Source organism: Suncus etruscus, chromosome 14, assembly GCF_024139225.1.
Source record: "Suncus etruscus isolate mSunEtr1 chromosome 14, mSunEtr1.pri.cur, whole genome shotgun sequence".
In the NCBI taxonomy this organism is placed as follows: domain Eukaryota; kingdom Metazoa; phylum Chordata; class Mammalia; order Eulipotyphla; family Soricidae; genus Suncus; species Suncus etruscus.
The window spans coordinates 36,051,893-36,123,981 of NC_064861.1; the positions used below are offsets into that span (position 1 = coordinate 36,051,893).

The 72,089-nt window shown below is 39.6% G+C and overlaps 1 protein-coding gene and 1 non-coding gene across 2 annotated transcripts; both read right to left on the minus strand.

Annotated features, from left to right (window-relative positions):
• Window positions 1-24,294: 24,294 nt before the first annotated feature.
• Window positions 24,295-24,401, minus strand: LOC126029067 (U6 spliceosomal RNA). Its single transcript, XR_007502724.1, has one exon. It is a non-coding gene; the product is annotated as a U6 spliceosomal RNA (small nuclear RNA).
• Window positions 24,402-35,021: 10,620 nt separating this feature from the next.
• ISOC1 (isochorismatase domain containing 1) lies at window positions 35,022-53,929 on the minus strand. Its single transcript, XM_049786781.1, has 5 exons — window positions 53,621-53,929; window positions 43,503-43,622; window positions 43,192-43,395; window positions 41,475-41,591; window positions 35,022-35,265 (listed from the first exon to the last, which is right to left on the minus strand). The coding sequence occupies exons 1-5, from the start codon at window positions 53,927-53,929 to the stop codon at window positions 35,119-35,121; spliced, it is 897 nt and encodes a 298-aa protein (XP_049642738.1). The 3' UTR covers window positions 35,022-35,118.
• Window positions 53,930-72,089: the final 18,160 nt, after the last annotated feature.

Consider the following 72,089-nt stretch of genomic DNA (forward strand, 5'->3'; position numbering starts at 1 on the left):
TTTAGCGGGGCCGGAGAGATAGCATGGAGGTAAGGCATTTGCCTTGCATGCAGAAAGTAGATGCTTCAAATCCCAGCATCCCATATGGTCCCCCGAACCTGCCAGGAGCAATTTCTGAGCAGAGAGCCAGGAGTAACTGCTGAGCACTGCCAGGTGTTACCCAACTGCCCCCCCCCAAATAATCTAGAACAGAGCTGTAGGTGAAGAGTCCCTGAGAATAATCATTTGTTTGTTCAAAATCAGATTAAATGATCCTAAGAGAGTCCATCCTCTCTGAAAAAAAGTTGATATTCCTAAAATCAGGACATTGTTGGTGTGTTCATACTATCACTAAACCTTGAGGAGTACTCAGGCAACTGTGAGGGTAAACAAGTCAGGCATCAGTACATGCTGTTTTCTACTACTAGCCAAGTCAAATAATCTCAAGGCAGCTTCTGCACCAGTTATTTAAATTTTTTTTCATTTTTCATGATTAAATCTTTCATCATAATTTAAAAAATATTTATTATAAAGAGTTTTAAACAAACAAAGTACAATAACATGCTAGACCTTCGCATCACTATCATTCAGATCTGACAACTGACAATCAATTCCCAGCAATGCTTTTTGCACAATCCATTTTCTCCCACCTTAAACTATTGAAAAATAAAATCTAGAGCAAAGAAGTTTCCCAAAGCAGGTCTATAAGAGTGCACCGAGGCCTCATTCTTCCCTGTCACCTAGAAGAAGAACAAAGAGGCAACCAAAACACCTGCACTACAAACACTAACTTCACCCAAAGGTCAGAAGTCAGAGTCTTCGTTTCTCTGATGTCTATTAACAAGATCACATGTCCCTCCCTAAATATTTTCCTCCCAGAGATTTCCATGGCAGTGTGAGAGGCACTGAGATTCAAGTGAAAAAGATGCACTCTCAGACTAAAAATAGAACCAGAGTAAGATAGCCAAAACCTCACTATGAATAGTAGGCAGAGATTCTAATTCTGAGGGCTTTATCAGTAACAGTTACCTATATAATCTGCTTAAAGAGGCTTCAAGAATGCAAATGATTAGATGTTTGATAAGTTTAAATAAACAATGGAATACACCATCAGAAATAAGAGGATATGAAAGCAGAAATGAGGAAAGAACCTATAAAAATGGTAGATCTGAAAAACTTGGTAGAAGAAAAAAAAAACCACATTGGAAGGCCTCACCAGCAGAATAACAGCTGCAGGGGACAGAATCAGTGAGTTATAAGATGAGGAGCAGAAAACCTCCAGACAAGAGCAATAGATGAAAAAAAAGCCTCAAAATAAATAAATATCTGATAAGAGAACTTTAAGATAAATTCAAGAGGAACAATATAATATATTAAATTTATAAATACATAATACTTCACCCCTCCAAAGTTGAATACACTTTTTTCTCCAGAACACCTGAAACATTATTTAAGGCAGACCACAAGTTGAGACACAATACATATCTCCACTGGTATCAGAGCAATATGAATCAGAGCACTTGCCTTGCGTGTGGTCCACCAGGTTCCATCTTTTGCACTCAATTTGATCTTCCTGAGTCTACCAGGAGTGAATCTTAAGACCAGATCCAAGACTAATCCCTAAATTCTACTGGATGTAGTCCAAAAACAGCAAAACAAAACAAAAAAATATTTCCATAAAGTCAAGATGATAAAAACTATTTGACTATCTTTTGGACAATGATACAATAAAAATAGAAGTTAATTACAAACAGAAATGGAGACTTAACTCAAACACCTATAGCCAGTTAGCCAGTTCACTATTAAACTATCAGTGGGCCATAAAAGAAATCAAAAGATTTCTGGAAGCAAGCAAGAATAAGACATATCCTAATCAGAACTTGTGGGACACAGCAAAAGTGGTGTGAAAAGGAAACTTCATAGTTATTCAAACATTTATCAGGAAAGAAGATAAAGTCCACATATATAATTTTACAACACAACTGAAAAATGACTAATAAAAGAAGCACAAGTCAGGCAGAAGGAAGGAAACAATAAAACAGAACAAAAATTAATAAATTGGAATTTATAATTAATCAATGACACCAAAAGTTGGTTCTTTGAGAAAATAAATAAAAGGATTGATAAAACGCTAGCAAGACTTACAAAGAGACAGATAACTCTAATAAATCATATCAGAAATGAAAGGGAATTTTTTACAGCAGATACCACAGAAATTCAAAGAATTACCAGATACTACTTTAAAAATCTTTATGCCATGAAATGAGATAACTAGAATAAATGGATAGATTCTTGGACTTGTATAACTTCCTTAGGCTGAAAAAGAAAATATGGAGCACTCAAACAGATCTATCACTTCAGAAGAAATTGTAATAAAAAAATCTAGCTAAAAGCAAAAACTCAGGAGTAAATGGTTTCATTTTCAAATCTTTAAAGATCTTTTGCCAATCATTTGCAGGCTGTTCCAAGAAACTTAATAGACAGAAACACTAAATTTTAAGAAAGATATCAAAAAAACTCAATAATGGGAAATTTCAACATGAATCTGTCACCCATTGATAGGCTGAAACTCAACAAGGTTACATTGGCTCTGAAGGAAGAAATGGAATAATATATTATGTATTATATAAGTTATATTTATATATAAATCATATCATATCATATATAACATTACTACATGTTATATATGTTTATAATATGATTATTACTTGTTAATCATATGTAATATTATTTATGTATAATAATTATAATTTACATGTAATCTACTTTATACAATTTTATACAATTTACCATATATGATTATAATCACAATTATATAATATTGTATATAATATATTATAAATAAATAATGAAAATATATCATAAATATGAATATTTATAATATTAATATATAATATATGTAGTAGTTATATATAATGTATCATAAATATAATAAATTTTGTCATAAATATATTATATATAAATATTTATTATACCTATATATTAGAAACATAATATTCATATATAATATATAAATACTTATAATATTTACATATAACAAAACATATTAATATATATAAATATGTAGGGCTTTATATCCCCATTAAACTATATACATTCTTTTTCAATGTACATGGAACATTCTCCAAGATAAACAACATTCTGGCCCACAAAACATGCTAACAGATAAGACCAGAGTGATAGCATAGTGGTAGGGCATTTGCATTATAGGTAGCTGACCCAGGACAGGCCTGGGTTTGATTCCCAGCATCCCATGTGATTCCCCCAGGAGCAATTTCTGAGCTCAGAACCAGAAGTGACCTCTGATAGCTACCAGGTGTAGACCAAAAACAAACAAATTAATTAATTAATATTATAAAAAACATACCTATAGAAAATAAAGAAGATACAAATTATATCATCTACCTTCTCAGATCATCATGCTCTGAAATTAGAAGTGAGTTATAAACAGATACAGCGAAAGAACTTTAACACTTGGAAATTAAACAGCTTACTACTAAACAGTGAGTGGATTAGAGACCAAAGCAAAGAAAAAAATTAAATATTCCTGGAAACAAATAAAGGTACAAATTATCTGAATTTGTGAGACACAGCAAACATGGAATTAAAAGGAAAATTTATAGCCTTGCAAGCATTCATCAGGAAGAAAGAAAAGAGTCTACTTAAATAAGTTAATGAAACATCTTTAAAAAATAGAAAAGAATTGACAAAATGAACCAGAAATAGGCATTTTGAAAAAAATAACAAAGATCATAGCAGAAATTAATGAACTGGAAACCTACCCCAAAAATGTCTTAAAGACCAATGAAATCAAGAGTTGGTTCTTTAAAAAAATAAACAAAATCTATAAACCACTAACAAGACTGACAAGAGAGAAAGTTAATAAACTGAATTAGAAATGAAAATGGGGAGATTACTACAAAAAATAAAAAAATTCAAAGAGTAATCATATATTACTTTGAGAATCTCTATGCCACAAAACAAGAGAACCTGGAAGTAATGGATAAATTCTTGAAATCCTATAAACTCCCAAAGTTGAACCAGAACGATCTGGCATGTCTGAACAGACCTATCATTATTGAGGTAAACAAAATGGTCATCAAAAGTGTTCCCAAAAACAAAAGGCCAGGTTCAGGTGTATTCACTAGTAAATTCTTTCAAACCTTTTAAGAGAACCTACTGCCAGTCCTCTTCAGGCTCTTACAGGAATTTGAAGAAACAGAAATAATCTCAAATAGTTTTTACAAAGCTAACATCACACTGATACCAAAAACAGAAAGAGAAACCACACACACACACACACACACACACAAACACACACACACACATACACACACACAAAAGAGAGAGAGAGAGAGAGAGAGAGAGAGAGAGAGAGAGAGAGAGAGAGAGAGAGAGAGAGAGAGAACTACAGATCAATATTCTGGATTAACATAGTTGCAAAGATCCTCAACAAAATCCTCATTAAGATAAATCCTCATAAGTACACCATGACCAAGTAGGGTTCATCCCAGACATGGAAGGATGCTTTAACATATGCAAGTCAATCAATGTAATACATCAGATCAACATAAGGAAAAATAAAAGCCATATAATCATATCAATAGATGCAGAGAAAGAGGTCCATCATCTATTCATGATAAATACTCTCAGCAAGATCAGAATTGAAGGAACTATTCTCAATATAGTCAAGCTCATTTAGGTCAAGCCCATGACAAATATTATACTCAATGGTGAGAAACTAAAAATCTTTCCTCAAAGATCTGTTACAGTCAAGGTTGCCCTCTAATGTCACTTCTATTCAACATTGTACTGGAATTACTTGTAATAGCAATTAGACAAGAAAAAAGATCAATGACATCCAGATAAGAAAGGAAGTACGGGGGCCGGGCGGTGGCGCTGAAGGTAAGGTGCCTGCCTTGCCTGCGCTAGCCTTGGACGAACCACGGTTCGATCCCCCGGTGTCCCATATGGTCCCCCAAGAAGCCAGGAGCAACTTCTGAGCGCATAACCAGGAGTAACCCCTGAGCGTCACAGGGTGTGGCCCAAAAACCAAAAAAAAAAAAAAAAGAAAGGAAGTACTTTTTACTATTTGAATATGACATGTTACTTTATGTAGAAAATCCTAAAGATTATACCAAAAAGCTTCTAGAAACAATATATTTGTATAGGAAAGTGGCAGGATACAACATTAACACTCACAAATCCATGGCATTTTTATCTACAAATAATGAAAGAGAAGAAAAAGACAGTACAAAAACAAGCATATTCACAATTGTGGCTCAAAAATCAAGTATCTTGGAGTCAACTAAGATGTGGTAGACTATAAAACACTGCTTCAAGAAATAAAAGTGGACACAAGGAAATAGAACTATATACCCTGCTCATGGATTAGGATAATTAACATAATTAAAATGGAAATATTTCCCAGAGCATTGTAAAGATTTAATGCAATCCCTCCAAGGATATCTGTACAATAAAAATACACAGGTGGTGAGACTATATCCCACACATAATGTTTCTAACCCCTTAGGAGGATAGGTCTGATAAAGTAGGTTAGCAGCAAATAAATAATACCAAGCTAGTTAGAAAAGTCATTGGAGTCAATCTGATTTTTATCTCATGGTCTTGCTCAGCCTTATGCTCCTGCAAACACCAAAAGCCAGAAATTTTCTCTGTTATCCAGAACCAAATCAACCAGTGTGGGGGAAGGTTCTGTAATCCAAGTAGATGTTACATACCAAAAGAAGTTATCAGTAAGAGGAAGTTGGGGGAACACCTTTGTTTAGGGTTCTTAACTAGTTTCACCTTACATATACTCACTTTCAAAAGAAGTGGATCGAATACTCCTGAAACACAGGATCTAATTTTAGTATTAAAATCTTGCTGAGAAAATAAAAACAGTAGAACAGCTCATCCTCTATATCCTTCTGCCCATTTTAGCAAGAAATTGCAGTTATACTTATTTCTTTGTATGGGGCAGAAAACTTAACATGGAAATAGACTAAAAGTTGTTTGGATGCAAGAAGACTAGAGACATGTGGTATTTTCTTTTCTACTTGCCCAAGCCCTCCAGGTCTTCTCAGAAACATACAAGTGAAGGTTGTTTACAGGCTCCTTCACTGTCAATTTTCACAACCACTGCAGTCAAGAGGCCCTCGTTATGGATATCCAAATGGAACCTCTAGATGAGAGTTCTTTGATCTAGGAAAAACTAGCTACTTGTTTCTGCTATTAAACTGTAATCAAGGTTGATATTAATCATCTTTGTAAGCACTGCTATCTACAAGGGATGCTAAGACAACAAATGTTGACTGAACACAAACTGTTGTTTAGATATCCCTGGCCCCTAAGTAGAAAATGTTTGTACTTAAAAAAAAAGACTGAGAAGCTAGAAAAATATTATAGGGATGAAGCACTTACCTTGCAGACAAGCCCCTACTTCACCACCACTGTCTGTCTTTGCTTCCCAAAACTACAGGTGGTCTTCCAAGAACTAGCAGGGTCACTTCTGTACATAAATCAGGAGTAGCCCTTGAGCACTGCCAGGTCTCTTTCTGAAGTACAGAACCAGAAATGCCCCTGAGCACTGGGTATGGTCCACACCCCCAAAACAAACCTATTTTATAAGCAATTATTATTTCTCTAAGATTACAGCCTTCTTTTCTTCCTAAAATAAAACATTTTATTTATATATCAAAAAGGTTCAGGATAAGCCTTCCAAAGCTGTACCATAAAAGTCATGGCACAAATTTCTTGCCAAATTGACAGCTGGTTACTTTGGGGTTTGTTGCTGTTTTATTTGTTTTTTGTTTTGTTTTTTGTTTTTGTTTGTTTGTTTGTTTTGTTTTGGGGCCACACCCAGTAACGCTCAGGGGTTACTCCTGGCTATGTGCTCAGAAGTTGCTCCTGGCTTGGGGGACCATATGGGACACCTGGGGATCGAACCGCGGTCCGTCCAAGGCTAGCGCAGGCAAGGCAGGCACCTTATCTTTAGCGCCACCACCCAGCCCATGTTGCTGTTTTATTTTTTAATATAAAGTATTTAAAGACCATGTATCACATAGTTAATCCATGATATATTGGTTTCCAGGTAAGTGGGAGAAAAATCATTAAAGAAAAGAAAAAAAGGGACCACAGAGATAGCACAGCGGCATTTGCCTTGCAAGTAGCCGACTCAGGACCTAAGGTGGTTGGTTCGAATCCCGGCGTCCCATATGGTCCCCAGTGCCTGCCAAGAGCTATTTCTGAGCAGATAGCCAGGAATAACCCCTGAGCACTGCCGGGTGTGCCCCCCTCCAAAAAAAAAAAGGGAAAAAAAGGAAAAAGTATAGAGTATAACATCAAGAAAATTTGAGAAAATTATGGTATCTCACAATGAAGCCATTAAGCTCTTGTTGGTAGTTGATTATTCTGTTATTTCTTTTGTTTCTGAACATTAGGTGTCTTCAGATACACACTGCCAGGGCATACCTAAACTTTTAGGGTGGCTCAGCCCACCAGATGTATCCTCAGATTTTCCTGGTGGGGAGAACTAAATTAACCCCCATGGGGTTCCTCAAAAGGCCCGCTGTGGACGCCTTATTCCCCTGCGAGGATGGTTGAGAAATTTCTAAAGAGATGCTTGGCATTACATTTTCAGTCAGTATTTGGCTACTCTCCTTTGTAAATATCAGGCAAAATTATGGCCTCTATCAAATAATTTGGCTCAGAAATTCCAGCACCAAAGATTATTTGGGAACCCCCTTTCTGGATAATAGCCAGCCCTAAAAGCAAAGACAATACTTTTTCTCTCTTTTTCAAATATGTCCTTGCAGCTGCATTTTCTAGTAATCAAGGGCGTAACCAGAATGCAGATCCTGGCTGTTGACTATTGACCCCCCTTTAGAAATAGGGAAACTCATTTTGGGGGATTTGGCTCCTCCCTTTACTTAACCTCTAAAATAATAGAGTCCATCCAGCCCAGGAAAATCAAGTTTCTAAATATTTCCTACTTCCTCCTAATCCTGATTTTGCATTTGAAGTAAGCTTGCAAAGAGTTGCCTTGAGTTGTGACCTTCTCTTTTGTAATTTTTAATTAATTCTTAGATTAATTAATTCTTAAATCTTAGAATTTTTACAGTCACACCCATAGCTTAGGTATTGTTACTGTTGTACTATGCTTTGTGATTATAATTATTCTTTACCTCTAGCTAATTTTACCCCTATAAATTCCCCTGCTCAAAAAATTAAACTTGTCGCACTCCTGCCAGAAACATGTTGACCCCACATTCTCTGTGTGTGGTTTCATTTATTTCATACTTCATATTTCTCCGTACTCCTGTCCGGGCAACCCACTCTCCCTGAAGTGAATTCACCAAAATTGCACTGGCACTGCAAGACAGAAGCCGCTTGCAGCAACACACTGTCATCTAGCTTAATGTATTACTACAGGGATGACAATAATAAAAAAATGGGGTTGTCACATGGCTGCATTCTTTGTTTTTCCGATACTGAAGTTTCTGTGGGGTGTCTTCAGTTGTCAGGGCTTCAGAAAGTTCAAGAATATTGTGGGTGGGAGGTGTCCACACTCACTCCAAAAAGATCCCGGTAGTGTCAGCCCAAATATCAGCATTACTGGATTATTTCTTTTGTCAGACTGATGTCTGTACAGAGCAGTAGATAAATGGAGAAGCTATGCCACAGGCAAAGTAACAGTGTCGGGTGATGGGTGCAATAGTGTGGCTTTGGGAGGGGTGGGACTTGGCCCAGCCTCTCCTCCCAGGATTGCCAGCTTTCAGTGGCTTGTGTACCCATAATTTTACATGGCTTGTTTTACATCTCTTTCAAAATCAGAATGAGTCTATGGAGCAGGCCAAATGCAGACATGTTGACTGCCTTTGTGGTTTCAGTTGGCAATTAGGTTATTTTGAACTAAAGGTTATCAGGGTCCAAGAGGCAGCTCTTTTACTGCCTCAGGAAAAAGGAATCTCTCATTGGAACTGACTATGAAGAACATGAAAGTGTTATGTACACTATAGGGGTGGGGGATGGATTCAGCACAGTTTGTGTGTTCAAAGCCCGAGTTTCCCTTTTCTATGCCTCATATAGAAAATGTTTACCCAGCATTAGCTCTTCCTGTCTCCCTGTAAATGGTCTTTCTGTCCTTCCAGATCCCAAACTCCCATGCCCTTTTTCTCTAACTCAGGAAATCATACAGGCTTTGTTTTGTCCATTTCACCCTCTGTGTCTGACATCATGTTCTCTTGTTAATCTGTTTTATGTCCATTGCAGAATAAGCCAATAGAGTCAAGAAGAGGCAAGGGGGAAATTTCTCCTCCTCCATGGAGCCTCATCGAATATTAAGGGAATATAGTCATTTCAGCCTTGAACTCATTTCTGGAGACTAAGGGCAGGAACCATAACGGAGCCCTCCCAAAACAGTCTTTTAGTGTCTCTGCCAAAGACAGATCCCAGATGGAAATGATTCTTTTAAATTAATCCAAATCCTAGAAGCACATTAAAGGCCAGCTGAAAGATTGCACACCCACCTCTGGTTAATTGCCTGTAAAGTTTAACAAGTTAATAAAAATGGTGAAATATTTATAATGCAAGCCCTTTATTTCTCCCTCATACACATTTTGTAAGTTTTTGAAAAATAGGCAGAAAAATATTGTCCTCTTACAGTCACCTTTCCTTTATCAAATAAATGAGGTGAAAATTCAATCCACCTTTTGGAGAGACCCAAGAAAAGGCACAAACTGCTTCATGACAATTTAATCATACTCTATTTAGTCAAGCTCTTGATGCATTCTGAAAATTCCAAAGAAGAAATCACAATAGACTCAACACTGAGAAGTTATTTTAAGGGACAGAATTGAGAAAATGCTATAACTGCTCCTCCTTAACTTTGGTCTCTATAACTAACATTCTGGAGGTGGGCCAGAAACCACTCACCAGTGAGCACTGAAAAGAATTTGTATTGACAGAAGACTATAGAAGACTTAGTTTAATCCTACCTGGTGGTTTTTCTTCTTTGTCTACTTAGACTTTTATAATAGAGAAAAAAAAATTTTTTTTTTGGTTTTTGGGTCACAACCAGCAGCGCTCAGGGGTTATTCCTGGCTCTATGCTCAGAAATCGATCCTGGCAGGCTCAGGGGACCATATGGGATGCCGGGATTTGAACCACCAACCTTCTGCATGCAAGGCAAACGCCTTACCTCCCTGCTATCTCTCTGGCTCCAAATCTCTATTTTCTTGGTACTCACTTCCATAGGTCTACTTCAAGTTCTATTGTCATTGACTACTTGTTATTCCCTTCCTGTTTCTATACTATAACATATATGAGAGCTTATTCAAGGGGAGTCCTCTGAGGAATGCTCAGATCATACCAAAATACTTTGCATTATTAGAGTAATGAGTAATCACAGCTTTTATTCTTTTGTTTTATTTTAAAGAGTCAGAATTTTTTATTCCTAGATATTTGTGAACAACCACTGATTATTAAAAAAGAACAAAATAAACTGATTGATCTTGATAAATAAACAATTCAGGGCATCCCATATGGTCCCCCCAAGCAAGAGCTATTTCTGAGCACATAGCTAGTAGTAGCCCCTGAACATCACTGGGTGTGGCCAAAAAAAAAAAAGATCTAGCAATACCACTCTTAGGAACACAAAAACAATATAAAGGTGCGCTCTGTACCCTATTATCACAGCACTATACAATAGCCAGAATCTGGGAACAACACAGGTGCCCAACAACAAATGTGGGCTAAATAAACTATGGTACATTTACACAATGGAAAACTATGAAGTTGTTAGGAAAAATGAATTTGTGAATTTTTCCTATACATGGATAGATATGAAGACTATTATGCTGAATGAAATGAGCCAGAGGAAGAGAGATATGCATAAAATTGTCTCACTCATCTGTGGGACATAAGAAAAATAAAAAACAGTCTGGGAATTATATTCAGAGACAATAGAGCTAAATGCTGAGAGGACAGTTCATACCATAAAGCTTGCCACAAAAAGCAGTGCTTGTAGTTGAGAGCACTAACAACAAATGACAACTACCATGACAATGATAGTGAGGAAGAGAGGCCAAATGTCTCTCTGAGAGACTAGCAGGGGGTTAGGGTGTTAAAGGGAAATGGGGGAATTGGCGGGAGGAAAATTGCACTGGTGAAGGGTGGTGTACATTCAGTGACTGAAACCTAAGTATGAAAATTTTACAATCATGGTGTTTAAATATAGAAATTAATTTAAAAAATGCAGGTGAGAGCAGAATGCAGAGAGCTCCAAAGAAATGATGCTAAAGGAAGGTAACAGAGAACATTTTCTCTGACAGAGCAAAACCCAGGAGCAAAGATGAGGAATGTCACTGTACCTCATTTTACACAGGTGAGAGCAAAACCAAGCTCTAAACACCATTTGGGCAGAGGTGATGACTATCAGGGCTGGAGAACTGTACATGTAGAATTCCTGTGTTAAATTCCTAGTACCACATGATCTACCTACCCCATTTTCCACAGCACACTAGAAGTAGCTCCTAAATACCCAAAGTAAAAACAAAACAACCTATTTTTTTAAAGTCAATTTTAAAATGTGCCTTAAGCAACCAAATCACTCGGTTTGCACCTATGTATGTCAAACAACCCTAAGAATTTCTCATTTTCTCATTTTAATGCTGAGAATAAGCAAAAGCTGTTTTACTAATTGAAAATTCCGTCTTTCTCTCTCTCTCTTTTTTTAAGCTAGGCTTTCAATTAGAAGACATTTCCAAGGAAAACCAAATCATTTCCTCAAGATAGTAGTTATCAGAAGTGCTTGGAAGAGTCTTAAATCTAAATCTTCCCCTTCAGCAGTGAACAGCTCAATTTTGAGACTCAAAGTCTCAGCAGAACCATCTACAAAGTAAACCACTTTTGGTGCTGGAGGCAATGGGCCTCATTCTGTCTCAATGCTTGTTCAAAAAAGTAGAGCTCTGGGATCAGGCCTTCAGAAACACTCCACAAATTCATACCAAGAAGTTGAAATGTTCCCACAAAAACAAAAGCACACATTTCTTAGAATTTCCTTCTGGCTGTTTTGCTTTACTCAACAAATAAATTAAAACCTATTTTAGAGGGGCCGGAGCTATAGCACAGCAGTAGGGCATTTGCCTTGCATATGGCGGATCCAGGACAGACCTGGGTTCGATCCCCAGTGTACTATATGGTCCCCCAAGGCAGGAGTGATTTCTGAGAGCATAACCAGGAGTAACCCCTGAGTGTCACTGGCTGTGGCCCAAAAAGAAAAAAACACACAACTATTTTGGGGGACCTCCCAAGTACATCACAAGGGGCCCTAGGGTTAAGCAAATACTCAGCTGATCGGTCAGACCAAGGTCATAAGGCAACACCCCAGTAGTGCTGGGGGTGGAGGTATGCAATATTGGGGTTGAACTCAGATCTTTGCATTGCAACACATGCATCACTAAATTTATTATATTTCCTAGCATTTCCTAGTATATTTCTTATACTGATGCAGTTTGTAACACTATTGAAGTATCTAGAAGGTAGGTTTACAGAATATTGTAAAAACTAGGTTTTCATTATAAAAGGCATTCTTAATTACTAGCAGGAATATGGACTTGTTTCACTTGATTTCTCAGAGAAATTTAAAAAGTAGACAAGAACCTGAAACTAACACAATTCTTTTTTGTATTTCTGAATCCTCAGAATTTATCTAACATGGAGAATATGTAAAACCTGAGGTTCAGAGGATGAGCAAGCAGAAAGGAGATTGGCTGGGGAATGAACACAGGCCAGAGGAAGAAAAATTAGTATTGTTTAAGTTTGTTTTAGACCTATTTTGACTTCTTATAATATACAGGGTGGTAAATACCTCCAAATAACCAAATATCAGGTCCAATGAGCAAAGTTCCCAATCAGCTTCTGGTTTACTCTTGTAGCAAAAACCTCTCTGTGCAGGCTATACTGCAACCACAGGGTAGGGAACACAGGGCATAAACATGAAACCAAGCCTTCTTGAGTGTCAGAGCCCCCTTCCCCCAGAAATGTGTATGAAACACATGTTTCTTGTTCGCCGAAGAGTCAGCAGGCTAATGCAAACACAGCTGTCTGACTTATAAGTGCATGTTTATAGTTAAGTGATGAGCTCTGGTTTTTCATTATCTTGGTTTGGCTCTTCTATATTTGAGACAACTTTAGAGTACAGGTTATCAAATGGGCAATATCTCCTGAGAGCAGGTATAAAATCAGAAAAGAGTGGGATGGTTGATTAGTAAATTGGAACCAAATGGACAGATAGTGAGTGGTCAGTGTTTGTCTACATCTCAGTTTCTCATCCACAAAGGCAACCAGAGAAGTACTTCAGGGGTTGTATTTCCTGAAAAACAATTAAAATTCATGGTTTCTCAATATATGTCAGCATTAAGATTTAGATAGCACAGCGGCGTTTGCCTTGCAAGCAGCCAATCCAGGACCAAAGGTGGTTGATTTGAATCCCGGTGTCCCATACGGTCCCCCGTGCCTGCCAGGAGCTATTTCTGAGCAGACAGCCAGAAGTAACCCCTGAGCACCGCCGGGTGTGGCCCAAGAACCAAAAAAAAAAAAAAAAGATTTATTATAATAGGCATATCACTCTACAAACAAGAGAAAACCAAGGGGAAACACTTAAGAATTTCCTATTCAAATATTCCAAAAGAACGGTAGAAAAATGCCTCAGCTAGAAGAGTCACTATTTTTTTTCAAATAGTTTCTAGATGATATGGGCCACTTCTATAAAATAAAAGCCAAGATCTAATTCGGATATAAATTCCTCAAAGGTGGGTTCTTACTTTTCTTGGAGGCAGTCTAGAAGGTAAATAAAAAGGCTAAGGGAGGAGCTGAACTGAGTTAGACTAACTCTAGTGAGTTTGAATTTGGATCTTTCCAGCCCTGAGTATTTGAGTTTATTACCTTTCCTAGATAAGCTTGATCTCCTCACTCCAAAGTGCGCTTTGGATGTTTGCTTTTCTTGTTTACATCTATCAGAAACACTGGAAACCACTTAACAGATAAATCAGTCTGTTACACCAGTACAAAGGGTGACTTATTGCCCTATTGCAGGGGTATCGAACAAGTTCGACACAAAGAGCCAAAATTTTAAACTGCGAGAGTCAGAGAGCCACACCACGCAGTGACCTGCCAAAACAGACAAACACTCACACAAAAGCATATAATTTTAACAATAATCTATTAAACACATATTGCATTTTGCCATTTTGAGTGAGGGTAAAAATCCGGCAGTGATGGTGAGAGTGTGCTGCGGCCTCCACACTCAGAACTAACAGCAAGATGTGACACCCGCTCGCTGGCCCATGCAGTTGTTTCCAAGGGATGGGAGCCGGGATGACCGGGACTGCGTGCTCGGAGATCTCTCCTCAGAGGTCCCTCCTCAGAAGCAACACAACAAAATCCAAACTTGGCAAAGAGCCACATATACAAAAGAATAAGAGGCAAAGAGCCGCATTCATTTTGGCCAGGAGCCGCATGTGGCTCGTAAGCAGCATGTTCGCCACCTCTGCCCTATTGTGATCACAGCACCTTAGGGTAGTTGCCTTCTGCTCATCCCCTCTAATGAATGGTTTCGCAGCTTGAATAAATAAAATTGCTTTACTAAATTTTATGTGGAGGATAGGCCTAAGAAAATTTCAGACTGAGTGCTCAGCTGACACTCAGCACCTACGCAGCACTCATTCTTGTACAGGAGCTGCACAAAAACATAGCTGTGTAGTTTTTAGGTCACTCGCTCAGAAGCTGCTGCAAGAGAAGTTTCTTGAAGTCAAATGTTCTAACCTGTCGAAAGCTAAGAAATATTTCCTGTACTAAATAACTCAAACCACTGTCTCACAAACAAATCCCCCAAGAAAAAAATAAAAGTGAATGTTCTGAAAAAAAAAAAAAAAAAGAAATGAAGCCTCTGGTATTAGAATGTCCTGCACTGCCTGGGCCCATGTGTTCTGCTGCAGACCCAGAAAGCATAAAGTTCCTGTGCTTTTAACTAACTGATCACCCTATAGTGCTCTGGTGGTATCTCTCCGAAGCCTGGATTCTTTAAGAAACAACTGCTCTTTCTTAAGACTATGTCTGCAGGGAGATTTCTGCAGGGAATCAATATAATGGTGTTGAGAAAATGAATCAGTTTGTTTGTACTCATCCCAGAGAAACCTCAGTGGCTTAGACTGGCCTGCATTTTATGTTTTGTGTAAAAATACTTCAAAACCTGTGCTGCCCAACTCTCAGTGGTGATTGTCAGAATCTATAAGTACCTGTGGACTTTGACTGTTCTTCCACAGTCTCTCAGCTGAAGGGCATTTATTCACTGTTTTGAAAGTTAGTTGAACCAAACTAATTTAATACTTTCCAGTTCCATGTAGATTTTATGTAAACTTCCTGAGGTTTAATATTTAAAAAAAATTGGAGAGGCAGAGAAATAGCACAGTAGTAGGGCATTTGTCTTGTATGCTTGCCAACCCAGGATGGACCCAGGTTTGATCTCTTGCATCCCATATGGTCCTCTCAGCCTGCCAGGGGACTCAGAAGAGTGCGGAGTCAGAAGTAAACCCTGAGTGCTGCCGGGTATGGCCCCAAAACAAACAAAAATTTGGAACGGGGCACCTGGTAGTGTTCAAGGGTTATTGTTGGTTTGCATTCAGAAATCACTCCTAGCAGTGCTCAGGGGAACCAATTTGGATTATAGAGATCAACCCAGGTTGGCTGGGTACAAGGCAAATTCCTAACATGCAGTATTGTCATTCCAGCCCCGTCTTCAAGAGGGTTAAAAAAAGGAGGTGTTAAACCTATGTGGAGAAATTTAAAAGAACAAAGCCAATTTAAACATATGCAGTCATGTAATTTATTTAACACCTAAAAATAAAACTCCATAAAGTATGCTTCAAAACAGTGAACTCTCTTTTGTTGTAAAAATAATCTTATGACGTTCAAAATTTCATGTATATCGAGACATTCCACAATGATAATTTATTTTATTTTATTTGGTTTTTGAGTCATGCCTGGCAGTGCTCGGGGGTTATTCCTGGCTGTGTGATCAGAAATTGCTCCTGGCAGGCTCAGGGACCATATGTGATGCTGTGATTTGAACCACTGTCCATTCTAGGTCAGCTGCATGCAAGGCAAATGCTCTACTGCTGTGCTATCTCTCTGGTCCCTAATAATTTATTTTAATTTCTTTAAGCACCATGATTGCAAACATGTTTGTAATTGGGTTTCAGCCATAAATGTACCCCCCCTTCACCAGTTTAACTTTCTCACTACCAATGTCCCCCATTTCCCTCCTCACCCAGCCCCTACCTGTCTTCAAAACAGGCATTGCATTTCCCTCTCTATCATTGTCCTGGTAGTTGTTTGTAGTTATTTCTCTAACTACACTTACCACTCTTGTGATAAGCTTCAATTCATGGATTGGCCCTTCTGGCCCTCATCTGTTACTATACATCTATCACTATACTGTCTTTTATTTTTCTTATTTCCCACAGTTGAATGAGACTATTCTGTTTATCTCTCTTTCTCTCTGACTTAATTCACTCAAAATAAGTCTCCATATCCATCTAGTTATAGGCAAATTTTGTGACTTCATTTTTTCCTTAACAGCTGCAGTGTATTCCATTGTGATACATCTAGTTTTTTAGCCACTCATCTGTTGTAGGGCATCTGGACTCTTTCCAGATTTTGGCTATTGTATAAAGCACTGCTATGAACATACGAGTGCATAGGCATTATTATATTGTTTTGTGGTTTTAGGGTATATCACTAGTAGTGATATTGCTGGACCATATGGGAGATTAATGTCCAGTTTTTTTTTAAGGAATATTCATTTTGCTTTCCAGAAATGTTGAACTAGACTGAATTCCCACCAGCAGTGAATGAGAGTTCTTTCAAATCCAAGCCAGCAGTGATTATTCTTGTTCTTTGTGATGTGTGCCAATCTCTGTGGTGTGAGATGATGAGATCTCTGTAGCTTTTATTTGCATCTCCCTGATGTCTAGTGATGTGGAGCATTTTTTCATGTTCCTTTTGGCCATCCGTATTTCTTCTTCTTTGAGGAAATGTCTGTTCATTACTTCTTCCCATTTTTTTAAATGGAATTTGATGTTTTTTTCTTGTTAAGTTCTGTGAGTACCTTGTATATCTTAGATATTCGTCCCTTATCTAATGAGTATTGAGTGAATAGTTTCTCTCATTCCATTTTTTTATCCTAGTAAATTTTTCCTTTGAAGTGCAGAAGCTTCTAAGTTTGATGTAATCTCATTTGTTTATCTCTGCTTCCTCTTATTTGGACAGTGGTTTCCTCCTTAAAGATGTCTTTAGACACAATGTCATGGGGTTTTGTCTATGTTTTCTTTTACTTACCTTATAGGTTCAAGTCTGATATCAAGGTCCTTAATCCATTTAATTTTACCTTTGTGCATGGTGTTAGATAGAGGTCTGAGTTCACATTTTTGCATGAGGCTGACCAGTTGTCCCGCATCATTTGTTGAAGAGACTTTCCTTACTCCATTTTGTGTTTCTTGCCCTTTTATGAACTGATTGTATGCCTGGGGTCATTCTCTAAATACTCAAGTCTATTTTGTTGAGGATCTATCTTTATTCTAGTACCATGCTGCCATAGTCCAGCTGAGTCAGGCAGCTGAGAGGTGCTTTAGAGTTACTCAGTAGGTGGATGATAGTAAGGAGTTGGTGAAGAGTGGGTAGTTGGAGACCAGACATACTCAAGAACTGTCAGAACTGAGCTCATCTACTCAAAAATTTCCTTTCATACTTAAGTCAAAAATAATCAATAGCAGAAACTTGCAGTAAATCAAGCATGCCATGATTTTTAGCTATGGGATTAGACATTATGCATTAGCACAATCATTGAAAAGTCATCTAGACATTATATGTATTCTATAAATTCTTTGTACTATTATCAACTTCATTTACCCTAAACAAAAATCAGAAAATACTTATTCTTTCCCCTTGAATATCATTTTTATTAATAAGCTATTAATCAACAAAAAATAAGCGCATTGTCTATTAATGCTAAACTATGGAACTATTATAAAAGGGAGCAGATGTAATTCTTATAAAGGCCAAACATTCTTGTAATCTATATGTTACGAAGTGACCAGCCAAAAATATTACTAAAGATTCAACCAGCTTGGAAAAATATTGTTGTAGATTCTACCAGAAGCTTAGGGTTAAGTAGGGTGTGTTGCAGCAATTCTTGTTTGACAAGGAACAAATGTACACAGTTCATGTACTTGGCATTATTAATTCTCATTATGCTTTAATGACTAATAAGCTCATTGTGCTGTCCTTCAAGTACTAACCTAGAGCACAAATGGCCTTTTCTCATCAGTTTCTGCCAGGACCCTCCCCACCTTTTCAGGGTGAAGGTTAGATCTGCACCACAGCATTCTTGCTGATAATCAGCTATCATACCATAGGCTATGGCATTATGCTGTTTTAAAGATTATTGCTTGATAGTGCAATTTAAAATTGGGGAAAGTGATGCCTCCCATCAATTTATTCCTAAGGATTACTTAGCTATTTTGGGGGTATTTTTCCAAATGAATTTCAGGAGTGTGTGATCCACTTCTTTGAAGAATATCATGGGTATCCTTAGAGGGATTGCATTAAATCTGTATAATGTTTTGGGGAGCATTGCGATTTTAATGTTGTTAATCATCATAATCATGAACAGGGTATATGTCTCCATTTCCTTGTGTCCTGTTTTATTTCTTGAAGCAATGCTTTATAGTTTTATTTCTATAGATCCTTCACTTCTTTACTTAAGTTGACTCCAAGGTATTTAAATTTCTGTCATTCTATTGTGATTGGGATTGATTTTTAATATCTATTTCTTCTCTATCATTATTTCTGTATAAGAAAGACATTGATTTTTCTGTGTTAATTTTGTAGCCTGCCACTATGCTATATGAATGTATTGTTTCTAGAAGCTTTTTGATAGAATATTTAGGATTTTCTAACTATAGTATTATATTATCTTCAAACAGTCTTTCCTATTTGAATGGCCTTGATATTTTTTTCTTGCCTTTTTGAAAGGACAGTACATCCAATATATGTTGAATAGGAGTGGTGAGAGAGGGCAGCTTTGCCTTGTGCCAGATCTTAGGGGAAAGTCAGTTTTTCTCCATTGAGTATAATATTTATTAAGGGCTTGTGGTAAATGACCTTGATTCTATTCAGAAAAGTTCCTTCCATTCCCATATTGTTGAGTTTTTAATCATGAATGGGGTTTGGACTTTATCAAATGATTTCTCTACATCTATTGATATGAACATAAGGTTTTAAATTTTCCTTTTGTGGTATATTATGTAGATATGTTGACTTGCATATGTTGAACCATTCTAACATCTTAGGAATGAATCCTACTTGGTATTGATGTATAACTTTCTTGATGAGGTGTTAGATCCTATTTGCTAAAATTTTGTTGAGGATCTTTGAATCTGTGTTCATTAAGGATATTGGTCTCAGGGACTGGAGAGATAGCACAGCAGTAGGGCATTTGCCTTGCATGTGGCTGACCTGGAGGGACCTGGTTCAATTCTTGGTATCTCATATGGTCCCCCAGCATGCCATGTGCTATTTGAGTGCAGAAACCAGGAGTGACCCCAGAGAACTGCTGGGTGTGCAACACCAACTAATCAATCAATAAATAAAGTTTTCAAAAAAAAAGATATTAGTCTGTAGTTATCTTTTTTGTGACATCTCTGCTTTTGATATCAAGGTGATGTTAGTATCATACAAACAATTTGAGAGTATTTGTTTCTTTAATTTGCTGGAAGAGGCTGAAAAGTATAGGCTCTGGAAAGGTTTGAAGGAATTCGGTAATGAATGGGTCTGAGTTTTTGTTTTTCGGAAGACTTTTGATTATCATTTTAATTTCCTCAATAGTAATGCTTCTGTTCAAATATGCTAGATCATCTTGATTCAACCTTGAAGGTTATAATAGTCCAATAATTTATCCATTTCTTCCAGATTCTCATGTTTTGTGACATAGAAATTTTCAAAGTAGTCTCCGATTACCCTTTGAATTTCTATAGTAATCTCTCCTTTTCATTTCTAATTTGTTTTATTACGTTTCTCTCTCTTGGGGCAAGAGCGATAGCACAGTGGTAGGGAATTTGCATGTGGCTGACCCATGATGGACCTCAGTAGATCCCTGGCATTCCATATGATTCCCCAAGCCAGGAGTAACCACTGGGTGTGGCCCAAAAACCTAAAAAAATAAAAATAAAAAAAGTTTCTCTCTCTTTCTTTGTGAGTTTTGCTAGTGGTTTATCAATTTTGTTTGTATTTTCAAAGAACCAACTCTTGCTTTTATTAATATTTTGGATTTTTTGGCATTTCCCACTCATTAATTTCTGCTCTAAGCTTTATTATTTCCTTCCATCTTCCTGTTTTTGGTTCATTTTGTTGATCACGTTTCAATATAATAAGCTGTGCCATAAAATTATTTATGTAGGCCCTTCTCCTTCCTGATGAATGCTTGCAGAGCTATAAATTTTCCTCTTAATAACTTTGTACTTTATTTGTGTCCCACAGATTCTGATAATTAGTGTCTTCATTCTCATTTATTTCTAGGAATCTTTTGCTTTACTCTTTGATTTTTGTCTCTGACCAGTTATTCATTAGAGAGCTGTTTAATTTCAGGTTTAAAATTTTTTACTGTCTGTAATTCACTTCTAATTTCAGTGCATTATTATCTGAAAGGTAGTATATACAATTTCTATCCTCTTTGTTTCATGTATGTTTTATGGGTTAACATGTGATCTATATTGAATAATGACCCATGTGCAAGGAGAAGTTAGCCACTCTGCATCTCTTAATTGGTGTATTTCATCTATTGACATTGAGAGAGATGATTATCATGGAATATAGTGTCATCTTTTAGTAGGAGTTTTGTGTGTCTTGTGTTCTGTTGTATCTAAAAATAGGTCTTTCACATCAGATACAGCTGTTTGAATATACAGATGATGATGGAAAATTCAGTTGCGAAGGATTTGAACTTTTATGATTTAGCTTGATTACCTGCTATGCTACGGTTTTCTGCACTTTTAAAATTTTAAAGTTATTCTTGCTAGTTTACAGTTTTTCTTTAGCAATAAATATTGAAAAACATTTAACCTACTGATTCCTCAATTGTTATAATTGTTTTGGGTATATATTTTTATTTATTTTTTTGTTTTTGTTTTTTTTTGGGGGCCACACCCGTTTGACACTCAGGGGTTACTCCTGGCTATGTGCTCAGAAATCGCCCCTGGCTTGGGGGGACCATATGGGACGCCGGGGGATCGAACCTTGGTCCTTCCTTGGCTAGCGCTTGCAAGGCAGACACCTTACCTCCAGCGCCACCTACCCGGCCCCATATATTTTTATTTTTTAAATTTACCAGTACTGCTGCATTTTCTGCCTTGGCTTATACTCGAGTCATAAAGTTTTCCCAGTTTTTAGGGTAAAATGAGGGGGGTCAGCTTATATTCGAGTATATAGGTAATAAATATAAAGCATTTAGCCTTCTGGTACATTTCCTAATAGGATAGGTACTCAATTCTTATTACATGTAATTCAGTTTAAACATTTCAAGTATAGAGTTTAGAAGGCAAATGAGGACCTCAAACAATGTCCTATCTTTTTATCTTATAAATAAGAATTTGCTGCAAGTGTCAGAGCTACTAGGAAGTAAGCCAGGCTTGTCACTTCAATGCTTCCCTCCAGCAATATACCCTCTAACTCATGGTTGTTTATCCATTAAGAAAGAAAACAACCACTTATACCCCTTTCTTAGTCAACCCCTATATCTCCACATGCCCTAATACCACCCTAGGAGAATAGGTCTGACAAAGGAGTTGCTGCAGGAAATCATTCAAACCATGCTGAAGATGAAACATGTATGGTCTGGGGGCCTTCCACCTTATGGAGCAAGAAAGCAAGGCTGACCAAGACCACAGTATTTATGGGGAAATTAAAACCACCGTCATGAGTGTAGGGAGCAAAGGTAAAGGACCAATCTTCAAACTCTACCCTCTCAATAGTTCTTTGATGTGTAAAGAGGAAGTCGTGTTTGTTTAGGTAGAAAACTGGTTATAATCCAACAAGTCCCACTTGTCTGTTTAATAAAATGCAGAAATATGAGATAAACCTGAATAAATCACATCTTAATGTTCTCCATAAAAGGTGGGAACTCTCAGGAGTGGTTGTATTTTGCATGGGCACAGCAAAAGCTGGAAAAATAAATGAGAAATACATTTTAGCCTAAAAGCAAAGTGACCTTTCCAAGGCTTCAGGCAGTCTAAATGTGACTGTCTTTCCGTTAAGTCCCAGGAAGTTCTTCTCATGGTAGTTGTCATAGTCAGGCATAGTATTAGAGTCATTGCATTCCCACAAGTTCTATGCCATTACCAGGGCATCATAAATTATGCCCCCAGATTGTAGGTTGCTACCAGGGTTTCAGGAGGCATGCTCTGAATGTGCATACATCATTCTCAAAATATTTACATATTCTGCCTTAAGCATATCAAAAAAGCTTTTGTCATAAGTTGCTGAACATCTTTATAATAAACAATGTAATGAGTTAAGAGCACTGAGTCCTGTAACACAAGCATACAAGTTCCTTTCCTGTAGACTTCTTAAACAAAAACACATTTTTGCAGACATGTGATGTGTGCCATTCTCTGGGGTGTGAGGTGGTATCTCATCGTTGTTTTGATTTGCATCTCCCTGATGATTAGTGATGTGGAGCATTTTTTTCATGTGTCTTTGGGCCATTTGTATTTCTTCTTTGTCAAAGTGTCTGTTCATTTTTTCTCCCCATTTTTTGATGGGATTAGGTGTTTTTTTTCTTGTAAATTTCTGTCAGTGCCTTGTATATTTTGGAGATTAGCCCCTTATCTGATGGGTATTGGGTGAATAGTTTCTCCCACTCAGTGGGTGGCTCTTGTATCCTGGGCACTATTTCCTTTGAGGTGCAGAAGCTTCTCAGCTTAATATATTCCCATCTGTTAATCTCTGCTTTCACTTGCTTGGAGAGTGCAGTTTCCTCCTTGAATATGCCTGTAGTCTCAATGTCCTGGAGTGTTTTGCCTATGTGTTGTTCTATATATCTTATGGTTTTGAGTCTGATATCGAGGTCTTTAATCCATTTGGATTTTACCTTAGTACATGATGTTAGCTGGGGGTCTAAGTTCAATTTTTTGCAAGTGGCTATCCAGTTGTGCCAACACAGACATACTTAATTTCAAAATAAGTTGCCCAAACTTTTTTTTTTTTTTTTTTTTGGTTTTTGGGTCACACCCACACCCAGCAGTCCTCAGGGGTTACTCCTGGCTCTGTACTCAGAAATCGCTCCAGGCTGGCTTGGGGGACCATATAGGATGCTGGGATTCGAACAACCATCTTTCAAATCAGCTGCATGTAAGGCAAATGCCCTACTACTGTGCTATCTCTCCAACCCATGCTCAAACATTCTTATTGGGGGGGGTGTCACACTCGGCAATGCTCAGGGATTACTCCTGGCTCCTCACTCAGAAATCGCTCCGGGCAGGCTCAGGGGACCAAATGGGACTCCAGGATTTGAACCACAATCCTTCTGCATGCAGGGAAAATGCCTTACCTCCATGCTATCTCTCCAGCCCCCCAAACATTCTTATAGTGAGTGCTGTAAGTAATTCCACAGCGTCCAAATTCCTTTCCATATATTTTTGTGGACAAAAACATAATATAATTGCAGACATTTTTTAAAAGGCAATTAAGTGATAACCTGCTTTGACTTAGCAGCTTTATCTGCTATTCTGTATCTCAATTAAGTGTAAAAGAGGATATATGCTGCTGAGGATTTCACAGAAGAGGTTGGGATATCTGAATCATCCCTAGATTTTTTGTATGTTTGTTTACAACTTGGTTTTACAAAAAACTAAAGCATTCCCAAGCTTCTTCTTTCTTTTTAATTTAGACCTTTGGCATTTAATAGAGGTTTTGGTTTTGGCAGTTCCACAGAGAGACCATGAGGTGAGAAGCCAACTCCATGATTCTCTCTTGACTGGCTTGGTTTATTAATTCACATGTAACACTGCTTCAGAGCAGTTCACCCGGGGTTGGAAATAAGGCATAGGAATTTATTTTACAATCATCAAACTTAACTCAGTGTCATCTTACTGAACTTTTACAATAGAGAGTGCAATGGCCTTTGTCCAGCCCACCATAGTAAGTCAAAACAAAAAAAGTAGTATTTTTCAAGTGACAAATCAAGATTTTCTTTTTTTTTTAAATATGGAATGCTTCATGAATTTGCGTGTCATCCTTGCACAGGAGCCATGCTAATCTTCTCTGTATTGTTCCAATTTTAGTATATGTGCTGCTGAAGCAAGCACAAATCAAGATTTTCTAAGGTAAATTCCACATGTTTATAATTTTTGCTTCTATCTGCCCTCGTAGGTAGTGTTTCAGATATATTAAAAGCACAGATGGTAAACTCAAAATTTCTTTCCTTTTAAGAAAATCTCACTGAGCTCTGCAGAGACTGCAATAAAACCTGTTGTTGTCTGCCAGTTTTTCCTTCTTTGAAAAATAATCTGAAGCAATTCTGAAATGGATATTTATTTCTGGATGCTAATGGCAGAGATGGATGCAGAAAAGTTTCAAATGTCTGAGACTTGTGACAGGTGAGTTACTGAACTGTGAATTTGACCTAAACCCTGAAAAAGTGTAACAATAATAGACACATTGAACTGCTACGTCTCTGCCAAGCAAGATCTGAAGCTTTCAAATCATCAAGATTTTTTATTTTTTATTTGATCATCATCATTATTTCCTGTCTTTTCTGACTATCTGCTTTATTACAGCTTTATGAAGACAATTAATCAGAAATAAAAGTACTTACTGTAAATTTTATTGGCTGAATCCTGCAAATTGGTCATTGATCTTTCCAATAGTTTTCTTGAAGGACTTGGGGATGATATGCCTGCACTGTCCTGTTCACACAGCTTTCATAATTAGGCCAAATTCTACCACTTACCTTTATGCCCCAACAATTCGATCTGTTATCATCCTGTTAACAGTTAAAATGATCAGCTAAACATGAAGCATTACACAGGCACTGCAATATTGAGTTCATGTAACAAGTGTTTCCTAAGTTACGATGTCCAGTAAGAGCTTGAAAAGTTCCTCCAAAATCAGGACTAAAATTTTGAATTTGATTTTACCTAATTCTTGTAATCTGTCTTAGTAAAATATCAGATTGTTGTCCTGATTACCTGTTGGAATTGCTCTTGGGTTCCATTTTTCTTCCTTTTTAATAGCCTGTATTAGATCTGGGAGTAGGAATGCTTCAGCTTGGAGGGTTCCTTATCTCATTCAGCAGGAATCTGTGGCTTGATTTCATCATTTGTAAGAATTCTGCTTCTGACGAGATGTAAAAGAACTCATAATTTCTTGGTGTGACTATCATCTGTAGAAATATATCCTTTTCCTCAAATGAGATTATCTGCTATCCATTCTTTGTATTTACCCAAATAGGTAAGTTAACTGTTTTTTGAGCCTATACATCTTCACAGAAGTCTTTCAACAGTTGTGTGGGGGCTCTCTTTGGAGTAAATTTAAGAAATTTGGTGAAAATAAGGATAAGAAGTCAAGTAATGGCATAGCACAGTTATTTTAATAATTTAGTTTTGAGGGTTCTGTAAGCATAATCAACAATGCCTTTTCCCTGAGGATTGTAAAGGATGCCAATAACATGTTTGATTTGCTATTCTTTATAGAATGAAAAGTTTTAGGAGAGTAGGCTGGGCCATTATCAGTTTTAATGATATGGGGAGTGCCCATGACAAAAAAAAAAAAAAAAAAAAAACATTGCTGTAAAATAGAACAAACAGCTTTAGCTCTTTCAGAAGTCACAGGGACAGCCCATAAAACATGAGGATAAGTGTCACTAGGTGATCAGCAGTTTCACTGTCCTTTCCTTGTGCCACTGGTCCATAGGAGGCTAATTGTGATCAAATATGAGTAATAAAATATGTTCAGAGTGCTTTTGCAAAACAGTCTGCAATTGTTGAAGCAACTCCTCAACTGCAGTTATGGGCACAAAATAGGTTGTAACAATTCAGGGAAGAGGCCAACCATGTATACTGTGTAACTCACCATGTTATGTGAGCCTGACACATGAAAACATAAGGAAATAAACATAGTAAGTTCCACTTATTGGATGGACTTATAATTTGTAGACACTATTATGGTCAGTGAGGGTCCAATGATACCACCGGTCCCCAGTGAAGAGCCATCTATGTAAAATACCAGAGCGTTAGGGATGAACGAACAGATTATTGAAGAAATTACAAAAGGTGTCCTGAAAAAAAAAATACAAGGCTTTTCTAGTTAGGTAATGGAAGGAAATTTCTCCTACGAAATCAGCTAAAGTTCTTTGAAGAGCCTTTCTGAAGGGTGAAATGGATTCAATTTTTCTTCTGGAATAGGCAAGGCAATGATATATGAATCATAAGCCAATAATGCATGTGCCCACAGACTCTCTTTAATTATCAGAGCAGCTACTAACTCCAAATATGGCACAAGTGTGCAAGGTCATTTGCTTTGTAAATAAAGCATTATGATGGGTCAGATAATTGGAGTTGGCAATTGAGGCATAGCAAAGAACAGTAACCATACTTTTTCTCCAGGTGTAAACTTGGAAAGATAGTTCTGGAGCTGGTTCATAAAAATGTCTAATCTCATTTGAGCTTCAGATTTAACTGCCTTGGAATATCTAGGGCAGATTCTCATCAAAGGTGAGGAATAAATTACTGAGCTCAGACTTAGGAACTGCAATGGAGAGACAGATGTAATTAATCTCTCCTGTCTTTGAAAATCATTAAGAGCGGGCCTGAAAGATAGCATGTAGGTACGGTATTTGCCTTGCATGCAAAAGGATGGTCGTTCAAATCCTGGCATCCCATATGGTCCACCAAGCCTGCCAGGAGTAACCCGAGTGCTGCAGGGTGTGACCCCAAAACAAAAGAAAACAAAACAAAACAAACAAAAAAAATCATTAAGAATTCTGAGATCTTTCTGGTAGATGAAGTTTTTTTCTGGGAACCCTCTTTGATCTAGGATGGACCGAGGTTCGATCTCCCGGCATCCCATGTTGTTTCCCAAGCCAGGAGCAATTTCTGAACACATAGCCAGAAGTAACTCCTAAACATCACCAGGTGTGGCCCATAAAACAAAACAAAACAAAAATACCCACTCTTTTAAGCCTATTACAACCAGTGGCTGGTCTTTAGGAATAGATACCAAGCAGGGAGGCCAGGTTGCACAGCACTCATAAGAATCCAGGTAAAATTAACATTCCTTAGGTCAATTACTAACCGCCATTTGCCTGCTGCCTTTTGTATAACAAAAACAGGAGAATTCCATTCTGAAAACTGGGTTTCAATATGTCCCAGTTTGAATGGCTCCTCAACCAAATATACCAGTGCTCTTCATTTTACATTGTTTAAAGGCCACTGAAGAGTCCATACAGTATCATGAGGTTTCCACAGTCAAACATACCTTTAAACTTCTTCCCATGAATCTCAAGAGTGATAAGTGGGCATTCAATCTTAGTAACAATAGAGGTAAAAGCCACCAGAGGATCAGTAGAGGCTGTTGGGAGGTTGGTGCTACCAAGCCTCCAATCCTAGGTAATGGCCAGGCATTATAAAGAGGAGAAACAGAAGCTGAGCAATGCACTCTCCCTTCTATACAGGGAAAACTGTGCCAAAGAGTTGGCATAGAAATGACAATTATTTCTCTAACATAATCAAAATCTATTACTTCTACATGAACAGTAATTCCCTTAAGAGTCAGACTTCTTCCTAGAAGCAGAGCGATAGTGTTGGTGGAGTTGGCCCCTCTCTATGACAAATTTTAAATTGTTGGGGCAAAGGGCAGTATTATGGCTATGTCTCAGGGCAGAGGATATCCAAGGAACAACTTCCTGCAGTAGCAGGTTGCAGCATATCTATTGATTGCAGCTCTGTTGGCCCAGGTGGAGAGTGTTACCTGATTCTGTGGAGCCTGGGGCTGCCCTTTACCCAGTTTTCCGACAGAATGATTGGGGTAGTCTCAAAAAAGGCATGTCCAGGAAAAATACTGTAATTTCTACGAAAATGGCCTAGTTTACTAGTTAAAACTGAACTTGTGAAGCCTGGTGCTGGCCCCTCAGTTTCTTCAGAATGGACTACCAGACCAGTGGCAGTCTCTAGCCCAATAGTTTAACTTTGCACCTTCTCAGACAAGATCCAGGGGGTGCCCTTAAAGGGGGGGTGTATTGGGGAGGCTCTGTATTCGCTGAGAGAATAGCCTGACCCATCTCAATTATCCTGAGCTTGTTTTGTATTGAATAAGCCTGGATAACAGGATTTGTACCTGATGTTTAATAGAACCAACATTTAGGTACCACATAACATTCTCTCTCCCCCTTCTCTCCACTCTCTCTCTCTCATAGAGTATAAGATCACACTCAGTCTTCATTTGCATTCTCAAAAGCCAATTAGACAATTAGGTGCTGCTGTTTACTTCCTTACCTCTAACTTGTCTCTGGATTGCATCCGTCAGTTTCCACAGAAATCACATATATATCTCAGAAAGTCCCTGAAAAATCTTTGTATACCTTTAAATTTGGCATCAGCATCAATCTTTTCCTAGGCCACAACACTATCTCATGGACCTGTGCTAAGATAGCACAAGATAGGGCAGCTTGTTTTTTATGTCAGCATACTGCCCTTCCTTGACCAACATCTCATAAGTCACACAAACCCCTATAATTTTCCTTCCAGAACAACCTCAAGTGTGGAATTTTGTCTTAGCCTCATAGCTAAACTACACTTTTCACTGCACGTATTGCAGAGGCTCAGACTGGTCCTACAAATCATATAAAAATTCGGAGGCATCCAGAGCATATTTTCATTCCAGCCTATAAGGTATTCAGTACAGAATGGGGATGTTGGTCCATATAAATTGGCTGAGTGAGTCCATATTCAAGCTCTCATGAAATGAAAGCTCATTATCCTCTAGATGGGCAGGGGAAGAACAGCATGGCTCAGATTCTTGGAGCTTAGCTGATAATTCTGAGCTATTCCTGTAACTATGTCAAGGGCAGTCTTTATGGAGCTGCAGTGGGAGAGGAGAGGAGTAGAAGGCATTTCTACCAAGCCACTTTCCGACTCTTAGAAGAGGTAGTAGCCAGCTTGCCAGCTCACTCATCTGATGTACTAGACCTGGCAGATGGTGGGCTCTGGTTTAACGTCAGTGGTGAGCAACACTTTTTTGACCTTGGACAGCTTCTAATTTGAGATGTATCACCACTGGAAAGGAACTTTTACTTTACAATGTAGAAGACATTTTATGAAGTATTGTCTGTACATTCGTATTGTCTGTACATTCCAGTGTGAGAGATTCATGTGAATGCATTAGAGTAACAGCAAGCCTCCTAACAGTAAGCCACCAAGAAAGCATGTCATCACTGTTAAAAGATGGTAAAGGGCAAAGCAAAAGGCTTAGTACCTTTATTCCAAAATGAGGACAGTATCACAGCCTTAATCCACCAGAGAATTAAGGCCTTAAACCATGAAGGGGCATGGCCTTGATCCACCAGGGAATTGTATCACTACTGTTTTGGTCTTTCTTCTCAGGTCCATTTGGGGTCCAGATGTAATGGCTCTACACACTGTAATCCCACACTGGGAAAACAAATCTGGAGCAGTGGTCACTACAGGAAATAATCCTAACCAGGCTCAAGGTGAAACATGTGTGTTCTGGCGGACTTCCATCTCACGGATCAAGAGAGCAAGGCCAGCTGAGACCACAGTTTTTATTGAAAAATTAAGACCACCCCCCAAGAATAGGGGGAGTGAATGCAAAGGACCAATCTACAAATTCTTCTTACACCTAGATGGGTCTTTGACATGTAAAAAGAAAGCCATCTTTATTTAGGAAGAAAACCGGTTATAATTCAACAACCCCCCTCACCAAAACCTCTATTTTGAAATTTGAAAAAAAAAAAGACGTGTGCATAATATTATATTTAAACCACGCTTCTTCCTGTACTAGTAAATTTTTTGTATCTTCAGACAATGTTGTCTTACAGTAATGTTGATTTTTTTTTTTTTTTTGGTTTGTGGGTCACCCCCGGCAGTGCTCAGGGGTTACTCCTGGCTCTATGTTCAGAAATCGCTCCTGGCAGGCATGGGGGACCATATGGGATGCCGGGATTCGAACCATGGACCTTCTGCATGAAAGGCAAATGCCTTACCTCCATGCTATCTCTCCGGCCCCTAATGTTGATTATGATATCAACACTGAGTGCTTAAGTTTCACCAAATTCTCAAAAAATTAAAGTATTTGTTGGCACACACAATTTAAAGAAGCCAACATTTAGGTAGCAACAAACCACACATGATTGAGCCTTTCCCTTAGCTACATTATTTTATAAAACTTAATTTCTGGAAAAACTCTGCACATTGTCAACAATACATAAATACAATACATAAAGCATCCCACATACTTAGTTTTCTGGGTCTGCAGTCCTGATTCGAACACACTAGGTGCATTTTCTTGGTCTGCAGTCCTGATTTGAACACACTAGGTGCAATTTCCAGAAGCCTAATTCAGAACTGCATGCACTCCTGGATATACATGAGCCATGAAGGCTTGTGTATAACCATAGGCTCTAAGACACACTTTTCATTCCTTGCATTTACAGCTTGGAGGAGGAACAATTTAACAGAAAGCAGCTGTGAGAACAATGAACAAATCTAAAGCCAAATGGCTTTGAGAGCTGAAGAGTAAAATATACTGTGTAACCAATAATTATATCAAGAAATGAAGCCTCCAATATGACAGGTGTGTTCCCAGTTAAGGCTCTTCTGCAAAAAAAAAAAAGGGGGGGGGGGGCAAAAAGCAAACCTTACAATGAAAACTGTATATTATCCACCCAATGAGCTACCCCAGACAGCCATTTTCCATTGTTCTCCCTGTTCCTGGAGACAAATTAAGAGATGATAATTGGAAAGTAAAATACAGTATTATTTTCTTCTCTTCATGCCTTCCTGTTTTTTTCCCTGCTCTCTTTACATAATTGATTGGAAATCTGTTTACAAACTGGGGGAAAAGGATATTCAATTTTTGTAGTGCTGTGGAACAATTTACCACAAATTTAGCAGTTTAGAAAGGACAGCATTCAGGAATCCAGCTCTGTAAAGTTCAGCCAGGCACAGTAAGGCTGAATTTCTTCCTTGGGGTCTGCTCAGGGGACAAGCATTGGGGTGATTTATAGCTGAGGTTCTGGGGGGAAAATCCTCTTCAAACAAGGTGTTATCTGAACACTGTTCTTTGAAGTTTACAGCTCAGGTCCATTTCCTGGCAGTACATGCAGCCCCCTTCCTCTCAGGCAACTTGATATTAACCCTTAATTAAATAGGAGAAATATCATCTCTCAGCACCCTGACCTCCTTCCATCAAAAGTCCCAGTTCCTTTAAATAATCACCTGGCAGCAGAGGACTTCAGATGGGCTAGTCTGAGTGAGAAGTGCCTGAGCCCAGCAAACCCTTCCCAGCTGAGCCTTCATACTTGAACTAGTGAAGGCATGCCAATGTGGGAAGTGGGCAAGGGGAGCCACATGGCAGGACTTTCAACCTCACAGTAAATAAAGTGACTGCTATTTGACCACTCAGGTCTCTTGATAAGATGGTCTGCTATTCAGATTTACAAGAAAAAGGAAAGTAACAAGGAAATAAGAATCCCAAAAAGTCAATCACAAGTATGTAAGAAACTCATCCAAAACTAAATTATTCACATATCTCATTCTGTGATTTAAAAAATTTAATCAAGGGTTAATTCAATGGATTATAATAATAATGCCCAATGGAGCATAAATTAAACATAAATGATGCAGGAATATAGATTTGTAGCTATTAGACAGTGAAAATGATAATTTTCACATTATTGGTCATTGACTAAAATGAGTTAAGAAATAGGCTTTTATGAAAATCATCAAGAGGGGCCGGGCGGTGGCGCTGGAGGTAAGGTGCCTGCCTTGCCTGCGCTAGCCTAGGATGGACCGCGGTTCGATCCCCCGGCGTCCCATATGGTCCCCCAAGAAGCCAGGAGCAACTTCTGAGTGCATAGCCAGGAGTAACCCCTGAGCGTCACAGGGTGTGGCCCAAAAACCAAAAAAAAAAAAGAAAATCATCAAGAAAGAAAATAAAAGACTGTGGTGCACAGAAAATTCTCATCATTAGAAATATCCTGGCAGCTTGATAACATAGTGTACTCTTTCATTCATTGTGAAAAATATCTTTTTGAACATTCTTCCTCCTTCTCAAAGTCTTTAGCATTATCAATTAATGAAAAACCACAAGACAATGTTTCCTGTGTCTTTAACCAATCAGGAAACTTTACAAAAGGTAAATAAAACCATTCTAAAATTTTAAAGCTAAAATAGTATATATTATACAAGATAGTCCCCAAAGATGGCCAAATCCTAAAGGAACCTGGGATTATAATATCACACAAAATAGAAAACTGAGACCATTATATACAGGATTTTAGAACAGGGAATCTTAGGATGCGCTCAATGCACCTGTGGGCTATTAAGTCAGAAGAGTGGGGCACACAGTGTGTAGGGTAGACAGGACAGGAATAGGATCAGGTCAGCCTGTGTTGATCTTAGAAATGGACATATTGAATTCAACATTAAAAAAAAGTGAGTGGATTCTAGAAGCACTCAGTAGCAATCAAATCTGTGCATCCAGAGGAAACACAATTCCTGAACTAGCCTTAGTATATTAGCCCAGAAAGATCCATGTCCGCTGGCTAAACTATACAAAGCAATCTGGGTTGCTTTGAGTCAATTAAGGTTGGAGTAATTTGGTACCTCACCATAAAAAAATGAATTGAGAACAATAGAATAAGTAAGCTTACTGGGTTTATCTTCCATTAAACACAAAGGGCTTGGGGACAGTGGAAGGAACAGATATTTTTAAATCCCGGCTCCTTGAGTTCCTCCAAACTCTTCAAACCCTTATGTGCCACATACAGGAAAAGTGCCTTTTTTTTTCTGGAAATGCAAAATGTTAGGCTAATCCAGACCAACTGAACCAGGGTCACCAAGTTCCCTGAGGAATTTATATTTTTTCTAAAGTTTAAACAGCAATAAATTTTACTTACTAAAACTTTTAAAATCTGGGGCCAGAGTAATAGTGGTTAGTGTGTTTGCCTTACACACAGCTGACCCAGGTTCGATCCCCGGCATCCCATGTAGACCCTCAACCCTGCCAGGAGTAATTTCTGAGAGCACAGTAAGGAGTAACCCTGAGCACCACTGAGTGTGGCCCCAAACACACAAAAACCTTAAAAATTTTCAATTTCTTTTTTTTTTTTTTTTTTTAGTTTTTGGGTCACACCCAGCGGTGCTCAGGGGTTACTCCTGGCTGTCTGCTCAGAAATAGCTCCTGGCAGGCATGGGGGACCATATGGGACACCGGGATTCGAACCAACCACCTTTGGTCCTGGATCGGCTGCTTGCAAGGCAAACGCCGTTGTGCTATCTCTCCGGGCCCAAAATTTTTTCAATTTCTTAATCAAGAAGGTCTTTCAGTAAAATTCATTCATTTCTACCTGCAAACAATTTTCCTTTGAAAATTCACAAGAGTTGAAAACTCATAAAAGAAAATGATACCTTGAAGTATGTATTAGATTCCCTAGAATATTATTTATAGACATTTTTGGGGAATGGGGAAAGACACACGAGGGACAAAAAATTATGCACAGAAAGCATTTTAACTATTTTAATGTAAAAGACAGCACTGTTTCATATTTCCATAATTAAAAAAAGGTTTGAAAACACTCTAGTAAGTATGTAATGAAAATAAATTTATTGAAAGATAGCAATGACTACAAAATTAATATCTCAAACAATTACTGAAGCTTTTTGCATTAACCTTTAACAATAACATTTAATAAGTAGGTGGAGAAAATACCAAACAAGAACATGGACCTTTTAAAAACTACATCTTATCCAGTCTTTCACTGTTTGTTAATCTTGTGCATACCTGAAATTTATTCTTAAAATAAATTAAATTTAAAGGAATTAATTCAAGATGGCTGCAATGATTTTTAGGTAAAAATCTTTCACTGATTTTAAAACAGCCTTTGCCATGAAAGTCAGTCTTTCTAAACTAAAACAATGAAAAAATAAGTCTTTGTAAATAAAAAGTTCAGCTGAAAAGGAACAGATTAATAAAAGAATTAGTAAGAGTGACCAGAATGAACAAAGTACCATAATTAAGGAAGATATATAAATATCAACATGAATTTGTCTATTTAGATCAGTGTGGCATAGTCTGCCAGCTGACTGACTCCATGGGCCAGGTTGGGTGACACTATACACTTGTTTTTAGACTCTCAGCTGAGATCCTAGTTTACTCAACATAGAGAAAGCAAAGCAATGAATCCACACTAATATCTGAAAATACACTGTACAGTGATCCAAAAAGGAAAACATAATTGGTACATTTTAGTCCCCACCCCGCCCCTTAGAAGAGCAACAACAGCTCAAGGAAACTTAAGTGTGCACTTTTTTTTTTTTTTTTTTTTTTTTTGGTTTTTGGGCCACACCCGGTAACGCTCAGGGGTTACTCCTGGCTACGTGCTCAGAAGTTGCTCCTGGCTTGGGGGACCATATGGGACACCGGGGGATCGAACCGCGGTCCGTCCAAGGCTAGCGCAGGCAAGGCAGGCACCTTACCTTTAGCGCCACCGCCCGGCCCCAAGTGTGCACTTTTTTAAGTTTTCATTGGGAAGGACAGTACCGACAGATCTCTATGTTGTTCCAATAAATAAAAGCACAGTACCAAATAAAGAGGGGAGCACCTGAAGCCTTGGACTTGGTTACTAAACGCTGGTGTCCAGATGACCTAACTGGTTACAGTTTACTAATAGGCGCAAAAGAAGGAACCAGTTTTTGACTTAACTTTTTAATTCTGGTCCAGATGAGAACTTAACTGGGCTCCCAGTCCTAGCCACAGCAGGAGGAGCAATGGACTCAGCTCTCAGTTCTATACTTTGGACAGCAGACCCGACTCTGGAGCGCTCGCCTTAATGAGGTTCTGGATTTCCTTGAACTTTGGATGATCTTTGTCAGACACCAGCTGCAGCAGGACAGCCTCGCTCGTTGTTACGATGATCCCAGTTCGAGCAAGACGCTTAAAAAAATAAACCACAACAGCAAACTACATGAAGAAGAGAAGACTAAAAACGATCTTTATATAAATCTCATTAATAATTCTAATATCACATACAAACGATCTAACAATCCTATTAGGATTACTCTCCATATCAGCAAAATGGATGAGAAACAAGTCAAAGCAAGATCAGGAAGGTACTATTATATGAGGTCACTCCATGAAAGGGGCAGAATGGAAATCTGGGATCCTGACAGTAAACCATGAGAGGTGAATGGAAATAAATGGACCCATGTCCTCTGAGCACTGAACACCTGCTCAAACACTCAGCCACTGAAATGCTACTTACTCAGTGCTACCTGAAGGTTTGCTTCCCACCTTTTCTGCTTTCATCTACTCAACTAAGCGTGCTTTGACTATGGTATATATTAAACTCTTATTTTTTTTTAAATTGGGGTGACTTTGTATAAGATAGTACAGGAGGTAATGTATGTGGTTCATCTCAGTTTGGTCCCCTGCAATACACATGAATGGGTCCCAGGAGGGTCTCCAAGCACAGAAGCAGAAATAGACTCTCAGTACTACCAGGTATCGGCCCAGAAAGTGAAGAAAAGAATGCAATAAGGGACTGTGTATATATTTCTACCTCTGAAGTTGCTGTGTATATGAGTATGTAGATTGGACATGTATTTTGTTAAAAAAAAAAAAAGAGGGAAAATACTTCATTATCTGTGCCAGAGGTTCCTTCCTTCCTTCCTTCCTTCCTTCCTTCCTTCCTTCCTTCCTTCCTTCCTTCCTTCCTTCCTCCCTCCCTCCCTCCCTCCCTCCCTCCCTCCCTCCTTCCCTCCCTCCCTCCCTCCCTCTCTTCTTCCTTCCTTCCTTCCTTCCTTCCTTCCTTCCTTCCTTCCTTCCTTCCTTCCTTCCTTCCTTCCTTCCTTCCTTCCTTCCTTCCTTCCTTCCTTCCTTCCTGTTTTTGGGTCATACCCGGTGACGCTCGGGGGTTACTCCTGGCTATGTGCTCAGAAATTGCCCCTGTCTTGGGAGACCATATGGGACACCAGGGGATCAAACTGCAGTCTGTCCTGGTCAGCCATGTGCAAGGCAAATGCTCTACTGCTGCACCATTGCTTCAGCCCCTGTACAGCATATTTCTAACATTTGAAACATGTTATCCTATTTTAAAAGCTAAAATGTTCAATTCAATTGAAATCACTGTAGGAATTAAAATGGTTCCTTAATTTCTTTTTTCTGTCTCCATACGTGACAGTAATGAGTCATTTCCCTAAGAGAGCCCTTGTCTAGAAATGACTAGTGGTAGCAAAAAAGTGTCTCCTGTGAGGTTTAAGAATGTGTCCATGAAAAAAAAATGAATGTGTCTATGGATATGAAAGTAGTCATCATAAATGTTTAACATCACTAAACCAGGGTATAAAAATTTAAGAATGTAAGAAAGATCCAGTAAAGATCCAGTGACAAAACAAGGAATGTCGTTGCCAAATTGCCCCTGTGGAATAAGACTAAAGAAAAAATGGAAATCTCAAGGAGGAAGAGAATAAAGAAATGGTAGGAGTTAAAGGAAAGAGGATGGAGGAATATACTGAAAGTGGAGAGAGAAAGGGAAAGAAGAGAAGAGAATTCTAGAGAAAAGACTTTTCTAGAGAAAAGACTTTCATCTGTTCTCTCAAGAAACTACCATTGTGAAGCACAGAAAACAAAGTTGGTAGAAAACAAAACAATTCCTAAGCAAGTCAGAAAAAAAGAGCTCAATAAGACGTCAGACAGAAGAAAAAGGTCTAACTCAAAAAGCAGCCCTTTGTAATAAGAGTTATTTTATCTTCAGAAGGATGTAGCTCCAGAGACACCTGCCACTGGCACACTCTTCATGCCCAAGGCCATTGGAGAGAGCACAGTCCACTCAGCAGAAAGCAAGACTGGGCCTCAACAAGCAGAACAGAAAAAAACAGGGCCACTAAAGAACTGAGGAGTGAAGAAAGGCAGCAACTAGTCATATTTTCAGACTATAACAACAGAGAAGTGGGGACTGGTGGAGGATCATCTCTAAAGCATCAATTCTGAGTCCTTTAAAGATGTCTAGAATTGAAATTTCTCCTTCCCCTTCTTGATTCAGTCAATTATTGACAACCATTTCAAGCTCTATTGAAATCTCAGAGGACTGTGTGCCTGCTCCAGAGATTGAAGGGGCATGGAATAGGGACAAGGTTGAATGGCCCAGCGCACACCTCCCCTATCAGCCACAGTCTTCTTGAGCCTTGGTGAATCAATGGCTTTGAGGGACACATTATGAATCTGAAGCTCCTCCACCCATGACCAGGAATGCTTTCATAGTGCACCAACAAGGATGGGTTCTCAAGACTCTTCTACCACACTAGAGAAATAAATTGGAAGCTCCAAACCCAGGTCTGAGGAAACCCGGTGAATAGGGGCAACTTTCCCAAGTGCCCTGAATAGCATGGCCAGGCTACTTGGCCTTTCCCCACAGTGGCCAGTAGCTGCAGGGAAGCTTGTCCTTTCCAGACCCAGAAGCAAACCAAAACCAGCAGAGTAGGGCTTAGCTTTTAGACTAACACAGGAACTGGGGATTTAGAGTGGGCACTAAAGGACTCACGACACAAACTAGACTCAAAATGAGTCAAACTTGAGACTCTAGTTAGAGCAACGCATGACTCAGTGAAGTCAAGGATAGAAAGTCAACTGGCTGGCAGGACAGTAGAGCAGGGAGAAAAGCATCAGTGTTATCAAATGTCAAGTGGTTCTTTCCCACCAGCACCCCAAGCCAGGAGTATGTCATACTACCCAATATACTTTTCTTTCCTGACTTAAAGGGGATCCTGCAGGGGCTGAAGTGATAGTATAACAGGCAGGGTACTTACCAGGGCACAAGGCTAACCTAGATTCAATCCCTGGCAGCTCAGATGGTCCACAGAACATTGCCAGGAGTAACTCTTGAGTGCGGAGCTAGGAAATACCCCTGAGCACTGCCAGGTGTGACCCAAAATTTGTTTTAAATGGAGAGGGGAATGAATCATACAGAAGTCAGAGAAATGGCTTTAGATGCCCAGTCTGCTGCTCTGGTACTGCATGGTTCCCCCCAAGCACTGCTAGTAGCAATCCCAGAGTACAGAACTAGGAGTAGTCCCTAAGCACCTCCCAAGGTGGCCCATATCTCAAAAGACTGGAAAGGCCAAAGCTAATCATACTAATTTAGTGGACATGGAGACAGGGCTTTATCAGCTTGCCAAGCTTTCCCCCTTTCACTGTAAACTCGCTGCTCTGACTCTCCAATCAGAAAATGCAAGACCAGCCTCTAAGAGGGGTCAGGGATACAGAACTCTTCAAATTTCCAAGTGACATAAAAAACTCTCGAAGCATACGAAGACATCAAGTTCAAGAGAGAGCTGCATTCCCTAGAGTTCTGCACTTACTCTACAGTTACTCAGAGAAAGCACCGTCTGATGGATTGGACATGCTCAACAACCTTGCTGAATGAAGTGCATAACACAGACCCTAATTTCCATAGAGGCAACTATAAATTTGTTAGTGTAACAATAGAACCACCAGAGTAGACCACATTGGGAGTTCTCTTTATTGTCCTCTTTATTGTTTATTTAAGGGAGCTGAAAAGAAGCGAGCTAGTGAAATTGTGATTTAAGAGTCAATGAATAAAAGGGAAATCTTTATCTTTCTCTCAATTTAGGGACAAGAAAACCCCTCCCTCCCAAACAAAAACTAAGAGGATGAATTTGAAACGGGGCAGGTTTCCATCACCATCCCACCAGATTCTTTTCCCCTTTTCAACAATGACATGTCAACCCAAGGCAATGCTGTTAGCCCAGGTCCTTCAAAACCACATCCAGACCATACTCTCCTTCCCTCCACAGAACTTTTAACACTCAGGCCTTTGGGACCGAGAATCCTGAAAGCTGTTGGGGGTGGGAGGAATCTGGTTTAAGGGCCATACTCTGCTCACAAAGTCCTTGTATAATTCTGGTAAGACCAGCCACATGAAGAGAACAACATGAACAACAAAATCAGTAAGAATAATGAAAGTCAAGTAGAAACAGCAAAACAACAATATGATCAGAGAGAACTCAAGAGACATGCTTACACTGTTGGTGTCAAGGCTCTAGCACCCTGTGAGAGCAAATGCTCTCACTAGTCCTCCATTACGCTTACTATCGCCCCACTTCGCCAAGGAGAAATCTGAAGTAGATTTCTTTAGGTATCTCATTCACTAAACTAACTTACAGATTGTTCGAACTTGCATTCAAACCCATCTCTCCCTCCTTAAGACTCTCTAGTCCAGGGGTCCTCAAACTTTTTAAACAGGGGGCCAGTTCACTGTCCTCAGACCATTGGAGGGTCTGACTATAGTAAAAACAGAACTTATGAATGAATTCTTATGCACACTGCATATATCTTATTTTGCAATGAAGAAACAAAACAGATACAAATACAATATGTGGCCCGCGGGCCATAGTTTGAGGACCACTGCCTAGTCAATGAGATGAAAGGACTCTGGGCAGTACAGAGTTGATTTCCATGAGTTAAGACTCTCATGGGAAGTTGGGGGTACTGGGACTCCTGAGCAGATGGGCTGGTTCATGATCAGGCTTTTCCATAATTCCTAAGACCAAGACCTATCTAAAGATAAAAAAACAAAGACATAAAACCCAGAATGTCAGGATAAAGTTACTGATATTTCTTGGTGAACAAGGAAAAATTCTGGGTTCTGTGAGGTTTTATTTTGTTTTAACTTCCCTGAAAATGCTTTCTATTCTAACTATAGACAAAGAGATGGAAAGAAACAACACCCAGTAAGTACCTAATGACCACTGAACCCAATAGTCCAAATGGACTTAAAAACAATCAGAAAAACTAAATGCAACTATTCATGCTTGTTGCTCCAAATTATTCACTGCTTGGGGCTGGAGTGATAGCACAGTGGAAGGGTGTTTGCCTTGCATGCAGATGACCCAGGACAGACATGGGTTCATTCCCCAGCATCCCATATGGTACCCTATGCCAGCCAGGAGTGATTTCTGAGCACAAAGTCAGGAGTAACTCCTGAGTGCAGCTGGAGGCGTGACTCCAAAAACCGCCCCCAAAAAAAAAGAAAAGAAAGAAATTATTCACTACTTGAGGCAAACAATGTGGCCTTAAAACCACCTGTACAACTGCTGCCCATGCACCTCTGTGGGCCCTCCATACTCTATACCCTTCTGATTTCTTCTCCTAAGGACCTTCCTCATTCTGTTCCAGGGCACACTTTCAGAGAAGAGAGTCCCTAACAATCCTATAGCCATGTACTTATTGTTGTTTGTGTTCTTCAGATGTTATTTTGTATACGCACCATCTGAAAGTCTCAAAAATAACTCTGCTTCCTATTAATTCTGCTCCCTTTATAATATCCATTAAACTCAGCAACTCAATCCGCTACTGTAAAATTAGAATTAAATATGAGAGAGAAGACAGGGTGGGAGAACATAGAAGATAGATCCACAGTACGGAGTGAATGTTGTCCAGGAGCTCATTTTCTCATGATCTATGAATCGGAAATGCTTAAGGCCATCTGAAAGGAAGAGTTCTTGGGGCTAGGAAGAAGGATAGTACATATGCCTTGCATAGAGGCAAACCCTCTTTTATTCCTAGAACTGTACAAAGTCCTCTGCAAACACACACACACACACACACACACACACACACACACACACACACACACACGCACACGCACACACACACACAAAACATAAAGCCCACCCAAAGACTCTATAACCACTGGGCCTTCAGACACATCTTGATCTTCTCAAACAAAGAACCAAGAAACTATATGTGAGAGATCAGGTCAGAAATTCAGGTCTGGGGGAGACCTATAAGGTAGATGCAGATTTAGGCCTACTATACCAATTGGTTCAGTTGAGGCTCTGGACTATCTCTTAATTTGCCTATAAAACTATAGCAAGTATCACCAAAACTGTGAAAGGAATATTTGATGCAACTAGAAATGTATGAATGACTCAAGATACTAAACAGAAATTGGTGGAAATAGCTCAAAGGCCAGCAAGCACTATCTAAATTGACAATTGAGAATACCCTCAGCCCAAACTCAAATGAAAAAGGATAAGCTTTCTTTCTGGCTCAGTAGTGAAAACTCTTCAAATGTATTGGGAAATCTTGATAAATAATTTAATTTATAAAAGTAGGACATTTACCTCAAGAGCAAACATTCGATCCATCATGCTTCTTGAAGAGGTGGCATCGGCAACAATGTGAACCTCAATACCTCGGCCAACAAGCTCAAGAGCAGTTTGTTGGATGCACACATGAGTCTAGTAAAAAATTTAAAAGTCACTATGTAATAACACGACAAGAAAAACATTTTCAAGTTATACAACCATAGGACTGAATAGAAAAAACACTACTGGCCTATAAGGTGTCATCCTCCCATCCAGTCTAGCCACTAGCTAAGAGATCTTTAACACAGAACAGCATCTCTGACTTTGCTTAATTTGTGAAGTCAGATACTGGGCTCATTCACTGTTCCTCATTGTAGAAACCTTGAGCATATTCATAGAGCTCTGGGAAAAAGATTTTCATCTCTGTATTCCAGATGACCTTTATACAGATGACTACTCCACCCACTTTCAGGCCAATGCACGTGGGTTTATTTTTTAATTCATGTCAAAAGTCTGACATAAATGATGAGGCCACATTGCTGCAAGTTGAGAAAATACTGAGAAGTGGTCACATGACCATTTAGGGCACAGGTAGGCCAGATACTAAATAATTGTGACATAGGCACAAATAACTAGTGTGAATCACCTGAAAACAGCTTTTCTAGTTTCTATCACTAGAAGCACTATCTTGTGACAATTGACCAGCAAAGAAATGAGTAAAAATGAGATTCAGAAAAACTGGGTTTTATCCAATGGAAACAGATTTCAATATCACCACAATGTCAAGAGTATCCCCACAGAAGAGCTTTGAAGAATTATCAGTTGACACCTCATGAAAACAAGTACCAGAAGACTGCTAAAAGATGATTTGATTAGATAAGAGAATTATGATAAATGAACAACAAAATACAAAAGTCAGAAAGTGCATTTGGTCTGACATTTATACAAACGGGGTTTTCTCTATGTAATCTAACAGAAGCAACTAATGAGGCAGCATCTCTTTTATTATGACAACCTATAACTTTTAAAACCAAAACATCTTTAGTATATTACATTATTAAGATTTCACTGCTTGATGTCTTTATATTTTTTGTTTTTTTGTTTGAGGGGCACACCCAGTGACGCTCAGGGGTTACTACTGCCTATGCACTCAGAAATCGCTCCTGGCTTGGGGGGGGGGGTTAAACTTTCATTCAATAGTAACTTAATAGTGCAATAGTTCTTATACATATCCCCCCAAACCCTATCAAAATTTTAAAAAATCAATTTAACTCAGTATTGAAATCTATGAGTATTTTTTCTTTAAAGTGGTATGTGCAAAATTCAAATGTGAAAAACAATGAGCTACATAACTTTTATGGCTTATCTAGTCCAAAAATATGAACACAGTGAAATCCTACAACACATTTAGTGAAAATATGTTCCCAAAAAGTGATTAATGAATAGATTTAAGAATCAATCTATATTCAAACCTTATCCTCATTGTTTAACCTTGCACGGGTTACTTGGCATCTCTGTAATTTAGTTTCCTCATCTGTAACATGCACATACTAAGTTCATAGGTTTGAGTTGAGAGTTTAAAGAGTTAACAGATATATAGTATTTAACTTAGTGCCATGAGTTGTTACCAGTAATCAAATGATAGGTATTCTTCATTACCACCTCCTACAAGGTTTTCAACAGAACAGAACTGCATTCTGGGAGTACCATGTTGTCTACAAATGATTTGTGCCAAAACCTAACAAGTACTTACTTCTACTCCAAATAGCACAACACTCCGAACTCCAGGAATTTCTGCTAATGCCGCTTCTACTTCTGGCAACACCATGGAAAACTTGGTCTTGGGAAGAACTAATTTTACGCCTGTTAAATCAATTTCTTGAACAGTGCTTCCAAGACCTTTGGGGTACTGTTCTGTGACAATTACTGGAATTCCTAAAATCCGAGCCCCTTGTAACTGAAAAAATAACCAAACATAAAAACAATGAGCAAGAGATACAGCTGCATATATATAAGTGCATCATATGTTAGTATCATAGAAAAATATGAAACAAACAAACATACCAATCTTTGTCCCACACTAATAATATCACCAAAATACTTGATAGCTGGTCGAAACCTTTCTTGCATATCACAGCAAAAAAACACAGTGCTAGAAGGTGTAAGATTTCCCAGGGTAGTGAGCTGAGGAAAGAAGAAATAAAGAATAATTTAGCACTTGTTATATGTGACATTTATTTTTCAGTGAAGATCAGAAAAGGAAGAAAAATGTTCCTACTATTTGATGTAACACATCAGTTTCAACAGCTAATAATCAAAACAAATTATCTGAATGACTAAAAAAATAATCACTGAATAGCTTTTAAGAGTGAAAACTAGAAAATAAAAAATAAAGTCCAACAATGCAGAAATAATTTAACAAATTCAAATAACAAAAATAATTTATAGTCACTTAGGATAATGTATGTTTTCAAAAAATTTGTAGTATCTCAAGTGAAATTTTCATACACTAATGTTAATTTTAGAAACCGATCACAACAAAATATATAATGCAAATAAAAATTAGAAGCAAATACATGAAAATTTTAACAAGTGTGTTTTTTTATTCGTACTTTTCTGATATTTTCCAACATATGTTTACAGTGCTACTTAAAAGCATTGCTTTTATAACCAGAAAAAAATTACAATAGTAGAAATCTTAAATTTAAGGAAGATAGTGTTTACAAGTACAAAGAGTAAACTCTAAAACAATATATAGTAGAGATTAAGAAATACAGCACAGATCAATCCATCAAGTTATCAGGCACAAATCAATGGGTTGAAACGGTGGTGCAAGTGGTATGCAGTCTGCCTTGCATGAGCTAACCTAGGATGGACCATGGTTCAATCCCCTGGCTTCCCATTTGGTCCCCCAAGCAAGGAGCAATTTCTGAATGCATAGCCAGGAGTAACCCCTGAGCATCACGGGGTGTGGCACAAAAAACAAACAAAAAAACCTTTTAAAAAAGAAACAAAAAATAAAGAACAAATCAAGAATTACTGTCACCACATTAGAAATATCAAAATAAATCAAACTTTTTTTCTATCTTAATATGTCTTGAGTATTAGATATCTAATCTGAGAGATTAAGATTATCAAGAGTAACTTTTTTTTTTGTGGGGGGGCACAGCTGGTGACATTCAAGGGTTACTCCTGGTTATGCACTCAGAAATTGCTCCTGGCTTGAGGGACCATATGGGACACTAGGAACCAAATGGAGGCCTGTCCTAGATCAGCCACGTGCAAGGCAAACGCCCTACCGTTGCACTCGGGCCCCAAGAGTAGCTTTTTAAGAGAATTAAATGATACCATAAAAGAAGGCCAACCACAGCACTCATGTTTATGGACAGAGATTAGTTTGATACCTGCATTCTTAAACACATTGATCACAATCAGAAAAGCCAATGAATTAAAATGAAATGGGGTATCACATCACCAAACTTTACATTAACTGCTATAATTTTTCTACTTTAATAGCAAGTACTTTATAGATTTATAAAGTAGATATATCAAATAATAATTCAATCTTCCTGTATTCATAAAAAAACTGGGAATTTTTTTCACTTTCTCATATTACAACCAGCTCTGTAAATGGAATTAGGTGAATTTATCAAACTACTCTTAATACCACACCTCCAGTTTCCCTGAAATCACCTATGGATAAGTTTTCAGTAACTTCCTAGAGGTACCTGGGCCATTTACACCATAGGGGGATTAAACATCAGTTTGGCCTTGGGGACTACGCAAACAGCATCTATTTACTTGGGACATAATTATAGAGAGAATAAAGCAGGGGTCTCAAACCATTTGTGGCCCGAGGCCGGCCTTCAAATATCACAGTATTCGCGATTATTCGCTTACCAAATAATTGCAATAAAAATCGCATTAGTAAGAAAAATATCGCATTAAACATTTGCATACCCCAGTTCTGTTCGGGGTATGCGAATATTTAATGCGATTTTTTTCTTACTAATGCAATTTTTTATTGCGAATATTCGGTAAGCGAAATCCTATATGCGGCCCTGCCTCACCCTGACTTTGCCTCCTGCAGCCCCCAGGTAAATTGAGTTTGAGACCCCTGGATTAAAGGAATCATTACATGTAATGTTTTAGCCTTAGCAGTATGTAATCAGCTTGTATTTTATCTGTGACTTGCTGTGAGGTCACTTTCAGCACCCTCTAGTACTAATTCTCAATGATTAACCATGTGCAATTCAATGCCAATTTCACTTAAGATAGGGAAGGAGGGCATCTGTAATTCTAGCACTGTTATGGGGTTCTCTATTTTTCCAATAAAGAATACTTAAGATAAATATCTACACATTCATAGGCTGGAGCAAGAGCTGAAAGGGTGCTTGCCTTGCACTTAGCCAACCTGAGTTCGATCCCTGTCATCCCATATTGTCCCATTACTTAAATTAATAATGCCAAGTGTTATAGCTTCATTTTGGTTCTCAAAAGCAGTGAGTATAAAGTGCATATAAAACCTTCAGGTACTGTTTTAAAAAACAAATTACTACTCTTTTAACCAAATTTTCCAGATTCTCAGTAGATATTAAGTTTTGGACACAAAGCATTATAGTTTCTTCCTAAACTTTACGGTGTGGAATTCAAGAAATGGTTTGGTGACTGAAAATACTTGGTCCCCCACATAAACTGAATACATCCTGGCATCTCTGTTTTCTAGGCAAGCACCACCAGTACTAAAAAAGTGAATGCTACGGGCATGTAGGGTACTATGGGTCTAGGCACCTAAGGGTGGCTTAAGATTGCTGAAAAGGCAGTTTGCTAGTAACTGGCTGTTTCAAGTAATAATAAAGCAATTCAGCCATCATCTTGCCATTCTAAAAAAGGCAAAATTGCCAAGGAGGTGAAATAAGTGTCATGGACACTAACTTAGGCTGTTGATGGCTATGCACAAAGCATGCTAGAGCTTACATTTACTAGTCATTTCAACTCTTAGATCTTACTAAAGACTATTGATTACTTCTATGTATTTTCCTAACTAGATTGGTTGGTTGTCTGAATTCTAAATTCACAGGAGGCTATTAACAACCTGGAAAAACTGCCTGAGGCAGGCAAAAAATGTTAACAGCAAGAAACCAAGGCTAAGGGAGAACAGATATCAAACAGAATATAGTAGATCAAAACCCAAATAGCTTTAGAGTCCATGCCTTTGACAAACTGCAGTTAGCTGTACATAATTTATAAATCGAGACAACATCATTCGGTAAGATTCATTAAGAAAATGTTAAATTATATATTTCTGGAGAATTACATTAGAAAATAAGCAGAATATCCCAAACCAGAGCAATTGAAAGTAATAACACTGTTAGCCACACAGAAATTCTACAAATTCAGAGACTGCCATTCACCTAGTATACCTGATGTCCACTGCTTCTCTATCACTCACCCCAGCATCAGGAATTCAGCCCTAAGTGGAATTCAACCCACCTCCAAAGCATGACATTTCAGCCACAGATGCAGGTGGGAAATGAGACTCTAAAATCTTTAGTACTTTGAATAACCTTTCTTACACAAAAACTCATCATCTATCAATAATCAGTGGAGAAAGAGGTGACAGAATAGCAACAGATAGTGACAAACAGGTACTAATTTAGTGCATCAAAACAGTATAGAAACTCTTTTCCTTACAGAGCTGGGAGTTCAAATGCTGAAAATTCCTCCAAATGTGGACTGCACTTGGCAATTTGTTTCTTGACAGTGCAGAGGGAAGAGGCAAATGCCAAGACAGGTATCAGGAGGAAAGCAGTCCAGGATGGCAGCTGCCAGCAAGCACCCCGCTGACAGGCTAAGAAAGACCCTCATGGTCTTCTCTTCAAAATTCCCTAACCCTCTTCAAATGAACCAAACTCAAGGGAGCTTTACCAGAAGATCTGACAGATATTCCTATAAAATGGTGAAGGTCACCAAAAACAATGAAAGCCTGAGAAACTGTTCCAGCCCAGAGGCATGTAAGGAGTCAGGTCAACTGATGCAAATGGTATCATGGATGATTGTGGGAGTAAGAAAAGTCTGATAGGGAAAAACTAGTAAAATCCAAGTGAAGTGGAAAGAAAACACAGTAAATACAGTACAATGGTGACAAAGTTCCTCAGCTTGGGCAAATGAGACAGTGACTTTAAATAACAAGAGGTATAATTTGAGCAAGAGGAGCAAAGGAATCCAGGTACTCAGAACCTCTGAGTTTTACCTGAATTTACCTAGGGTAAATCCAACAGTATTCTAAAATAAAACCTTCCTTTATAAAAAAAAGGAAGGAAGGAAGGAAGGAAGGAAGGAAGGAAGGAAGGAAGGAAGGAAGGAAGGAAGGAAGGAAGGAAGGAAGGAAGGGAGGGAGGGAGGGAGGGAGGGAGGGGATGGAGGGGGGAGGGAGGGAGGGGGAGGAAGGGAGGGGAGGGAGGGAGGGGGGGAGGAAGGGGGGGAGGAAGGGAGGGAGGGGGGAAGGGAGGGGGGAGGGAGGAAGGAAGGAGGAAGGAAGGAAGGAAGGAAGGAAGGAAGGAAGGAAGGAAGGAGGGAGGGGATGGAGGGGGGAGGGAGGGAGGGAGGGAGGGAGGGAGGAAGGAAGGGAGGGAGGGAGGGGACGGAGGGGGGAGGGAGGGAGGGAGGGAGGGGAGGGAGTGGGGGAGGGAGGAAGGAAGGAAGGAAGGAAGGAAGGAAGGAAGGAAGGAAGGAAGGAAGGAAGGAAGGAAGGAAGGAAGGAAGGAAGGAAGGAAGGAAGGAAGGGGATCTATACACTGGTAACTGTTGAGGAGGAAAGATACTAATTTTTTTTCTTTTTTGTTTTTTGGATCACACCCAGTGGTACTCAGGGGACCATATGGGATACCGAAAATTCGAACCAGGGCCCCTCCTGTGTTGGCCACATGCAAGGCACACGCTTTACCGTTGTGCTATCGCTCCAGCTCCAAAAGATACTAATTTATCAACAACCTCCATACCTTGATTTGGAGGAGGGCTACCAAAACCCCAACTGTGACAGTCTGGCCCTATTCTCCAATATCTACACAAACCCTAATAACAACTTCTTGATAAAATTACTTATTGACTCTAACTCGGGGACATCTTCTTTGACTTGTGAAATTTTTTCTGACAACAAACCTTGCAGATAATTAAGAATACCGCCCCCAACAAACAACTTAAGACTGAAAATCCTATCATAGCAAATGTAAAGGAATTAAATACAGTAATTAAAATTGCACTTTGAGGGGAGGGGCTGGAGAGATAGCACAGTGGCGTTTGCCTTGCAAGCAGCCGACCCAGGACCTAAGGTGGTTGGTTCGAATCCCGGCGTCCCATATGTTCCCCTGTGCCTGCCAGGAACTATTTCTGAGCAGATAGCTAGGAGTAATCGCTGAGCACATCTGGGTGTGGGCCCCCCCCCCAAAAAAAAACCACTTCGAGCACAAAAAAATGTTTGTAAAAATATAGTATGAATATATACATGCCTTTGTATCCCTTTTTTACATATACTACCCTGTACATGTATGTATACATATTACATATAATAAAATAAATTCACATGTTTAAATATAAAAAGCTGATCCTATTGAATAGCTTCCTCCAGCAAGGTTTTAAGAAAGTTCAATGACTGACTAGAATTGTCGCAGCTACAGTCTGAACTTGGATTTCATAATAAAGTTTTTCACCCCTAAGCCCAATTAACCAATTAACATCATTGGTAATATTAATATTGCTGATGATACTGATATAACAGTATTTGATATCATATCTTATTGGTAGTATCAACCCCTGAATTCTGAACAGACTTTCACACTAACTATAGGACTTGCAGGGGATCGTCCCTACTTGCCTGTGCTTCTGATCACTCAGACAAGTAACACCACATTTGGATTCTGGCTATGCAAACTCATGCATTGGACACCAGCCTATTCTCAAGTGGATTTCCAGAGGTCACCACAACTTTTACACTATCTTTTCCTGACTGGAATTTATTATTTATTTATTTATTTTATAATTATTTATTATCAGTAGGTTATCACCTACTGAGAACACTAACATCTCAGGCATTAATATTCAAACTCCAGCACACTCATCAAATGAACTTTAACATCTGAAGCTGGCCCTTTCCACCCACCTCAAAAGTGGGGAAGGAATTTCTTAAGACACTGGCTCTGACTGAGGTAAAAGAGATGGTGGCCAAGTTCCAGGAACATACTGACATCTGCCTTTACCCTGGATTCCCCTTGGCTAATAATAGAGGGAAAACTACAATTTCCCAGCTCAGATGATAGCTCCCATTCTCAAGCAATTAGCCACTAGAACCCAAAGATTACAATGCCTTGGACAGGAATCTGGATGCACAATTGTTTCAAAGTCAAAGACACACACATTTTCATAAGTACAGCTGGTCTGAACACAGCTGTCTCCTCCCAGGGCTGGGACAAGATCTGCCCTCTAGAGACAGGTCTGGCCTGTTTCTCTACCAGTTCTTTATACCATTTCCATGGTAAAAGTTTTGTAATCAAATCACTAACCCCAAACTAGCAAGTCAAATGGGGAACATACTAATTTCCCTCTTCTTTTCATACCCTACCACCCTCTCTCCTCCCTACCATCAACTTTTGAGTTCCTTCTAGCTATGAAACATCAGTGTGATCCGGTTTAACAGAACAGCAGTAACCAACTGCTGAGGGAGTGAAAGCAGCACTTGCAGCATTTCCAAATTACTCACTTCAGGTAAAGGTCAAGGTAACCTTTCCCAGAAAGCCCGTTTTCTGCCCACACAAAGTGACCAGGGTTCTTGGGCCCCAGATGCTTAATCATCTTACTGCAGGGCCCTTCTCTCTCCCTGCTTCCCTAGAGGATAACTGGAAACTGTAATATAATATCAAATGTTTAGGAGTTTCCAGGGTTGATGTTTCCATTCGTTAAAACCTGGGAAATATCTTTTGAAGAACTGAAAACTGTGAATTAAAAAGAGCCAATTCCCACTGCCTAATCCTCTCATTTACATTTTTTTTCTTCACATCTCAAAATTCCTCAGACTTCAAGCAACACATCTGGAATATAAACCATGCAGATACATAAGCCAGGTTCGAAATGTGAGCTGTCACCAGCTACCTGAGCAGTTGGCAGCCTTGCTATCCTGTGGACGGACAGTCAATCGGTTTGGGAAAGGACAGACAACTCATAGCCTAACACCCACAGTGGGGGAGTCTCAGAGCTCAGTCCCCATAAAGTCACTGAGGAGAGGAGGTACAGGGAGCACACTTCAGACAACAGTGTGTTTCATTAAGTCTTGGCAACAGCATCAGCACAAGCACAGAGCCCTATGAACAGGCATTCAAGAACAGACAGCGGGAGAAACAGGTCAATATGGTCAAAAGTCTAAATAGAGAAAAAAACAACTCATACAACTTAGACCTAGGGATTACATGTGGACAACAGATGCTCTTACCACCATAGGGACAGTTTTACCAACCCAGTACCATGCCTAACTGGGGGGTGGAGGTGTCAAGATGAATCTCCCTACTCAATAGGCATATACTGCAAAAAAAAACTCTGAGCAGCAACCAAGCAATATTGCAAGCCCATGATTATAAGTGGCTTTCCATACTGCTAGATATTTTCATTAGACACAAAAAGAAATACAAGGTGCCTAGGGCTGGCTTGAGGCTATGACCTTTCCATGCTTTGCTAGGTCTGCCATTCACAGTGCTGTCTTGGAACATTTTCTTTTTGCTCTGCTTTTCTGCAAATAGACGGGTTGGATCATCAGGGAAGACATAAGAAATGGGTCTTATTTACATTCACTGTACCAGAAATCTGACGCTCAAATGTTTGTGACATGAATTCTATTGGTCTCATCTGGCCATAAAAGGTTTAAATACCTAGAATGAGATGACTAGTTTCCAAAAATACTCAAATGGTCAAGAGGGAAATAAAAAAGGAACTTTCTTTTCTGAGATTACATAGATATGTATATATCTTCTCTCTAACATATACATAGATACCTATCAGAACATATATCTGTATGTAAGTTCTTTCTTCCAACAATATGTGTAAGGAAGGAAAATAGCTGGTAGACAAAATATTAGGGTTACCAAAATGAGAATATGAAAAAAATACATTAAACACTTTAATATTAAAAAATTCCTGGACTATTTAATGAGAAAAGCAACATTTTAAAGAATAAGCATGTAAGATATTATTATAATTATTTTAAACATCACTACACTATATTATCTACTGATTATCTTTATACAAGCAAAATATTTCAAAGGCCACAATTCAGTGATATGTCTTGTGTGATGATATGTCTTGAAAATATAATGACATTTTAGGTACACATATCATTCATTTCCAGGACATTTAGTTTAAGAGTCGACAGACTGAGGACTTAAATTTTTAAAATGAAAAATCTTATACTGGGATATGGCAGGGGAAGTCTTACAAACTCGGGAGATGGGTTGTTATGCTACATTGGCACAGGATCTTCTTAGGAATAAACAGCCCATCCTCCCTCCCACCCACTATAGAACAGCATCACAAAAGAACTCTAGGATCCCTCCTTTTCTACAGTCCTAGATCACCTCCATTCCAGTTGAAATTCTCCTCTTATTGATTTGTCAAAGATGCACCCAACATCTTAGGTATTTTGGAAGCAATATTCTAATAAGCTCACAAGAAACACTGTGGAGAGGTATCAACCAGGCAAACTCTTGAAGGCATAAAAATGGGAAGTCATAATGTTAATGAATGAGAGAAGTAGAAAGCCTGTCTCAAACACAGGTAGGGGGTGGGGAGGAATATTGCAGTAGTGAGGAGTGGTGTTCTTTTTATGACTGAAACCCAACTACAATCATGTCTGTAATCAGGGTGTTTAAAAAAAAGGTATCATTAAAAAATGTGGGAAGTCATAAACCTCTAAAGAATAATTCCCTAATTTCACAGGAACAGACAGCTGAGCCAATTCTGAGGCATCAGAGACACTCAGCCCTTTAGGCTCTCCAAGGATGGATAAAGGTCTCCAAAGATAAGACAATGGTCTCCATTCGTCTCTTCCTTTATGAACAGGAGCTTTACTGAGAGTTAAATACTTGCATTGAAGTTTCTCTGGCAAGGAAGATGGGGTGCTGAGAAATAAGGCTAATTCTGCAGAAGATTCTAGCTGGAAAAACAATCCATGGGGGGGGGGGGATGACACTTGAATACTGAGATATCTTTCAACACCCCAATTCCACCCTTGAGTTTGATTCTTCCCTCTGATCTTTCTTCTAAAGCAAGCAAACAATCCTTGCTATTGGGGTACTTTAAATTATACCTTATGCTTCTTTTCAAGACTTCTTGGGGAAAAAACAGAAATCCTCCATTGTATCCTGTTTAGTGATTTTACATTGTTTCAGAGGAGCGACGCAAGGACTAGATAGCTCTTGGCCTTTTCTTTCCTTTTCAAAATGAAAAGCGAATGATTACTCTACTCTTGCGGCCCATAAAACCAAGTCCAGCATTAGAACTGGAGGGTCGAAAAGACTTTTCCAACATAAAGCAAGGCATGTATAATCAACAGATCCATTGACAGTTACTAAGAAAAGTGAAGAAGCCAATGCTTCTTCCTTGCCCAAGAAGGGACGGGGGGGGGGGGGGGCTCCCTTGCAGAGAACAATCTGAACCAGCTAAGGTGAGGGGACAGGGTCTTTGCTAAAATAAAAAAAAAAGTTTGCATTTCCACAAGTGGCAAACACAACTCGGGGGAAACCAACCCTAGGGGGAAGACTCGCTCCCCCCAAAATCTCCTTTCCTCATTCTGCATGTCACCCCCCAGCAAAGACACAACCGCTTGTACCGCACTGCCCTTTGGTCCTGCAGGAAGCAGCGGAGCGATTGCAGAGAGAGAGAAAGAAAAAGCTCGGGGCCAAACACTTGGGGACACACTCGTGCGCGCCTCCAACAGCTGGGGTGGGGGGGGGCACAGCTGGTGCGCCTCTAAGCGGTACCCCCAGACTCGCAGGAGCAAAGCAAAGCGGCCCTGGCTTCCCAATGCAGTGGGCCGGGCGGGCCTGAGACAGGGCAGGGCACCTGAGGATCGGGGCGCGGCGGAGGCGGGCACGGGAACGGGGTGCAAAGCAAAGCAAGGCAGGCAGGCAGCGGGGACCCACCTGGCTCTGCAGCGGCACGAGGCGCACCTTGCAGCGCTCGCTCACCGCGAAGCCCTTGGGCAGGTCCACGAACTGGCCCCACTCGTCGGCGAAGAGCTGCATCACGAATTTGCGCTGCAAGTCGATCTGGTCGCCGTACAGGCCGACGAACTTCTGGATGAGCAGCTCGTAGCCCGCGCCGGGCGGCACCGACGAGGGCCGCGCGAACACCGAGAAGCAGAAGAGCACGGGCACCGCGCCCGACGGCGCCACCGAGCCCGGCGCGCCGCCCGGGAGCAGCGCCGCGACAGCCGGCTCCGCCGCCGCCATGTTCCCGGAGTGCCCGCGAGCCGAGCTCCGCAGCAGCAGAGGCTGGAGCGCACACGCTCCGATAGGCGGCGAGGGGCGGGCCCAGGAGGCCCAGACTCGCGCGCGCCGCTTCCTTCCCTCCCCGGGCCCGGCGGCTGGCGGGGAAGGGGGCGGGATCAGGCGCTACTGAGTGCGCCTGCGCGCGCCTCGCCGTCCAGTGCCGTCCCGTCCGCTCAGAAAATCGCTCCTGGCTCGGGAGATCATCTAGAATAGACGGCTTTCCCGGAAGTCCCTATATGGTCCTAGCGGGCCCTGGAGTCGCTCGCCTGGACCATTAGGAGGATGATTGGCAGCTGTGGCTGGGGCGCGTTAGTTTAGCCTTGTGCCGCCTGTAGGAATTCCCTATGGAAGGGATTGATCCCTCCTTAGACGGGCTAGTCCCAAAGCTCAAAACTTGCATTTCTCCACTAAACACTCTCTCTACTCAGGGAGTTCAGATCCTGCTTTTGCTTCACCGCTATTCTTTTCTTTTTTTTGGGGGGGGGTTAATTGCATAATCTTGACCCCAGTATAAAACCTGGGAGGGACAGCATGCCTGCCCATTGCTATTTAGGAATGAATGAGCATCTCTGGCTACGAAAAGTGTAAGGCACTATGTTGCTGGAAGTAGGAAAAGTAAGTACTAGTTTAAGGTCAGGTTCAGAGACTACAGGTGGAAACTTAATTGGATGGTGATTACTAAATGTTTCTTCTTAGAAGATAATCAAGTTTAAAAGCAGCGTTTGCAACTGGCATGGTTGAGATGTGTCAAGGATACTATGGGTGAGGGTGGTTATCTTGTGTCTTTGTAGATTTAACAGCATCCCTGCCTTCTACCCACTAGATGCCAGTAGCTTCCTGCTCCTACCTAATCTTAGCACTAGCAAGTTGCACGCATTGCAAAATACCTGCAAAGTTGAGAAACACTCCTTATGGCAGTGCTAAAGTCACACTTCTTTTACCTTTATTTCTTCCTTACAACAGGTTGGTAAAAATAAATGTTATTTTCCCTGGGTTTCTCCAAGAAACTTTGAGAAATTCCTTTCAAAACTCTGCTGTCTGCAGGAAACACTCCTTAGCAAGATTCTTCGACATATACAAATCCGTGCTAAATAAAAAGAAAAATACTTCTTGTAGGCTGATCAGAAGAAGGGACCTAAAGAGGTCGAGCAAAAGCACAGCCTTAGGGTGTTGCCTTGCACATGGCCAACCTGGGATGAACCCTGGTTCGATTCCCAGCATCTCATGTGCCCCAACCCCCACCCCCAGTCTGCCAGGAACTATTTCTGAGCACAGAGCCAGGAGTAATCACTAATCACCATCACCACCGGGGGTGGCTCCAAAACATAAATAATAAATATATATTTTTAAAAAACGCACCTAGACTAGATAGACTAATTGGATTTTTGCTTTGTTTTTGTTTTTGTTTTTGTTTTTTTTCGTCACATCTGGCTTTGCTCAGGGGTTACTCCTGGCTCTACACTCAGAAATCGCTCTTGGCAGGGTCGGAGGATTATATGGGATGCCAGGATTCGAACCACCATCCTTCTGCATGCAAGGCAAACACCCTACCTCCATGCTATCTCTCCAGCCTCTGACTAATTTTTAAGTACCCCGTCTATCCTACTTCCAGAGCAGGACTGGCTAGAAGTTGTTCAAATGGGACTTTCTACAGAATATTACACACATTCCCTATTTTTTCCCTTATTGGACAAAATAAATAAAAATGTGACATAAAAATGGAAGATCTTGGGAAAACACACGAACTTATAAGGGGTAGAACCCCTAAGAAGTGATAGGACAGGGTTGAGAGTAACAATGCAGCAGTTACAGCACTTGCCTTGCACATGACTAATTAGAGTTCCATCCTAGCATCCCATATGGGTTCCTGAGACCTACCAGGAGTAATTCCTGAGCGCACAACCAGGAGTAACGTGTAAGAATCACCAGGTATGGTTCCAAAAAGTGGTGATAGAGCCCACTACCTGATAATATTTGGGGGTGCAGTGCCCCAGCTCTGTGCTGGAAGTCAATCTCATTGGTGCTCAGGGAACTAGGTCTTTCTGAGTATTATCCAAGTCAACTCATGCAAGATATGCACTGTTTTTTTGTTTTTGTTTTTGTTTGAGGGGTGTTGTTTTTGTTTCACATCTGGTGATGCTCAGAGGTTACTCCTGGCTAAGCACTCAGAAGTCGTTCCTGGCTTGGGGGATCATATGGGATGCCGGGGGATCAAACCAAGGTCCATCCTGAGTCAACCACGTGCAAACCAATTGCTTTTCCTCTGTGCCACCGCTCCGGCCCAAGATAGGCACCTTAACCCGTGTGCAAGTAAAACAAAATGGCTTTCAACAGACACTCATAAAGGAGAGAAACAAATGATCAAGCAGCACGAGACAGGAATTTACATCTCAAGTTATCTGGATAACACAAACTTTAACACGAAAAGCGCTACTTCACTCCTCTAAAGTTGCTAACATTGAAAAACTCAATGACAATAGGTTGGAGATATATATAATAGTATGGCAGGTAAGACATTTGCCTTTCATGCAGTCTACTATATTTGATCCCTACATATGGTTCATGAACATCGCCAAAAATGATACTTGAGCACAGAACCAGGCATAAGCACTGAGCACAGACTGATGTGATACCAAAAATAAAACAAAACAACAACAAAAGTAATTATAAAAATAAAAAAGTAGATTTTTAGATGTTATAGAGGGTATATAAAATGGCACAGCCATTTGGAAAACTGGCAGCTTTTCTATATAAATATGTAGTTTTCTTTTAAACACAAGATTGCAAGTCTAAGACAATGGAAATATTGGTCCACGAAGACTACACCAATGTTCATGACAACTCCACACAAATAAGAACTAATGCAAATATCCTTAAGATCTGATAACCAGATAAAAAAATAAACCTACTGTGGGATACTACACAATAATGGAAAAAGAATTACTACCTGGGTCCGGGGAGGTGGCGCTAGAGGTAAGGTGTCTGCTTTGCAAGCGCTAGCGTAGGATGGACATCGGTTCGATCCCCCGGCGTCCCATATGGTCCCCCCAAGCCAGGAGCGATTTCTGAGTGCATAGCCAGGAGTAACCCCTCGCGTCAAATGGGTGTGACCCAAAAACCAAAAAAAAAAAAAAGAATTACTACCTGTTATACACAGGATAGGTGGATCCATACAAAACAATGAAACTTAACAGATACACAAAGAAAGATGTGTACTGCATAACTCCATCCTCAAAACAACCAGAAAGGCTCTCTGTAGATAGAAATCAAAACAATGGCTGCTTGGGGAGGGGGAGTGGCTGTAGTATTTTAAGAGTCACAGAAGAACTTTATGAGGTTAAGGAAAATTACATATTCTTTGTGTACTTAGTATTTGTGTGTTTTATTACATGTAATACTTTAGCTTTAAAGTATTTAACATAATTTGGACAATTTAATGTTTTGATATCCCTCTTATTCTCTTTTCTGCCACTCAGTCTACACCTGTCTCACTCAACTCCTTGCCATTCTGCATCTTTTGTATCTACTCTTTCAGAAAACAACTCATGCAGATAAGTAATATTTTACCACATCTCTTCCTCCATGTACACTTAATTGAAGTCTGTATTCAAGTATGGGTATTATATTAAAGTGACACACTCCTCTATATACAAAAAGGATACTCTGGTATTCTGTTCTGTTTGGTTTGGTCCTTCTGCATTCATCATCATTAGACTTTGAGGTTTGACATTTTTGTTTCTTGCTGCAGTCCTGGTGTGGCAAGTGTTCAGGACCCCCAAAGGTGGGTTGGTGGAGTCCACAAGGAAGAGACACACAGGGAGAGTCTAATTGCAGGAATGACTTCCTTTTTATTTCTCAAAGCATCTACCTTTTGTATACTATATTTAGGAAAATATAGCAAAAGAAAAATTTTAGAGACATAATTTCATATACAGATGAAATGAAATGTGGAACAAATGACTTAATAAACCACCAACACATTTTAGAATTAGGAGAGACCACAGAGATAATCTAATAGAGACATCTTGCAGAAAATTACTGTTTGCATTTTTATCCTTTTATTATAATGCCATCAATGTTCTTACAGTTGATTACTGCATATCCAGCTGTGAATCTCATCAACAATATTATTCAAACTCACATTAATATGAAAGTGCACTTCTTGAATTTTTCTTCTGTTAACTCAGTGAACAAATACATTTATTCAGCATGTGAGGCACAAACAAAGCACTAATGTTCTTATGGGACCCCTGCTTTTATGGAATGTAGAGTCCCTACATAGATTTTAACCAGGTGAACAAATAAAGAGAAAATCCTAGTTAGAGCAAGGTTAAGAAAAAAAAAGTCTCAACAGTGAATGAGAGAAATAGAATGCTTATCTCTAATATTGGCAAGGGGTGGGGAGGAGGGAGTTGGAGGGCATTCGTGGTGATAAAGTTGCACTGGTGAAAGGGGGTATTCTTTCTTTTTTACATATAAGTAAAACCCAACTACAAACATGCTTATAATCAGGGAATTTTAATATATATATTTAATATATATATATTTAAAAGGTTCACTGAGCATCACTGGCTGTGGTTCTACCCAGTTTGAGGCATCACTGGACCCAAACATCAAACTATCAGGCCCAGTGATGAAACTCATTTGGGAGTGACTGCTAGGAGGAACACTGAGCACTACTTAGATCTTTCTCCATACTACTCCAGCACAAAATAAATAAATAAATAAATATAAATAAAAAATGATGTTCCAGAGCATAGTTGAGAACAATACAATACAGTTATTTATTAGTATTCTTTTTTAAAAAAGATTTTGTTTGTTTTTACTGATGTTCCTCAAGGGAATGCTTCTAGCAATGTTCAGTGGTCATGGGGAGCTGGGAATTGAGTCTGGGCCTCTTGCATGCTCTCCACAGTCATTGAAATAAATTATGTATTATCTGCTTTCCTAAGGAAAAAAATTAGTCTGTCATTTGAGTACTAAGGGAAAAAACATTCAAGAGGTAGATGTGAGAACACACAAAAGCCCTAAGAGATCAACATGTTGGAGGAATGTGTGTCCAGAAGATTTGGCATTAGAGGAGATGACAGAGGAAGCTGTGGCTAAAACCACTAACTTAGGCTATATTCCAATATAAATATTTTAGTCAGAGACATGACATGAACAGATTTATGATGCAAAGCACATCTTACTTATATATGAGAAAGTGCACATGGGAGGTCAAATAAAAAAAGGAGTAGACCTGCTTGTTTGATTGGTCCAGTCCTCAGGTAGGGGTGGGGCTTCTGCTCAGAAGTGAGGCTTCTCAATAGGGGCAACTATGACTCAGCATATAGCCAGGAGATACTTTTGTTCTCAAACTTGGAAACTGGGGTTCTTTTAAAATCCTAGGTTAGGCAGAGGCCAAACTATTAGATTTTTGGGTGGCTGATAAACAACCAAACAATGACAGGACAGACTTAGGAACTGACTCAAATTTATCAGTACCAAGGTTGAGGAACAGGGCAGAAAAATAAGTGGGTTAATGTACTAATTATTCAGTGATAGAAAGAGAACTTTCTATAGATTCAATGGTGAAAAACAGAAAAAGTCAGAAATCCAAAATCACTCCTTATTTTTATGCTTAACTGTTTCTCTTTTTTTTATTTATTTTTGGTTTTAGGGCCACATTCAAATATTCAGGGCTTACTCCTGAATTACCCTAGTCTCTGTTTCCTTTGAAGTGCAGAAGCTTCTCATTTTGATAATAATCCCATTTGTTTATCTCTGCTTCCACGTCTTTAGACAGTGGTGTTTCCTCCTTGAAGATGCTTTTAGTATCAATGTCATAGAGTGTTTTGCCTATGTGTTCTCTATAGACCTTATAGTTCCTGATCTGATACCAAGGTCTTTAATAATTTTGCTTTGACCTTTGTGCATGGTGTTAGAGTTCTGACTTTGCTTTTTTGCATATGATTGACCAGTTGTACCAACATCATTTCATTTCCTTAAATAAGAACTAAAGAGGGCCAAAAGACACATGAAAAATGTTCCACATCACTTATCATCAGGGAGATGCAAATTAAAACAACAATGAAATATCATCTCATTTCTCAGAGATGAGTACACATCACAAAGAGCAAGAACAACCACTGGATGTGGGGAAAAGGAGCTCTCACTGCTGATCAGAATGCTGTCTTGTCCAGCCTTTCTAAAGAACAATATGAATATTTCTTAAAAAATGGACATTGAGCTCCCATATGAGCCAGCATTACTACTCCTAAGGATATATCCTAGGAACATAAAAACACAAAACAGTAATGCCTTTTGCACTCTAATGTTCATAACTGCACTATTTACAATAGTCAGAATCTGGAAACAACCCAAATGTCTGATAACAGATGAGTGGCAAAAGAAATGGTGGTATGTCTATACAGTGGAATATTATGCAGCTGTTAGAAAAATTAAGTCACAAAATTTGCTTATTCATGGATAGATATGAATACAATTATGCTAAATGAAATAAGTCAGAAGGAGAGAGCTAGATACAGAATAATCTCACATATCTACGGGATTTAAGAAAAATAAAATACAGTATAATAATAATAATACCTAGAGACAATAAGATAAGGGCTGGACAGAGTCTGGCATGCATCACAAAGAAAGAAAATAATAAGTCCTGGCTGAGATGAGGAGAGAAAGAAATTCTCATTCACTACTGTTGAAAATGCCATCTAGTCCAGCCTTTATGGAAAAAAATATGGAGATTCCTCAAAAGACTGGAAGTTGAGCTACCATATTATCCACTATAACACTCATAGGGCTATATCCTAGGAATATAAAAACATATATATACAATGCAAAAATGCCTTCTGCAAAAAATATGCCTTCTGCACACCTATATTCATTGTAGCACTATTTACAATAGCAAGAATCTGGAAACAACCCATATGCCTGACAACAAATTAATGGTTAAAGAAACTGTGGTACATATAAACAATGTAACACTATGTAGCCATCAGGAAGAATAAAATCATGAAATTTTCCTATACATTAATGGTCATGGAAACTACTATGCTGAGTGATATAAGTCAGAGGGAAAGAGATAGACACAGAATAGTCTCACTCATCTATAGGTCTCAGAGACAATAGAGATGAGGGCTCGGAGGACCAGGCCACGATATGAAACTTACCACAAAGAGTGATAAGTGAAGTTAGAGAAATAACTATACTAAGAACTATCATGGCAATGGTAATGAGATAGAGAAAAGTAGAAGGCCTGTCTAGTATACAGGCAAGGGGTGGAGTGCAACTTTCGTGGGAGTCCCCCGACCCGCGGGGGTGTGGAAATGAAAGTTGCTAGTTATTAGTGGGTTCACTCGAGCAGAACCGACCTGTAAAGAAGAACTAGAGAAATTAGTAACAGAAGCCTTCAAGACAACGCATGCTGTTCAAAAAGGGAAGTTTATTGTTGGGGGATCAGCTTTTAAGGGCTGAAACACGTCAGGGGTGTTACAAATTTTACACCAATCACAGTTACAAGCATTCATTAGCATAAACTGGGGCAGGTAATAGGGAGGGGCAAAGAGGTAGACCTGAGCACGTTTTACTAAAAGGCATAAGATTCAAACAGAGTTCTTAATAATGTTTGCTAACACAAAGGCAAACTATATTTTTCTTTCTGGCTGGATATATTGGGCTGCTCTGAATTACTTTATTTTTGTCTATTTCCTTTGTTCTCAAGGCATGGGCCTTTTGGTCACGTGGGTGACCAGATTAGGAATTACTGAGGTGTCCTATGTTCCAGGTTTCATCAGCTAGGCTCCCCACAGTTCCCCCTTTCCTGTAAATAATAAAAGAAGAAGAGCAAGGTGGGTGGAGTAGCCTGTCTTAGGTCATTTGGTGGGCTTCCAGTACTGGACATGGCAACAAGAGACCAAATTAAAAGTTTTTGTGCGCAAAATATTAGGAATGCCATGTTTGCACCCAGACACTGGCACCAAGCTATCCCCGTCATGGGCATCTCCACAGCCAGGAGCAGAGCAAGCAGGGGCGTTTAGCCAGATACTCAAAACTCCTTAAAGCTCAGAGGTATATCCAAGGCTTCAAGTTCTTCGGGGTGCATTTAGGAGAGCCACTGATATTGAACCTATATTGAACATTAGGGCAATCTCAGTAACCGGATTTTTAACAAACTTGTGAGGCGACAGAATGCCTTGGGGCCAAAGGAAAAATTAGCAAAAAGCCAATGAAAGGACCGAATTAGGTAGCAGCTTAGACAGCCAGGATGAGGTAGAGGACCAATTTTTATATCAGGACTCATCTTAATCCCTCTGTCTATTTCTATTCTCTAGACTTTCTTTCACAAGTTTAATGCTATCTTTAGCTAAGCCAAGTTTATTTTAAAAAGCAACATTTTTCTCTAAGTATGACACAAATTTCCCCTTCCCTCAAAAAAAAATGTCAAATTTAAACCACGGCAGTTTTTCTGCTCTAATACTGCTAGGGATTCAACAGTTAAGTAGTGTAAACTTCTATTAAGTTTGTAAACATTTTTAACAACAGTTATAAGGCATTAACAGATTCTAGAGTGTGAACCAATGAATAAATTTTTGTGCTTACACCAGTAACACCCAGGCCTTTCAATAAGGCTGGGGTGGAGGCAATGTTTGTTTTTATACTGCAGCAGGAGAGACACAAGGTTATATTTAAGAGGTAATAAGGCAATTTTTGATTTAACAGTCAATTTAGGCATTAAAACAACCAAAACACAGTAGTACTAGGACTAAAGAAACAAATGTAAAACAATGGGGGAGATAAACCAGTGAAACAGGCAAAAAACGTTGAATTGGGGGCAATTATGAACTGAAAGGAGAAATTAACGACAAGAATTTGATTACAATTTTCAATAGGGGGAATCATATTGGGTACCAAGGGGCAAAGTTCAAGTTCCACCACTAGTTTTAAAGTTAAGCCACGTTGTTGAAGCTTAATACCACATCGCAGAAGGTTGGTGTCATTGGTGAAGTAAGGCAGGTCAAGGCAGCAATTTAGGCCGGTGAGGTGGGTGAATAGCAGGTACCGAAGGCGTCTGGGCGGAGGCGTTGATCATGACAAGGATGAGCTGAGAAGAGGAGGGGGGTCCGGAGGACAGCATGGGCTGGAAGGGTGGGGAAGCAGGCAGAGTTCTGAAGAGCTCGTGGCGTGGGAGAGGTTGAGCTGACATTCACGGATGCCAGAAGATCGCCGGATGCCCAAGGTTCTTTGTAAGATCCAATTTTATGAGACACTGTAATGCAATTCGTGTTGGCAGTGGTTGCACAACTCCAAAATTTTCAAACAAAAATACTAGAGCGATTGCCGCACTTGGAATGAAGTGCGGTCACGGTGGTGGCCGGGACAAGCATAAAGGGGATAGTGAAAAAAAAATTCTCTAAAGGTAGGCAGGTCACAGCGGGGGGTGCTGGCTCTCTCGTCAAGGTGGTTGTCCCCAGTGTGTTCTGGGGAATGGGTTAACGGGCCAGGTCGTGGCAAAATTGATTGGGGGTGGCTCACTGTTCCTCAGCACCCATGGTGAGGGCACAAAGGGTTACTTAAGGATGGGTCAGGGGATGGGTGGGAGGGGAGTTGGCTATGTTTCCGGCACCATTGTAGAACTAAAGGTCAAAAGGGGAGGGGAAGGAACCAGGGGTGTTGTCATCGTCTTGCAAGGGAGATTCAAGAGGAGCGCGGAGAGGGAGAGTTTTTGAGGTGCTGTGGCAAGGATTGTCAGCCAGCGGTGTCCTTGGGGAAGTGTCAGGAGCGGCACCTGAAAGGGAAACAGAAGAATCCTCAGGGGCGTTACCCCTGGGAGGGTTATGGAGTTTGACCAGCCTATCAGGAAGCCAGCGCGTTTCAGAGGTGGTTGGGTTGTGAACACAGGTGTGACCTTTGCCCCATATGAGAACAGGGTGTGGGCCAAGCCATTGTCCTGTACGAACATCTTTCCAAAGCACTTGCTGAAAATTCTCACGAGTGGAGGGGTGCCAGAGTCGATCAGCCGCTGAACGGCCGCTGGAATCCAAGAAGAGAAAATTGAGCACGAAGAGTGCATGATTCAAAAGCAGGCGGTGTTTGCCTTTGCGAGAGTACAAATTTTCGCTTTCTGAAGTGAGTTTAAAAAGTGTATTTTTCAAAGTTTGATTTGCTCTTTCAACAATGCCTTGGCCTTGAGGGTTTAGGGGAATTTCTGTTTTAAGGGTGATACCAAATTTTTCACAAAAATCCTTGAATTTGGAACTAATATATCCTGGACCGTTATCAGTTTTAATGACCGTAGGGACAGGAACAATAGTAAAGCAATGTAAAAGATGAGCAATGACATCCTTGGTGGCTTCTCCTGTTTGGAGAGAGGCACAAATAAAACCACTATACGTATCTACTGTAACATGAATATACTTAAGATTGCCAAAGGCAGAATAAAGAGTAACATCCATTTGCCAGAGTTCTCCAGGTGTAAGGCCACGAGGATTAACTCCGGTGTGAGGTTCAGGCAAGAGGGAAAGGCAAGCTTTACATGACTTAACAATTTCTCGAGCCTGTTCCCGGGTGACAGAATATTTTAACCTAAGCGTTTGCGCATTAAGGTGATGTAGCTTATGGGCTTGTTGCGCCAACTGTAAAGAGTCAGGCTGATTAAAGACAGGTAAAAGACGGGTAGCCTGGTCAACTGAGTCATTGCCCTCAGCCAAAGGGCCAGGGAGGCCAGTGTGAGCTCTAATGTGGGCAACAAAAAATGGATTGGTGCGCAGCAAAAGGAGTTTTTGAATTTTAGAGAAAAGAACAGTTGCAGGGGTGGAAGGTTTTATATAAGGAACTGTTTCTAACAGGGGAAGGGAGGCTGCAATATAGCAGCTATCAGTGTACAAGTTAAAGGGCTCTGGGACAACCTGAAAAACCCTGAGGACAGCAGCAAGTTCTACAAGCTGGGCCGAAGTGTATTGGGTGGGGACCTGGTGAATTATGCCATTGACCTTGAATGCGGCCATGCTGATAGGACAAAGCTAGCTTAGCACAGGATTTTTTAGCAGGATTTTACAGTTTGTTAGATGACCAGACTAAGCCAGGTTAAAAAAAATTAATTGAAATTTCAAAAATGGATAAGGCTTTAAAAATTGTATTTATCATGAAATGCAAAAATAACAAATAAACAGACAGAACAAACAACACGAAACACAACATTGTGGCCACTTTCATTCATAACACACACATGAACAGACAAGGATTTATTTAAAACTTGCATTAGAAAAATTGACAAGCGCTTTTAAATATTTAGCCGGCATGTTTGTAAAAAATTGTTTTAATGTAGCTGGAGTGGAACTTTGCTGAAAATAAATTTTAAGGTTTAAATTTAACACAAAACATTTTTAAAACAATTGTAATTTAAAGTTGAAAACATGAAGTAAAATGTTAGCAGTTAAAATTTTGTTAAGTAAATTGCTTAGTGAGCACTGTAGAAGGAGTCTGCACTTTGAAGTATGATATCATTTGCTGTAAAGGAACAGGTTTTCTTTAAATTAGTTTTAAACAGGAAAACAGTGAGGCAGCTGCAATAAAGTGTTAAAATTTTTGACAAACAACTGTTTTTACTTTGAAGACTTTAAGTGAATAGTTTGTAAAAATTATATACCAAATTAACAAGATGTGTAGACATTATAAAATATATGTAAAGACATTTGATGCATTTTTACATCTAGAACTTAAGACCAAAATTATATTTGATACTTTGTTGTTAATTTGCTAATAAAATAACCTTTATTGAAAATTTTGAGCAGGGAGTGAAAAACCTAATTCAGCCCTATTTAATTTTGGCGAAGGGTTAATGGGTTGAGTGATACCTTGTAAATGTTTGCCCAGTCCTTTGGAGGGTGTGTAGCCCTGTTGTAACATTTGCTGTAATACAACAGGATTTTTACACTTTATAACATAAACACCCATTTGTTCCATAATGTCCCGACCCCAAAGATTAATGGGTAAGTCGGGAATAATGTAAGGATGGACGAGACCTGTGTTACCATCTTCGTCCTGCCAAACTAGTTTGTTGGCACTGACAAGAACTCTTTTGACGGAGCCAGTTATCCCTGAAACATTGTCAAAGGTGGAAGCAGTGGGCCACTCAGGAGGCCAGTCTAGGGGAGAAGAGCACGTGGTGTCTGCACCCGTATCTAAGAGGCCTGTGAATTGTTTACCCGAGATGGTAAGGGTTAAAAGCGGGCGAATGGGGACTTCAGGGATGTCTGCTTGATTGGGACTATGATTTAGGGAGCCATTATCCTGCAACTCAGTTTCTTTCTCTGAGTTCTGCTTCTCCTCAGGGGGCTCTGAGGTTGCCGCTCGCAGAGAGGGATAAAGAGTTTTTTGCATAAGAGAAGAAGGCTTCTCGGGGGGAGAAAGGGAATCAATATGCAAAAATGAGCTGGAGCAGGAACTGGGGTGTGAGCATTGTTTGGAGGCATGCTCCAAATGCTCCTGGGCATCTTTCACAATTTGCAAGCTCTTAGGGTCAAAAGCAGATTTTACTATGATGCTTTTGAGGAGATCCCAATATTGTTGTATAATCTCTTTCTCAGACTCACTGCCATGTGTGTTAAAATGATTAGTGAGTTCTGCCCCGACTAGATTCCAAGTACTGGAAACTATTTTTGGGCAAGTAATAGCAAGCCAAGGACAAATTTTATTAACAAACATTAAAAATTTCAACAAATCTTTCTCTTCAATTACTATATTTCTACTTTTAAGTTCTTCTTGTATACCTTTAATAAATTTTGCTCCTTTGCTCAGACTGGTCCCCATTTTTACTCTGGGACTGTAATGGGGTGGCGGTTTTTCACCTAGGCATTAGACTACTAAATTACGTTGCTTTAATTTATTTTACCTGACGTAATTCAGCTCCGGACTTGTCGCACTCTGCCACCCGATCAGATTCTGTAACTCGAGCTCCCACGTGGGCGCCACCTGCAACTTTCGTGGGAGTCCCCCGACCCGCGGGGGTGTGGAAATGAAAGTTGCTAGTTATTAGTGGGTTCACTCGAGCAGAACCGACCTGTAAAGAAGAACTAGAGAAATTAGTAACAGAAGCCTTCAAGACAACGCATGCTGTTCAAAAAGGGAAGTTTATTGTTGGGGGATCAGCTTTTAAGGGCTGAAACACGTCAGGGGTGTTACAAATTTTACACCAATCACAGTTACAAGCATTCATTAGCATAAACTGGGGCAGGTAATAGGGAGGGGCAAAGAGGTAGACCTGAGCACGTTTTACTAAAAGGCATAAGATTCAAACAGAGTTCTTAATAATGTTTGCTAACACAAAGGCAAACTCTATATTTTTCTTTCTGGCTGGATATATTGGGCTGCTCTGAATTACTTTATTTTTGTCTATTTCCTTTGTTCTCAAGGCATGGGCCTTTTGGTCACGTGGGTGACCAGATTAGGAATTACTGAGGTGTCCTATGTCCCAGGTTTCATCAGCTAGGCTCCCCACAGTGGAGTAGGAGGGAGATGGGGGGCATTGGTGGTGGGAATGTTGCACTGGTTAAGGGGGGTGTTCTTTTTATGACTGAAACCCAACTACAAACATGTTTGTAATCTTGATGCTTAAATAAATATTATTTTTAAAAAATAAAATAGAATAAATAAAGATAAGGGCTGGAAGGAAAAGCCCATGATAACAAACTTATCACAAAAAGTGGTAGGTACAATTAGAGAAATAACTACAGAAACAACTACTAAGACAATGATAGAGAGAGAGAGAGAGATAAAATGTCTGTCTAGAAGACAGATGGGATAGGGGGGGAGGGAAATGTGAGACAATGGTGGCATGAAATGGTGAAGGGGATGTACAATTTATGGCTTAAACCCAACTATGAACATGTTTATAACTTTGGTGCTTAAATAAAGAAATTATATATAGAAATTAATTAATTAAATAAAAGTGAACAATGAGTACATAATTGAATATGTGATTCTGTACCTCCTACCCCAGAGAAGGTCATTATATAAATAATAAGAAATGTTAATATTGAGCAAAGGAGGAAAAAGAATAATAAACATATACATTTTTTGGAGGGCCACACCCGGTGACCCTCAGGGGTTACTCCCAGCTATGTGCTCAGAAGTCATTTCTGGCTTGGGGGACCATAAGGGATTCCCAGGATTGAACCCAGGTCTCTCCTGGGTCAGCCGAGGGCAAGGCAAATGCCCTACCACTGTGCTATTGCTTTGACCCCAGTAAGTGCAGGGTCCAGAAGCCCCCCAGGGGGGCCCGGCCAGCAGGAATTAGCTGGGAAGGCTTCCCAGACGACCGCACTCCTATTTTGCTGAGTAGAAGCACAACCACACTGTAAGAAATTTAAGAGAGGTTAATAATAAATGGCCTAAGGCAATATTTCACTGTTCAAAGGCGTTTATTGAAATATAACTCCTTCTTTTATAGTGAAGGAGAAGGGGGCAGTACAAAGGTGCTGTCAATCATACTTTTGGCGCGAAGGCTCATAAGGAAGTGGGCAGTGGGCTAGGGGCTGGATGACCTTCAAGCTATGCTGAACGTGCTGTTTCAATGGAAACTTCTAGTGTCCTTCTAGCTGCATTCCTAATTGCTTGACTATCAGGAAATGGTGCAATATGTGCTTGCCTAAGTGATCTTGAACAGACAATATAGCATATACTTATTGATAACAGCCTAAATTACTCCGGAATGTGGTCTTAAGGAATGGGGCCTAGTTTCTGATAACTGTACCAGGCAGTTTTTACTCTCCTCCGGGCTAAGAGCTAAATTATGTCCTGCAGCTACACATTCTTTTCTCTTAGCTCAAAATTTTACAGCAAGACTGCATATTGCTTTTAGGTGAAAAGCTGGGCTATGGCAGAGAGAACAGCAAAATGTCCTCAAACAAGTCAGTCCCCAACATCTCCCCCTTTCTCTTCTAATAAAAGAAGGAAAGTCGTGAGCGGGTGGAAGAACCGTGTCTTAGGCATACAAGGTTTGACCAGGTCGGACACGGCCAAAGCCGCATTTAAAAGGTGGCTACAAGCGCCGTGGGTGCGCGCAGAGATCCGAATTATGCGTTGTAGCCTTTTTGGGCCGTGCCCTAACTGGGACCTTGCTAATCCCGTCGTAGGTGTCTCCACAGCCGAGAGCACAAGTGCCGGAGCGAGCTCCGTCTGTTAGCTATGCGCTCTATCTCCTGGAAACTAGTGGCTGGAAAGGCGGCTTGGTGACTAAAGCCAAGTTTTCACAGGAGTCACGCGGGGTTAGACGCTGGTAGTTAACCTGAATAGAGGTTTTTGCCTTTTCATCTACCTGGTTTTTAATAAAGGCAGTAATTTTGCGGAAAATCCATGGGCCAAGAGAAAAGAGCAGCATGAGGCTAATAAGAGGGCCCAAAATAGTGGACAAGATTGTGTGGAACCAAGGGGAAGAGAAAAACCAATCCTGGTACCAACCTTGTTCTTCATCGAAATGTTTTTCAAAATCTTTTATACCATCACCAATATGTTGAACGCTATCTCTAACTAAACCTGTTTTGTCTTTAAAAATACAACATTGTTCCTTAAGGGCTACACAGACTCCCCCTTTCTTCAAAAAAAAGGAAACCAAATTAAAGCATGGTGGTTTTGCTGCACTATCTTTGCTAGGGATTTAACAATGTGCTTTAAGTGTTGTAAACTTAGTTTAAGTTTGTAAACATTATTAACAACAGTTATACTTAAGGCATTGACAGATTTTAGAGTATGAACCAATGAATAAATTATTGTGCTTACAGCGGTAGCACCCAGGCCTATGATTAAGGCTAGGGTGAGAGCAGGTTTGACAGGTAAGTTAGGCATTAAAACAATGAAAACACAGTAGTTTTAGGACTGAAAAAACAAATGTGAAACAATGGGGGAGATAAACCAGTGAAACAGGCAAGAAACGTTAAATTGGGGGCAATTATGAACTAAAAGGAGGAATTAATGACAAGAATTTGATTACAATTTTCAATAGGGGGAATCATATTGGGTACCAAAAGGCAAAGTTCAAGTTTCACCACCTGTTTGAAGGTGATGCTGAAGTGAGGCTTGGGGCTGGATCGCAGAGCGAAGGGGTTAGAGACAGGCAGGAGGTTGCCAAAGCAGGCAGGGTCGGTGATGGTGGAGGCGTTGACCAGCTGTAGGATGAGGTTTGAGGTGGGTGAATAGCAGGTACCGAAGGCGTTTGCATCTGGGCGGAGGGCGGAAGCGTTGATCATGACAAGGATGAGCTGAGAAGAGGAGGGGGGTCCGGAAGACCGCGTGGGCTGGAAGGGTGGGGAAGCAGGCAGAGTCCTGAAGAGCTCAGGGCATGGGAGAGGTTGAGCTGACATAGCCAGTGTGTTCTGGGGAATGGGTGAATGGGCCAGGTTGTGGCAAAAATTGATTGGGGGTGGCTCACTTTTCCTCAGCACCCATGGCGAGGGCACAAAGGGCTACTTCCAGGATGGGTCAGGGGATGAGTGGGAGGGGGTTGGCTATGTATCCGGCACCATAAAAGGGGAAGGGAAGGAACCAGAGGTGTTGTCATCGTCTTGCAAGGGAGAGTCAAGTAGAGCAAACAAATTAATGAAGCCTTGGTGCGAAGGGGGTGGTTGGTGGCAGTGGGCATCAAGGACAGCCAGGCAGAGTACCAATTTCAGCATTTTCTTTAGGCAGAGTCAGTTAGAAACGGGTTCGCAGTAATGGCAGCTAGCAGGTGGTGTGGCAGGCTTTTTTGAAGTGAATGAGGACAGGACTGCAGGAAGCTGTAGGAGGTCTATAAGAAAACAACTTGGCAGGAGGTAAAATGATTATTTTTGAATGCCACAGGAATGCCTTCTGACTTTTGCCAGACTTTAGCACTTTTAAAAAATCTTATAATTAATGATAGCCAATTGTTCAAAAACCTTTAAACTGAACTTAAATGATTTCCTTTAAACTTCTTAGTTATTATATTAAAGCTAGATGCTTCTTTTTTAGCCAAATTTGGCCTTATTCTATTGGCCTTAACTACACATAGCAGAAAAACTGGGGATTGCAAAGTCCAAAAATTCTCCAGGAAAAAGTTATTCCTGATGGCCATTTGAGAAATTTTTGGGGTTTACCATCCCCTACCTTTTTTGCCATGCTGATAGAACAAAGCTAGCTTAGCACAGGATTTTTGGCAGGATTTCACAGTTTATAGATGACGAGACTAAGCCAGGTAAAAAAATTAATTGAAATTTTAAAAATGGATAAGGCTATAAAAATTGTATTTATTATGAAATGCAAGAATAACAAATAGACAGACAGAACAAACAACACGAAACACAACATTGTGGCCACTTTCACGCATAACACACACACATGAACAGACAAGAGGACTTATTCAAAATTTGCATTGGAAAAATTGACAAGCGCTTTTAAATATTTAGCCGGCATGTTTGTAAAAAATTGTTAACGTAGCTGGAGTGGAACTGCTGAAAATAAATTTTAAGGTTTAGCTTTAACACAAAACATTTTTAAAACAATTTTAATTTGAAGTTTAAAACATGAAGTAAAATGTAAGCAGTTAAAAAATTTTGTTAAGTGAAATGGTTAGAGGAGCACTGTAGAAGAAGTTTTCACTCTGAAGTATGATAGTATGTGCTGAAAATGAACAGGTTTGTTATAAATTGGTTTTACAGTAGAATAGTAAAACAGCTGTAATAAAGTGTTAAAATTTTTATGATTAAACACAAGAGCATGAACTATGATTATTAAAGGTATAAAAAACTGACTTTAAAAAACAACTGTTTTTACTTTGAAGACTTAAAGTGAATAATTTGTAAAAAATATTAGATACCAAATTAACAAAATGTTTAGACATTATAAAATATAGTTAAAGGCATTTGATGCATTTACACACCTAGAGCTTAAGACCAAAATTATTTTTAATACTTGTGAATTTGCTTATAAAATTTAGTTACTTTTATGATACTAATCAACAATATTATTTTAAAAAGGGCTAACCACAACATGAACAGAGACAACTTAAGATTAAACTTGGAAAATGCAAAATTATTTGTACTTACCTTTGAGTTTAAAATTAAGCTTGAAATTAAGAAAAGAAATAAAGCTACTTAAGGTTTAAGTT

Excerpts from the sequence above, each read along its gene's own strand:
- ISOC1 (XM_049786781.1), bottom strand. The coding sequence starts at position 53,929 with ATGGCGGCGGCGGAGCCGGCTGTCGCGGCGCTGCTCCCGGGCGGCGCG. Across the intron at positions 43,623-53,620 it reads TCGTGCCGCTGCAGAGCCAG|CTCACTACCCTGGGAAATCT; the intron begins GTGGGTCCCCGC and ends TTCTTTCCTCAG. Across the intron at positions 43,396-43,502 it reads TTAGTGTGGGACAAAGATTG|TTACAAGGGGCTCGGATTTT; the intron begins GTATGTTTGTTT and ends TTATTTTTTCAG.